Source organism: Miscanthus floridulus, chromosome 2 (assembly GCF_019320115.1).
Source record: "Miscanthus floridulus cultivar M001 chromosome 2, ASM1932011v1, whole genome shotgun sequence".
Lineage (NCBI taxonomy): Eukaryota > Viridiplantae > Streptophyta > Magnoliopsida > Poales > Poaceae > Miscanthus > Miscanthus floridulus.
Genome location: NC_089581.1, coordinates 26,003,844 through 26,073,744, shown reverse-complemented (window position 1 = coordinate 26,073,744; position 69,901 = coordinate 26,003,844). Strand labels below are relative to the sequence as shown.

General features: G+C 43.9%; 6 protein-coding genes, 2 long non-coding RNA genes and 1 other non-coding gene across 10 annotated transcripts; 3 read left to right on the top strand and 6 right to left on the bottom strand.

Moving 5' to 3' along the window:
• Positions 1-18,643: 18,643 nt before the first annotated feature.
• LOC136538266 (uncharacterized) lies at positions 18,644-19,222 on the bottom strand. Its single transcript, XR_010779262.1, has 3 exons — positions 19,183-19,222; positions 19,013-19,111; positions 18,644-18,926 (listed from the first exon to the last, which is right to left on the bottom strand). It is a non-coding gene; the product is annotated as an uncharacterized lncRNA (long non-coding RNA).
• A 2,566-nt stretch (positions 19,223-21,788) lies between these two features.
• Positions 21,789-23,913, bottom strand: LOC136538265 (uncharacterized). Its single transcript, XR_010779261.1, has 2 exons — positions 22,529-23,913; positions 21,789-22,114 (listed from the first exon to the last, which is right to left on the bottom strand). It is a non-coding gene; the product is annotated as an uncharacterized lncRNA (long non-coding RNA).
• A 318-nt stretch (positions 23,914-24,231) lies between these two features.
• Positions 24,232-26,396, bottom strand: LOC136538264 (uncharacterized). 2 transcript variants are annotated; one of them, XM_066530247.1, is made up of 6 exons: positions 26,091-26,396; positions 25,816-25,997; positions 25,582-25,657; positions 25,341-25,506; positions 25,183-25,239; positions 24,232-24,892 (listed from the first exon to the last, which is right to left on the bottom strand). In XM_066530247.1, the coding sequence occupies exons 1-3, from the start codon at positions 26,181-26,183 to the stop codon at positions 25,624-25,626; spliced, it is 309 nt and encodes a 102-aa protein (XP_066386344.1). In that variant the 5' UTR covers positions 26,184-26,396; the 3' UTR covers positions 24,232-24,892; positions 25,183-25,239; positions 25,341-25,506; positions 25,582-25,623. The 2 variants fall into 2 exon arrangements, with proteins under 2 accessions (XP_066386344.1, XP_066386345.1); XM_066530248.1 differs by having other exon boundaries at positions 24,236-24,892; positions 25,582-25,623; positions 26,091-26,385.
• Positions 26,397-28,854: 2,458 nt separating this feature from the next.
• On the top strand, positions 28,855-41,824 carry LOC136520409 (uncharacterized). The gene is made up of 19 exons (XM_066513916.1): positions 28,855-29,354; positions 30,280-30,411; positions 30,694-30,765; positions 31,259-31,329; positions 31,417-31,516; positions 31,595-31,693; positions 32,318-32,444; positions 32,670-32,803; positions 32,912-32,971; positions 33,061-33,296; positions 35,142-35,571; positions 36,351-36,674; positions 36,756-37,355; positions 37,434-37,607; positions 38,429-38,659; positions 38,724-39,007; positions 39,096-39,374; positions 39,532-39,666; positions 41,322-41,824. Exons 1-19 carry the CDS (start codon positions 28,917-28,919, stop codon positions 41,452-41,454), a joined length of 4,059 nt encoding a protein of 1,352 aa, XP_066370013.1. The 5' UTR covers positions 28,855-28,916; the 3' UTR covers positions 41,455-41,824.
• Positions 41,825-42,577: 753 nt separating this feature from the next.
• LOC136538263 (uncharacterized) lies at positions 42,578-44,911 on the bottom strand. The gene is made up of 3 exons (XM_066530246.1): positions 44,800-44,911; positions 44,033-44,689; positions 42,578-43,306 (listed from the first exon to the last, which is right to left on the bottom strand). Exons 2-3 carry the CDS (start codon positions 44,389-44,391, stop codon positions 42,808-42,810), a joined length of 858 nt encoding a protein of 285 aa, XP_066386343.1. The 5' UTR covers positions 44,392-44,689; positions 44,800-44,911; the 3' UTR covers positions 42,578-42,807.
• Positions 44,912-45,138: 227 nt separating this feature from the next.
• Positions 45,139-46,041, top strand: LOC136536242 (uncharacterized). The gene has a single exon (XM_066528605.1). The coding sequence runs from the start codon at positions 45,139-45,141 to the stop codon at positions 46,039-46,041; it is 903 nt and encodes a 300-aa protein (XP_066384702.1).
• Positions 46,042-49,549: 3,508 nt separating this feature from the next.
• On the bottom strand, positions 49,550-49,658 carry LOC136541000 (small nucleolar RNA R71). Its single transcript, XR_010780116.1, has one exon. It is a non-coding gene; the product is annotated as a small nucleolar RNA R71 (small nucleolar RNA).
• Positions 49,659-64,985: 15,327 nt separating this feature from the next.
• On the top strand, positions 64,986-67,192 carry LOC136536241 (glutathione S-transferase T3-like). Its single transcript, XM_066528603.1, has 3 exons — positions 64,986-65,028; positions 66,053-66,515; positions 66,593-67,192. Exons 2-3 carry the CDS (start codon positions 66,057-66,059, stop codon positions 67,190-67,192), a joined length of 1,059 nt encoding a protein of 352 aa, XP_066384700.1. The 5' UTR covers positions 64,986-65,028; positions 66,053-66,056.
• A 325-nt stretch (positions 67,193-67,517) lies between these two features.
• LOC136538262 (protein ALP1-like) lies at positions 67,518-68,775 on the bottom strand. The gene is made up of 2 exons (XM_066530245.1): positions 68,654-68,775; positions 67,518-68,565 (listed from the first exon to the last, which is right to left on the bottom strand). The coding sequence occupies exon 2, from the start codon at positions 68,556-68,558 to the stop codon at positions 67,518-67,520; it is 1,041 nt and encodes a 346-aa protein (XP_066386342.1). The 5' UTR covers positions 68,559-68,565; positions 68,654-68,775.
• Between the last annotated feature and the right edge of the window lie 1,126 nt (positions 68,776-69,901).

Genomic DNA, 69,901 nt, shown 5'->3' with positions numbered 1-69,901 from the left:
ACTTTGATGTCACAAAATCGGACAAGCTCTTTGACTTCTTACTTGAAAACGGCTAAATCAAATTGCCAGACAATCATGTTATGTTGCCCCCTGAACAATTAAAGAACAAGAAGTTCTGCAAATTTCATAATGCTACTTCTCATTCTACCAATGAATGTAGAATTTTCCGACAGCATATACAGAGAGCTATTCAGCAAGGGAGGCTTAAATTTGATACGCCTCGGAAGATGAAGGTTGATGATAATCCTTTCCCAGGAGATCAAAATATGGTTGATGTCAGGCTATTCAAAGGAAAAACTCAGGTTCTGACATCGGCCAAATCAAGAGAAGCTGGAACAGTTGATCCCAAGATGCAAATATCGGCCGATGAATACAGAGAGATTACAAAACATCGTGATCAGCAAAAGAGCCAATATGAACAGGGGGAAACGTCAAAGGATGGAGCAACAAAGCCGTGAGTTACATCTCGAATCCTATTGAATAAGTGGTAGCGGCAGAAGGAAAATGATTATCAGCGATGGTTAGAGGATCAAGAATGCCAGCATCAACTAGAAGAAGAGAGGTATGAAAGGAAGCAAGCCAAATCACACTGGAATTGTCCTTTCTTCAGATACTGCTAGAACGAAGGTTTGAAATTGCCTACCAGACATCACTGTCCAGAATGCAGCAATCAATATTAGAAGTTTAGGCAATCTCAAATCAACCACCGATCTATCCATGCCCAGGATGCATATCATCATAACAACATGGATCGACGCTTAAAAATAATAAAAGTATTCATGATCAGCTAGAAAAAAGAGTTGTTGACCAAGACTGGGCTGATCATGAAGGAGACAACCAAAGGGAGCATGTCTGGCAGGAAGGCCAATGGTGCCCTAGAGGATTGACAAGAAGCCAGAAGAGAAGGGTGCAGCGCCTAAGGAATAAAGAGATAGAACAAGCTCAGGCATCCGGTAAAACTCAAGTGTGGCATACCAAGCAGACAACCGATAGAAAGCAACCATCAGCTAATATCCAAATGGTGTTTCTGTTGCCATCAGAGTTTAGAGCTACGGCGAATCAAGAAGTTTATTTGGATTTCGATGAATCAGAGTATGAAGAGATAGTTGCCAAGTTGACGGTTGTGCAGCAAGCAATATTTGATAGGCCAGTCAAGCATCGACACTTGAAAGCGTTATATATGAAAGGTCTTGTTGATGGAAAGCCGATGAGCAAGATGTTAGTAGATGGGGGTGCTTCCATCAATCTTATGCCTTATACTACTTTTCGTAAGCTTGGCAAAGGACCAGAAGATCTGTTGGAAACCAAAATGATGCTCAGAGACTTCGGAGGTAACACGTCTAAGACCCGAGGGGCAATAAACGTCAAACTAACAACTGGGAGTAAAACTATGCTCACCATGTTCTTTGTCATCGATGGGATAGGATCATATAGTTTACTCCTCGGTCATGACTAGATTCATGCTAACTGTTGTGTGCCATCGACCATGCATCAGTGTTTGATTCAATGGCATGGAGATGATATCGAAGTGGTTCGTGCTGACGAGTCTACAAGTATTGCAACAGTCGATCCAGTCTTTTGGGAGCTGGGAGATTTCAAATGTTTCTTTGGCAAGACATAGGAAGGAGGCTTCGTTAAAATCAGCAATGAAAGCCAACAACCGATGCAAGCGATCGGCTCTGAGAGTTTGTTTTAGTAGAAAAGTCACAGTTTCACGTCGACCGTTGGATCAAAGGAAAAATGAGTATTAAGTCTTGGAGATGGGTTTAGGCCGATGTATGTGAAGGCTGAGTTAAAGTGTAAGTGCGATTTAGAGTTAATGGATTTCTTAAGAGAAGTTTTGTTTCACTTAATAGGACGCTTGACCTAGATTGAGTACTTGTCTGACCTTTTTATATTGAAAAGTTCTGCGGGACGTTATCCTAGCATCAGATCAATGACTTATAGCCGATTCATTCTCGGCTCTAATAGCCGGTACTAGGAGGGTATCGCCTCTAGTTCAAAAAATGGGAATCTTCAAAAACAGTAAAAGTTGATACGATATGTATTGCCTATAGAGCAAAAAACGCAAAGATTCACAGTCATGCACGAAGGCATTGCATTGAAACGCAATCATAAAAGGACAGGAGTCTTCATTCATTGGTTTATCCTAAATACAAACTAATCAAAGACCTTGTTCACCACATCTTGGGCGGATGTGATGTCCACTATGGCCTCCGCTGCCATGACGAACTCTTCGAGCAAGTCTTCATGTTCTTTAGGGCCATCGCCCACTGGGAAATCGGTTTCCATGGCATGAAGCTCATGCTCAGTCTGAACTTGCACCGCGGTCAGCGCCACCGCCACGCCATGGCGAACGCCGTGGAGGGCGACCTCCTGAACGTGAGCCAGAACGTCGCAAAGGCGAGCATCGATGAGGGAGCCGCGGGCATTGACGGCATCCACAGCCGCGTTTGCCGCAATTTGGAGAGACTCCAACTGCATCGTTAAGGTTGATGATCACAGAAATGGGGGAGCTACAAAGATAAAGACTGTTGAAATCAGAATAAAGATATCCCTGAAGCCCATCTTACCTATCACCGTGGCGTCAGACACGACCAGCCACGCTCGAACAGCGCTAGCCTCCACCTCGGCCACATGAAGAGCGGCCTGAGAGGACTCAAGACGAATCTCTAGCTGGCCGTTCTCTCGGGTCGCCTTGGAATAGCAGTTCTGGGCTGCCCTCCACTCCCAAAGGAAGCGCCGGGCATCGTCGCCATTATATGAATTGGAGGAATCCAACGATGAGACTAGCGCGGAAGACACAGCATCGAAGGGTTCACCAGCCCTGGGAAGAGGACGAAGTCTGTCGTTCACAACAAGCCTAGAAACAAAAGTTCATCCCTATGAACAGAAAGTTACGGACTGTCGCCATAAGCAGAAGACTTTAATCTCACCTCATGCGTCGAAGGTGCTGGCCCACCGGCATGTTCTCCTCCAGGGGCTCCCCCGCCGCACGCTTGCTGCGGTTATCCTCGCCGGCCATGGAATCGATTAGATCTATAGGGGCTTGAAGGCAGAGAGAAGCAAAGAAACAAGAGCGATTGCTAGTATAGATGTGTTCGAGGCCAGAGCCCTCGGCCGATATTTGAAGACATGAAGCGAAGAGGCGGATGCCTCGGAACGTGTAAAAGGCAACAGCAATTAATGGAAGGCGAAGTGCCACTTCACTAATGCCGATGGGAATACAGCGCTGAGCAACTAAAAGGCAGGAAATCGAAGGGTTCTCTTAATAAAGGCCGTATTTTTAGACCTGATTAAACTAAGGGCCTGGATCGGTTGTATCAAATTGGCTCTTTAGCCGAGGAAGGAAGCATGAGTAAACAATGGAGAATATGATCGGTTCTACACAAGATCCGCGACGACATGCGAATCTCAAGTCTGGGGCACCATGGGTCACTCTCGGTATTTCCAGTCAAATGGCCTCAGCTCCCGCGGGCTATTGACTTCTCCAGCTGATCTAAGAATGCTCACGAAGACACACTTATGACGACCAATAGGCGAGACAGTCGGTATGGTCGCCTAATCAGGGGAAACCTTATCGGCTCAGGCATTGCGCGTTTGATACATTTTGGAGACGCTGGGAGGAGGAGAAAATTTGGTAGAGCAATCAAATAGGAAATATTTGAAGGAATATTACCCTAGCGTTTGGATTGATACTTAACAACCGATTTGCTCAGTCGTCAGTTTTAGTAGCTAATACCAGAAGGGTATCGCTGCTAGCGAGAAAACAAACCTAAAGGGGTGGAAGCTGGTACGATGCGTATCAATTATGCAAATGGAGTGATGCATATAATGTAGAAGACAAAACAAAGGAGAAGTCACTCAAGACGAAGAAATTATTTGCTAAATGCCACCTATTACAAGTTATGGGCCGGGAAACACTTTGCCTACTATGTCATCGGCCAGGGTGTTGAGGGCCACGGAGTCGGCGGCACTAAGGAAGTCCTTGGTCAGACGCTCATGATCCTCGGGGTGCACCGTGTTCGGAAAACTATGAGGAAGAAGCCAAAGATTGTGGCCAGAAAGAGCCTGTGCGGCAGCCAACGCCGTGGCAGCGCCACGACGGACGCCATGAAGAGCGACCTCCCTGACGCGATTCGGGATGTCATACAGGCAAACTATTAGGACAGCACCTCTAGCATTAACAAATCTTGCCGCGTACTCCGCAGCCAGTTGAAGGCTCTCTAGTTGGGCGGATAAATCTAAAAAGTTCAAAAAGGAGATGATTAGAATCCTAAGGGCAAAGTTGAAAAGAAGCAGAGGTTACGACGGGTATCTCACCCGCAATTCTGGCCTCGGCCTTGGCCAACCTATCCTCCACCGAATCGGCCACAGAAGGTGATCGGCATCGAACCATGGCCAGGGCTGATTCTGCGAAGGATAGACACTCAGCGAGACTCTAACCATGACGATCAATGGAGGCAAGCAGATCGTCATTATCAATCCGCCTCATCTGATGGCAAGGGGGTTGGCGGCAAGCCATCGACAAAGAAGGCCCTAAAGGCCAAACGGAGTCAGCCCTGTTCCCCGAGGCAGCGGAGGCATCACAGGATATACCTTCCTGACGACAAAGGAGCCGACACGATGATGCAGATCCGATGAAGACCTTCTCAGGAGACCTCTTGCTGTTCTTCATGAACTCTGACCTACGGAAAAGCAGGAACTATGCTAAGGGTGCAGAAGGTTTGAGGCAGAGTAAGTTATCCTTAGATCCATTGCCAAGGCCCGTTTATATAGCCTAGGAAGGTGAGAAGATAGATTTCGCCAGGGGTATGAGTTTGGAATCAGAAACGGAAGCAGAATGGCACTCTGGAAGTTCAGGAGACGGATAATGAAGAGATAACAGATTCAGACTTATTGCTTCCTCAAATTACAAAAGATCTGAAACAGATTCGAAGATTTTACCAGAGATCAGCCTATCTAGTTTATTTGGATTGAAGGGAGTCTGGATCCCCATAAGGGCCGAGGGTCATCGTAAACCAAATCACATCAGCCCATTGATAAGATTGTGCAAGAGAAAGGGAAAAGCCGCCTGCCTAACAGGTACCTAGCTAATTCCTCGGTGACTGGGAGACCGCTGGAAAGAAGCTTGTGGCTTTCCCGATAGGCATTTGATGGAACAAACAAGGGAAAGTGTCCACATATTCTAGCCTTCACAAAATGCTAAAATAGCTTTGCGAGCATGGAGAAAAGACTCAGGTGATATCACAAGAATTCTTCTAACCACGATGGCTGGTCTTCTTGCACAACGAAGCGCTAGAATGAGTGACACAATCACCCCATGCACAAGAATTCTTCTAACCGCTCAAGATCATCATAACAAAAGGATAGACCATGGAGGGTCCAGCGGAGTTGGGAGCACTCGGAAAGACAGATGGAAGAGAAACATGGCTAAAATAGTGAGTTGCTCTCGCCAGGGTCGGATAAGCGTTTTATAGCCGACCTAGGAAGATGAATCCAAATGCCCGTGAAATAGTGGTGCTCTTGCAAAAGTTTTGAGACATAGGCTCGTGAATGGACGTAAGCGGACGGTGGACCCCAGATCAAGGTTCTCTACCCGTGACTGTGGACCAATCAAGGATGCAGACAGAATAATTTTGGAATAAAAATTACTTTTATCCCAAAATTGGGGGACATGTGTTTACACCAGAATTTGGAAGAAGGATTTTAAAAGGCTCGAAAACCCCCAAAACCATGTCAGCGAGGAATCCATTGCGTGTAGATCGAAAACAGCTGATTCGGATACAGCACTAGAATCGGCTTTCTTCAGATAGCGCCAGTGGATAACGACAGAAGCTATGATCGGCGCTAGGACGAGGTATGCTGGACTCTACAAAAAAGGAAAGATTAGAGTCCAAGTTATCTTAAATTAGGAATGTTTTCGTTTTTATGTCAAAGATTGTAACAAATCATGCTCGAGTAGGATTCATGTCTAGACTCCGGGTATAAATATCAAACCCCGGCTATTATAAGAGGACATCCAATCAATCAAATACAAGTCAATTTACTTTTTTCGGCTCTGGCCACCCCTTAGGAGTAGGAGTAGAGTAGATTTCGGCGAGTTCTTCAGCGAGTATGGCTGCATCGATCCGGTCAACCTCCACTGCTTGTCTGTAAGTATCGTCATGGTTTATACCACTGTTCGTATGGCTGCATCGATCTGGTCGACCCCCCACTACGACTCTAGTATAGGCTAGTTATCGACTCTTGTCTAATTCAAGTATGGCATGTGTGATTCTGCCTCACACCCCACTGCTTGAATTAGATCAAAGTCAAGTTATTGGCTCTACCTTAGTATGGCAGCCTTTGGTAGATTCATTAAGTTACCGATATTGCTTATTGCTTTCATTGTTTATCTAATTACAGCAACATCACTCTGCCCGATTGAGATTGATCTGGATCGGCCTTATATCTTATTTAACCCATCGTTTGGTAACCTAAAACTGATCTAATCTATATCTTAAACGATGAGTTATGTTTTTATCGGCTGTTTTATATCAATCTTAATCGTGCATAGTGTGCGGTTAGGGCATGTTCGATCTTGAGTAGATCTATTGGTTAGCGAGAACCGTTCCATGGCTCGTTATCACGACATGTGGGATTCTACCTCTCACCCCACTGTTAGCACTGTGGAGTGGAGATCGTTAGTTGATAGATCCGTTCCTGAGAAGGCATGACCCTAACTGTGCGCTATGCCTGAATCGGCTGTTTAGCCGATATCGAGCGCTTTCACAGACAGTTCACATTATGAGATCATTGAAGTAGAGATAAGTTGAAAGATATGTCAGCCCCATGATCTTATTATTATATTACGGCCTGCATGATTCTGCCTCATGCCCCACTGATATTAATAATAAGTTAGGGTCGTCGAGTCTATTGTCGTTTCTACAGCCTGCATGATTCTATCTCATGCCCCACTAGTTATGGCGATAGATAAGATCTAGCATGTTCATTAGATTTATCTTTATTAGATGGTTAAGTGGTGTTGAATCGTTTCTTTATATAAAAAAAAGGGGTTCGGTTACTTGTAATCATTGGCGCAGTTTGAACCGATCATCATGGATATCTTATTGCCATTGATTAATTTTTGCTCGAAATTATATTTATCCCGGACAATAACCGATTGTCTCAACATGCCTACTTCTTGCTTTGCAGGGCTTGGAGGAGATGTCGAGCCACAAGTCTCGTTTTCTCCGAGAGGAGCACGCTCGGATGGAGCAGGAGGCCGTGGCATCGTGGTGGGTCGCCGAGCTTGAGTGCCAGCTAGAGTCCACCTAGGCCTGTGGATGGAGCAGAGCTCGGGTCGGAAGCGAACGTCGCCCCACCTCCGACCGAACCGAGTGTCGCCGCGGCGGAGGGCGAGCAACCCCTATCTTCGCTGGTCGAGCCGGTAGCCGATGCCACCGGGCAGCCTCAATAGAATTTAGAAGTGCTTAGCATATGTAAAGGATAAGTTTGTGAGGGAGCCCCCTATGTAAACGTTTTTGTGTATCCAAGAATACAACTTTGTTTTTGTGATGAATCACTTCGTTCGAGGAAGCTTGTCCCATCCGTTCCTTATTTTTACCATTAGCATAGCTTTGTTTTTATTCTTTCTTTTTCGCACCTACCTGTTCGTCCCATAGGCCGCAACCTTAAGAGCCCAAGCGTGGCCCGCGAGGCTCAGCTGCTTGTAACCATAGGTAGTGGCAGGGTGCGATCGGTCGGAATGTTTAAAGCAAAGTCACATAAGAAAATTAAAGGAATGGACTACCCTTTTGTTTGGGTAAAAAAGCATTTACCATATGATAGTAAAAAAGAGAGGTGGTGTCGTACCCCTATGGAGCCCCCGAGCGACCCGGGTCAAAAGTGTTCGGGCCGGGGTGCTTTGTAGGAGCAAACGTCGAATGAAAGAAAATGGTAAGACCAAATTTTTAAGGGAAGAAACGACATAACTATTCAATGTTCCAAGTGTTGGTGAGAACGTCGCCATTGTCGTCCTTCAGTCGATAGATGCCCGGTTGGATCACTTCGGTCACTGTATAGGGTCCTTCCCAAGGTGAAGAGAGATTGTGTTTCTCCTTGGTCGATTGGGTCCTTCGAAGCACGAGGTCTTCGACCTCGAGGATCCTTCCTCTGATTTTCCTCTCATGGTACCTGTAGAGAGTTTGCTGGTAGTGAGCGGGGCGGATGACGGTCATCTCGCAGGCCTCCTCGAGCAGGTCGACCGTGTCTTGCTGAGCCTCCACGGCTCGGTCATGGTCGAAGGCCTTCACTCTTGGGGCACCGTGGTCAAGGTCCGAGGGCAACACTGCTTTAGCTTTGTAGGCCAAGAAGAAGGGTGTGAACCCTATGGATCAGTTCGGGGTCATTCTCAGCCTCCAGAGGATCGCTGGGACCTCTGCAACCTATCGCCCGATGTACTTGTTGAGTCGGTCGAAGATGCGTGGCTTGAGTCCTTGGAGGACCATATCATTGGCGCACTTGACTTGGCCGTTTGTACGTGGATGTTCGACTGAGGCCCAGTCGATCCTGATGTCGTATCCATCACTGAAGTCCAGGAACTTATTCCTGGTGAAGTTAGTTCCGTGGTCAGTGATGATACAGTTAGAAACGCCGAACCGGTAGATGATGTCGAGGAAGAACTTGACCGCCTCCTCCAAGCGGATGTTGGTGATAGGCCTGACCTCTATCCACTTGGTGAATTTGTCTACTGCTATGAGTAGGTGAGTAAAGCCACCTAGGCCCTTCTTGAGGGGTCCTACCATGTCGAGGACCCAGACTATGAATGGCCAGGTGATGGGGATGGTTTGAAGCTCTTCTGCCGGCAAATGGGTTTGCCGAGCGTAGAACTGACATCCTTCACACCTGCGGACGACCTCCTCTGCATCTCATAGCACGGTGGGCCAGTAAAAACCTTGGCGAAAGGCTTTTCTGACCAGCGACCTCGGGGCCGCGTGATGTCCACAAATTCCGTCATGGACCTCGAGGAGGAGCTGCTTCCCTTGGTCACCGGGGACGCACTTCATGAGTACTCCTGATGGACTTCGTTTGTAGAGTTCGTCACCAATCGTGACGAATGTCTTGGCGCATCGAGCGATCCATCGCGCTTCCATCCTTTTGGGTGGAAGAACCTCCTCGAGATAGGCGAGTAGCTAAGCTTGTGAATCAAAGACTTATAGGTTGTTCTGGAGAGGAACGTGCTGATGACATCCACGTCGACGATGTTAGGGAGGGAGTTGCATCGTTTGGAGAACCTACGGATGCAATCCCATAGGGACTCATCAGGCTCCTGCTGGTAGCTCTAGAGCTCCTAGGAGTTCCTAGGATGGACATACGTCCCCTAGAAATTCCCAATAAAGATCCTCTTGAGGTCCGCCCAGTCGTTGATGTTGTCATGCGGGAGGAATTCGAGCCACGCTCAAACATGTTCCCCCACACAGATGGGGAGGTACTAAATGATGAAGTGGTCATCATCCACTCCCCTGGCTCGGCAGGCGAGCTGGAAGTCTTCGAGCCATATACCAGAGTTCGTCTCCCCGGTATACTTGGCGATGTTGGTAGGTGGTCAGAAGCGCTGTGGGAACGGTGCTCTTTGGATGTGTTGGCCAAAAGCCCATGGTCCTAGGCCATCCGAGCTGGGATTCCGGTCGTCGAGTCGACGACCACGCCTAGGGTGTGTCTCACCGGTCCCCTCGATGTTCCGGCTGGAGCCCGAGCTACCTGCTGTCACCACCGCCCGATGGACGTCATCGTCATGCCAGGCATGACGCCGATTGTTGATGATGATGCAAGCATCTTAGTTCGGCCCGAGGCATTCACGCACAGGCAGCCAATGTGGAGCGGGCGCTTGGTCAGGCCACGATGCAGCTACGTCCCCCTGCTCCGTGCCTGGTGACTGTAGAGGTGAGCGGATGGAACGATGTGTCTGGTGCATCCCCTCTCCTCTAGTGGGGAGAGAGGCCATGAGTCGGTGTCACGATGCGGAGCTCTCTGCCTATTGAATGGCGGCGGTCTCCACCAGCGCCCAAAGGTTCGAGTAGACCGCCTGCTCCTGTGGGTTGACAGGCTCGGGAAGGCAGCGCAGAAGCATCACCACAGCAGCGATGTTCTGACCAGCTCGGGCGAACTATGGGGGATCGTTCCCCCCATCGTTGATGTTGTGCTGAACCTGGCGCCAACGTCCTTCAGAGCCCCTGGGCGTACGCATCTACAGGGGACGCGAGGCCATGGGGGAACCAATCGTATTGCGGTCACGGTAGGGACAACGGGGTCCCTTCGGAGAGCCGGCGGAAAATATAAAAAAGCGAGTAAAGAACAGTATGTATGTTACTCACAGTGGGGTTTGAGCCTAGCATGGGCTCAGAGCGAAGCGCAGGCACCTCGTCGTTGAGGTCGGGCGGTCTGGAGCCGTCGGAGGGTGCTCCTCCTCCGACGGGTGTTGGGACAAGTGCCTCCCCGCGGAGGTGAAGCACGCCGAGCCGGTCGACGATGAAGTCTAGACATCCAAAGAGGAAGGCCTAGGATGACTCGAAGACGGGAGGAACCCACATCCCAATAGGGGGAGTGCGGGGAATTCCAGCGAGCCGAAGCGAGTCATATTGCTTGAGCCCGCCATGCCAAAGATGGCGGAAAGGTGGGCCATCCGATGACCAAAAGTGTGACCATACGGCTTCTTCCCCACAGATGGCGCCAATTGTTGGTGCGAAAAGTGACCAACACGTAAATATTTATAGTTTTGTCCTACGTTGTGATCGGATGTGGCCTAGCACTCTATGACACAGGGTTTATACTGGTTTAGGCAACGTGCCCTATGTCCAGTTTGAGTCGGACGGTGACTTTATTCCTGAGCCTAGGTGCTCGAAGTTTGCTGTGGGGTTACAAACGAGAGGGAGAAAGATGGGGGGTATCAGAGGTCCGGTCGGACTCTAGACCGAAGGGCCAAGAGCAACAGGAGCTCCAATGTGCGCTAAGTGTTTGACCATCTGTTGTTTGTTGGAATCATTGGATGGTCGTTCGACTTGTTCGTGAATCGATTGAATCGTCGGTCCCCTTTTTGGAGAGCGCATCCCCTTTTATAGATGAAGGGGACAGCTTTACAAGAGGGAGTATGAGAGGAGTATGTGTGTGCTATCTAGTCTTGTTGCCCATACCATCGGGTACAAGGCGGTTTGTCGGCGCCCATAACACTGTTGATGCTCAGATGCATGTGGTAGGTTCCATCGACTTCTTCTGGTATGGCAGATGTCGGCGCCTACCAATACTATAGGATAAATGTCAGTGCCCATAACATTTTTCATGTTCTAACATGTCTTGAAGGTTGCGGTGCATCTTTCTGACATGGCCTAACAGTACTGTCCTACAGACGTGCAGGGTACGGCCCTTGATATTACGGTTGACTGGAGCCACTGCCTTACTTGCTCTATTCGTTTCCTAAGTCTTGACCAAGCGAGCGTCCCCGGTCGGTCGTTCCCCAGTCGGCTCTGGCCTTCCGACCGGAGAAGAGCTATAAGCAGAGGTTCAATGTACTCCCAGTCGGAGAAGCGGGTCAGAGTCAGAGGCGAGCGTCTTTCCGTCTCAGCCAGGTCTTCCGGTCAGAGAGGCGGGCCAGAGTCAGAGGCAATAAAAACGAGCGCCATTCCTCCTTGGCCAAGCCTTCCGGTCGAAGAGGCGGGCCGAAGTCGGAAGTGAGCGCCGGAGTCAAAGGCGAGCTGGCCAAGCCTTCCAGTCGGAGAGGCGGCTAAAGCCAGAGACGAGCGTCGGTCCTCCTTGGCCGGTTCTTTCGATTGGAGAAGTGAGTCAGAGTCAAAAGCGAGCGTCGTCCCTTCTCGGCTAGGCCTTCCAGTCGAAGAGGCGAACCGAAGTTGGAGAGCGTGCGCGGTTCCACCTTGGCCAAGCCTTCCAGTCGGAGAGGCGGGCTGGAGTCGGAAGCAAGCCTGGAGACTGGATCGTCCTTCTGGCCTGTTGTTAGGTCTTTGGGCCGACCCAGGAGTTGCGCGTCGTTCGCAACATCATCTATTGGGCTGAGCTTTTGCTGGGAAGCAGGTCTATGACGGACCCCGGGTTTATGAACCCGATACTCTCAATAGTGTCTTGATCACCAAAACAAAACCCCTATTTATACCTTTGCCTTGTTCTCCATACGGTTTTGTTTTTCTATTTCTTCTTTTTCAAGTTGAGCACTTGATCATCATCACATGTGGCCATCTCATCATTTCAAATGATCATCACCATCTCTTGAGTGCCACCATTGCTCCACATTTGGATTGTACCAACCTAACTCATATCATAACTCATGACAAATGTTACTACTTAGGTTTCATCAATTATCCAAAACTAAACTATGGCTTTCACCATAATTGGACAACAGAAACTGCGGCTTTAGCTTAGATCTAAAGCTACAACAAAAACTTTGTACTAAAACATACCATATCATACATTTACTGTAGATCTACTCATGTGGAACCCAACAAAAATTTCGTGCTCATTAGATCATGTATGACCGAGTTATAGATTTAATTTCACTTAAAAACTATTTAACAAATATAAACCTAGGTAAATCTATAACTCAATCATACTTGATCCAATGAGCATGAATTTTTTACTACAGATCAAGCATGCAATGATTAGCCCACCATAAAAATTTCACCATAACTCGATCAGAGAAACCGCAACTATGAATTAATTACAAAAAAACATAGATTTAAAATTACAGCTAAAACTTTGTGCAAAAGCATAGTATATCATATGTTTACTATGTAGATCTACTCATGTGGAGTCCAACACAATTGAATTTTTAATTTTGTGATTTTTCTATGATTTAGAATGATTTTCAAAGATTCAGCTAAAATAAACATAAAAAGAAAAAAAAGAGAGAAAAACCATCAAGGGAAACAGTCATGGAGGTCAAGTGGCCGATTTTGAGAGATGAGGGAGGAACTAGAAACTATTTCTAGTTTTAGAGTTGAGGTAGAAAAAACTAACTTTCATGACCAACTTTGTTAACTAAGAAGCTAGACCCGGTCCATTCTCTATAGATATTGTATTCATAATGGGATCATATTTTAGAGCATGTGACTTGTTGATAGTTTTTTTTTGCCATTGAATACTAAAATTTTAAATTACATCTCGCCAATGAGTTGTCATTTGGTGTCGAGGATTGTTGTTGGAGCCATTAATACAAGCCGCTTGAAACACTCGCCTTTTTTGTTAATTAAGAAGCTAGACCCGGTCCATTCTCTATGGATATTGTATTCACAATGGGATCATATTTTAGAGCATGTGACTTGTTGATAGTTTTTTTGCCATTGAATAATAACATTTTAAATTATATCTCGCCAATTAGTTGTCATTTGGAGTTCAGGATTGTTGTTGGAGCCTTTAATACAAGCCGCTTGAAACAATCGCCTTTTTCCTCAGCTTGGCCACCGAGGACCACGTACAACATCCACTACTACAGAAGTTAAATGTAGGGGCGACTCTAGAGCCTCTGTAGGGGCGGCTGCGCCAGCCGCCCTTCCCACGGTGTTCCTACAGAGGGTGCCTCTATAGGGACGGTTTCCTGCCTACTCCTGCAGTGCCCTCTGTAGGGGCGGCTGGTGTTTTGAGCCGCCCCTACAGTGCCCTCTGTAGGGGTGGCTAGTAATATCAGCCGCCCCTGTAGTGGACTTCTGTAAGGACGGCTGTATCACTAGCCGCCCCTACTGTATGTATTTGTAAGGCCGGTTCAATCAAGAACCACCCCTACAGTGGATTTTTCAGCAAAAAAATAATTCAAATCCAAACCTGACCACACATATATATATATATAATTCAAATTCGAATCTGACCGCCACAAATATACATATATACATCCACAAACACAAGACCATTATTTAGAACATCATCACAAGTCATAATTCACAAAAGTCCATCATTACAACATAGTCCATTATAAGATAGTCCATTAAGAAATCCATAAGTCCACATGCAAAACAAAGTTCAAACCGTTCCAAAGTCTAATCCAAACCATACCACAAGTCCACATTGTCATCAACGGCCTAGGGCTAGCCTATCAGTCTCACGAAGGTGTTGGTATAGAGGATTACTACCTAAGTCGAAAAGAAGATGATGGTAAGTACCTTTATGGTATACAATCTAGTCCATTATAAAGTTGCAAAGGTCGCCAACCATCTCTAAGAGCTCGTCATCCTTGTATGGGTTCCTTCTCGTGTCTTTATTTTTCTCCAACTACAAGAGAACAAGTTTAGGTTTACTATATCACAACATATGCGAACTTTTCATACTACGAGCGAAGAGGTTCAAACTTACCAGATTGGGGTTTCTATTGTAGCCACCGATGGTACTCATCATAATACATGTGTAGTATCCGCAATGTAGACTTTCAGTCTTCTGCTTAGGGCACTGTGTGTTTTACATATGGAGATGTTAAGTAATGCTATTGACAGACACGTAATATATGGAGTACCAAAGTAAATGACACTTACCGCACATAGAGTTTTGACATACAACTTTTCCTTCCTATTTGAATGATGTCTCCCCTTCTGTTCCTGGACATAGTGCCTGAATGCTTAGTTCTAATGGTTTTAGTAAATGCAACTTGTTAGTATCTCATATTGAACCTTACAAGTATGTATACAAACATAGTAGCTAAAATGAGGATTGTCGATATGTATACGTCTTGACAATCGCTATGAAGTCTTTGTATGTCTCGACTGGGAAATCCGCTGAATCAAAGACCCATGACATGCTATGTGAGAGCCAGACGCCTATGCAAATTCAGTGATCGCTGCATAAATTTAGTCATAGAAGGAACACATAAGCTCTTTTACATCGAACAAAGTATATTGAACAAAGCTAAGTATACAGTCGAACTTACTTAAAATGGTATGGTATCCATATAGTATCGTGTTGTGGAAGATTTTTAAAACATAGGGCAATGTATGCCGCAACCTTGAGGGACTCTTCCAATATTTTCTTGTTCCTGATGTCCTCTTTCTCCTTAAGTGTCTTTTCAGTTCCTAGTTCTTTGCAATCTAGTTTCCACTCTTTAGGGTAATTAAAATTTGTTGATGCTATAGGTGAAGGGTCTATATACCCGTGTTTTAGAGCTACCCTCTTTCTCACAAAGTTCGCTTGTATTCTACAAATCATGGCACGGGTTAGTTATAACAAAATCAAAAGATTACATTCATATCATATCGAGAGGACAAGGACTTACAGGCACCACATGCGAATTAGATTCATTTCCATTCGTGCGAGGTGGAAGCATGCCTGGATATCCTTAAACTCAACAGCAATTTACCCACCTGGGGCTCCAAATGTGCCGACAGGGATTCATGCTTGTAAGATTTTTAGTTCTGTTATCTAAGCACGCAAGTACCAATCGTGGAACTTTCTCATTCCACGTGGCAAGCACTGTATGACTCGGTTTGGTAGGAAGTTCTTGCCTTTTTCATATTTATCCGGGCAATCATTTGACCATTTAAGGTTATCAACAGCTGGATACTAGTTAAACCCTTTGTGCAATTTGCCCTCCTCAGAAGTTGGTGCTCTAAATTCTTTTACTTGGTTCTTAGGCTTGAACTGGTCATGGGCCATCCACTTGTGCACCGACGAGACGTCATTAATGCCCACATACGATGGCCTTATCTTGATTGGTATTTTGTTTCGAGCTTCCCATTCGGTCACGTCCTTGTCAACTTATGCATCACCTGCTCTAGGGGCTATTTGTTCTTCACATATCGGCTGTTCATGAGGCAATTACTGTTCATGAAACACTTGTTGTTCATGTATCGGCTGCGCTTATTGAGAAGGATGTTGCATCTCATCATGCCTTTGCTCGATACGAGCTGGAGAAGGACGTGGCATGGCATCATGCCCATGCTCGATACGAGGTGGAGAAGGATGTGGCATGTCATCATGCCCTTGCTCGATATGAGGTGGAGAAGTCTCTAGCATGTGGTGGTCATGGTCATGGGCCAGTGAGTATACCTCCCCATCCTTGACGGGTCGCTCTAGAGGATGAACTTCAGTCAGAGTTGGTGAAGACTCGGTCAATACAATGTCTCGTTTGTAGTCCTGCGGGATGTCCCTATTGTGCCATATGCCGCCCGGAGGATGTGCCACGCCCGTTACCATAATGATCACGTTTTGCCTGCCCATCGGAACCACCAATTTGCAACTGGTTGGCGCCCGTATGTGACCCATCGAGGATGAGGACATTGTATTGACCAAGTCTTCGCCAACTCCGACTGAAGTTCATCCTCTGGAGCGACCCATCAAGGACGGGGAGGTATACTCACCGGCCCATGACCATGACCACCACACGCTAGAGACTTCTCCACCTCATACCGAGCAAGGGCATGATGACATGCCACATCCTTCTCCACCTCGTACTAAGCATGGGCATGATGACATGCCACGTCCTTCTCCAGCTCGTACCGAGCAAAGGCATGATGAGATGCAACATCCTTCTCAACAAGCGCAGCCGATACATGAACAACAAGTGTCTCATGAACAGCAATTGCCTCGTGAACAACCGATACGTGAAGAACAAGTGGCCCCTAGAGCAGGTGATGCACAAGTTGACAAGGACGTGCCCAAATGGGAAGCTCAAAATAAAATCTCAATCAAGATAAGGCCATCGTATGTAGGCATTAATGACGTCTCGTCGGTGCACAAGTGGATGGCCCATGACCAGTTCAAGCTTAAGAACCAAGTAAACGAATTTAGAGCACCAGCTTCTGAGGAGGGCACCACTAACAAACTGCACAAAGGGTTTAACAAGTATCTAGCTGCTGATAACCTCAAATGGTCAAATGATTGCCCGGATAAATATGAAAAAGACAAAAACTTCCTACCAAACCGAGTCATACAGTGTTTGCCACGTGGAATGAGAAAGTTTCACGATTGGTACTTGCATGCTCAGATAACAGAACTAGAAATCTTACAAGCATGGATCCCTGCCGGCACATTTGGAGCCCCAGGTGGGCAAATTGCCATTGAGTTTAAGAATATCCAGGCATGCTTACACCTCGAACGAATGGAAATAAATCTAATTCGTGTGTGGTACCTGAAAGTCCTTGCCCTCTCGATATGATATGAATGTAATCTTTTGATTTTGTTGTAACTAACCAGCGTCGTGATTTGTAGAATTCAAGCGGACTTTGTGAGAAAGATGTCAGCTGTAAAACACGGGTATATAGACCCTTCACCTATAGCATCAACAAATTTTAATTACCCTAAAGAGTGGAAACTAGATTGCAAAGAACTAGGAGCTGAAAAGACACTTAAGGAGAAAGAGGACATCAGGAACAAGAAAATATTGAAAGAGTCCCTCAAGGTTGCGGCATACATTGTCCTATGTTTTTAAAATCGTCAACAACACGATACTATATGGATACCATACCACTTCAAGTAAGTTCGACTATATACTTAGCTTTATTCAATATATTTTGTTCGACGCAAAAGAGCTTATGTGTTCCTTCTATGACTAAATTCATGCAGCGATCACTGGATTTACATAGGCGTCTGACTCTCACATAGCATGGCATGGGTCTTTGATTCAGCAAATTTTTCAGTCAAGACATACAAAGACTTCATAGCGATTGTCAAGACGTATACATATCGACAATCCTCATTTTAGCTATTATGTTTATATACATACTTGTAAGGTTTAATATGGGATACTAACAAGTTGCATTTGCTAAAACCATTGGAATAGCGCATTCATGCACTATATCTAGGAACATAAGGGGAGGCATCATCTAAATAGGAAGGAAAAGTTGTATGTCAAAACTCTATGTGCGGTAAGTGTCATTTACTTTGGTACTCTATATATTACGTGTCTGTCAATAGGATTACTTAACATCTCCATATGCAAAACACACAGTGCCCCAAGCAGAAGACTGGAAGTCTACATTGTGGATACTACACATGTATTATGATGAGTACCATCGGTGGCTACAACAGAAACTTCAATCTGGTAAGTTTGAACCTTTTCGCTCGTAGTATGAAAAATTCGCATATGTTGTGATATAGTAAACATAAACTTGTTCTCTTGTAGTTGGAGAAACATAAAGACACGAGAAGGAACCCATACAAGGATGACGAGCTCTTAGAGATGGTCGACGACCTTTGCAACTTTATAATGGACCAGATTGTGTACCATAAAGGCACTTACCATCATCTTCTTTCCGACTTAGGTAGTAATCCTCTATACCAACACCTTCGTGAGATTGATAGGCTAGCCCTAGGCCGTTGATGACAATGTGGACTTGTGGTATGGTTTGGATCAGACTTTGGAACGGTTTGGACTTTGTTTTGCATGTGGACTTGTGGATTTCTTAATGGACTATCTTATAATGGACTTTATAATGGACTATGTTGTAATGATGGACTTTTGTGAATTATGACTTGTGATGATGTTCTAAATAATGGTCTTGTGTTTGTGAATGTATATATGTATATTTGTGGCGGTTAGATTCGAATTTGAATTATATATATATATGTGTGTGTGTGTGTGTGGTGTCAGATTTGAATTTGAAATTTTTTTTTTGCTGGAAAATCCACTGTAGGGGCGGTTCTTGATTGAACCGCCCTTACAGAAGTCCACTACAGGGGCGGCCTGCAGGAGCAGTCAGGAAACCGCCCCTACAGAGGCTCTGTAGGAACACCCTGGGAAGAGCGGCTGGCGCAGCCGCCCCTACAATTAACTTCTGTAGTTATGAAGGCAACATACTTCACAGGCAAAAGGCACAGCGACGCAGAAGGGTACTTCACAGGCAAAAGGCACAGCGACGCAGAAGGGAAGCCGCACCAAGTTCGGAGATCTCATCGGTCTTCACAACATCAGTAAAGGTGCCAGCTTCGATCTGACTCGAAGCTACGGGCGGGTGAGCAATCTGTGAAGTGCATATAGAAACGTCAGCGCATATAGTGTTGGTAGAACTGTGTTGGTAGGAGGACGAAGGCACAGTCTTGGGTATACCTCGAAGTAGGTAAAAGGGCTCCTCAGAAGATACGCTGCAGGAGGAGTTTGTGGGTGACGCAGGGCGACGGTATCTTGCACGCTCCAGTTCCTGGTTGGCTGCATGGTAGGTCGAAATCTGTTTATCGAATCCTTCGTGTGCCAAAGTTTTAGTTTGACAAGGATGTTACCTCTGTGCTGGAACTCGTAAGCTTCCTGAAGCACCTCCTTGTCATAACCCAGTTCTTGAGCTGAACCATGAATTTTGTTCAGCTGAATCAGATAAGAACATCTGACTGTGCAACAAAATCCAGCGGACTAAGGTATGCGGTGAAAATGTAATGTACCGAATGATCATCACCTGTGTCATAGGAAGCGATGGAACGTGCTGGACTGGAGGAAGCTGGATTGGCAGCATAACCGCCCACTGGGGCAGGATTGGCAGGATACTCCTCCATCTAAAACTCAGGCGCTTCGAAGAAAGGGTATGCTGTCAATGCCACAGGAAAGGTGACGTTGCAAACTCCATGTACATCTGGATACTGGACCCCGACTTCCCCAGAATTTGGGATATACCTTGTGTTAAGTGCGTATCCATCAACACGGCATGCACCCCTAGCCTCACTGAACTTATAGGCCTGGATGCTGCAGTGGCTTGAAAGTAGGGGTACTAAGACACTCGGATTGAATGTATGCGGTGGAAAGCCATTGATGTCTATAGCCACTTCGGTCTCCCATTTGCACTAGTAGAGAACAGACCTTTGATCCTCGGTTAAAATGGGCTCTAGTCCCGAAATTTTTTGCTCCCGGGACTAGAAATACCTTTAGTCCCGGTTGGTGGCTCCAACCGGGACTAAAGGTCTCTGCCCAACGGCTACTGCGCCAGACAGAGGTGGCAGGGACCTTTAGTCCCGGTTGGAGCCACCAACCGGGACTAAAGGTATACTTTTACTCCCGGTTGGTGGCTCCAACCGGGAGTAAAGGTCTACTCCCGGGCCGTGGCTGCGCCCGGGGTTGGAAAGTTACCTTTAGTCCCGATTGGATCTATCAACCGGGACTAAATGTTCACCCTTTATAAATCGGCCGTCTCCTCCTTCCTCCCCGAGCCCGAGCTCAGCACATTTTGAAGCTCACTGCAGTAGTGTTCTTGCTTCCTCCCTCCCTCCATTGTTCCTCCATCCATTCTTCGATTCCTCCGTCGATTCTTCAGTTGTAAAGGTTACCAATCTCATACTCTCATTTTTTACCATTTTCTTATGCCATTTTATTCACTATATATATTTATGGTTCTTTATTGTGGGTTTTTTTCATTTGTAAGCAATTTGAGCTCAAAATCACTTTAAGCTTGCATATTTACATGAAAGAAGGTTAAAGTATATATAAATATAAAGTTAGAAAATAGTTAGAAAATTATAGCAAATCCTTACTAGTTGAACTTGCGGACCGTGTTCAGGTCGGCGAGGATGTTCTTTGCCGAGCGGTAACGGACGTCAAGGAGGAGCTTTGATTCTACGAGGGAGAGCGATAACGGTCGTGGAAGACCGTGTTCCCTTCCTCGTAGAATCGGAGCTCTTCCTTGACCAAGTACGGTGCCGTCCGGTGGAGAAATCCTCGCCGAGCTGATCACGTAAGCAAGGTCAACTAGTACGGATGGTTACCTGCCGAAGTAAAAGACGAGAACACAATGACCATTAAAAATATCATTGTTTAGAGATCTAGATAATTTTATAGTTTGTTAATTTTATTTGTTTATAAAAGAAGAAATTTATAGTGTATTAAAAAATGAGTATAGAAAGTAGATGGCAACTGCTTCCGGGTCCTCGGCCTCTTATGGGTTTCCAAAGCGACTTAGGCCGGGCCTTTCTCTCATTCCATGCGGCAAGTGTCGTGATGAGACGAAGATTGTGATGGAGTACCGAGTGAAGAAGGAGGGTCCCAACAAGGATCGTATCTTCTATAAGTGTCCGGATCGCAATGTGAGTTATTTTATCGTATTTAATGATTATGGTTAGTTTATACCTATTTTCATGATGGTTGTGATTAAAGTTCTAATTTTTTTGTTTTAATTTCAGTGGGATGGCAGTGGACGATGTTCAGGCTTCTACTGGGAGGAAGAGTATGTTGAACTCGTGCAAAAATATCTTGCACAACAGGCAGATACGGCGGCTAATGAGGCAGTGATCCAGCCGAAGAAGCCCAAAGATGTTGCACAATCGGAGGCACACCGGCTCTAGAGGTTGGAGGAAGCGGTGCGTGAAGCACAGGAGCGGGAAAAAAACCTTGAAGCGAGAATGCAGAAGGAAATCAAAAGGCAAGTGCAAATAGCAGTGAGTACAAGCAAGCAGGCATCAGAGCCAGGAATCAACATTAGCCAATCTGTTCAGTTGAAAAGTAGCTGCGCTTCCACGGAGATACCAAATCAAGGGGACACAGGACTGCGCTTCCCTGTGGATGACGTCACTGAACCTTGTACAACGTGTGAGCTACACATTCCGAAGGAGAATTCCACAATCAAGGTGGCTATCGGTCTTGTTAATCCTATCGACCGAACCAAGACACCAAGGATTCATGGGAATATAATCCAAGAAGGATATGCCACCATCTCGGTAGATAAAGCTGAAAAAGGTTTTAGTGATTTGCCTCTTGACATTCCTGGAGGTGATGGCGAGAAGACTCTAGGAGAAGCGGAGAAGACATTCATTCTATGGCGCAAGCGCTACATCATCATTCCAGGGATGTCGGCTCCACCTCCTCCTGAACTACCTCACCATAGGTACGTGCAGATGAAAACACTACATCATTAATTTGTATTGGCTTAAATAATTAACAATCTGCTCATAATAATATGTCATTCCTTTTTTTGTAGCAGATCCTCCCCCAACCTAAATCCAATTGTTCAATCGCCAGATCATCATAGTGCTCTGTACGATGACATTGTGTTGGAAGACGAGGCTGCATCCACACCCTCTCCAAGGAGGTCTCCAACGCCGCAGCCGACACCTCCAAGGAGGTCTCCAACGCCGCTGCCAACACCTCCAAGGAGGTCTCCAACGCCTCCCCCGCCCCCGCCTACCAAGAAGCCTAGCAAGAGGCCAGCCCCTCAAACGAAGAACCAGTCCCCGCCTGCAAAGAAAGCCACCGTGAAACCAAGGGCTATTCCCAAAATAATATCTGAAGAGAAGGAAGAAGGAACTGATGCATATAAAAAAGACATGTCTAGATTCTATGACAAACTTAAAATGAATCAAGAAGCAAGGAGAAACCCAGAGAAACCATACTTCTTCGTAGCTCCGGATATTTTAAGAAAAAAGGTGACTTCTTACCAGCATCAACAGCGGGAATCTCGTAAGCCGTCCAAATCAACGTTATCAAACTATGACCGCACTCTTACCAAGTCAATTGAGGCGGCACAGAAAAAGAAGCGGGCAGGGAAAGGAGTTGCCCAACTCGGACAACAAGCGCACCAATCAATCCCCCCGCTAGTTGTTGGTAATGAATATGGTTCGAATTTAGGATTAATGCATCAGGCAAACATACCTCCGGATGTCGATTTGGATCACCTTGGTGAATTTCTTGATGAGACTGGTCTCGACCTTTACCAGATGTTTGGTGATGGAAACATTGAGAGTGCGGCGGAGGTTGATATTTGGAAGAAAAAATTTGTACTAGGCCAGAGTCTATACAACCCTCAAGCCTTATCTGATCTGGGGACGCAAATGTACCTGCTAAACAAGTGGTACATGCAGGCGTCTACCAGTGGAGACTTCTGCGTTGGTGTCAGAATTAAAGACGAACATTGGTTCCGTGGCGATGATGTTATGTATGTTGACTTTGCAGAATTTCATCAACTATGCCACCTGACCTCTCTGGACAAAGTTATCATTAGCTGCTATTGTTTGTAAGTAATAATTCTTTCGATCTATTATTAAACTCATCATATGTGTGTATATGCATATAAATTATCCTAACAAGTACTATATATATGCAGATTTACAATGACAGAGCTCAGAAAGGAAGGCTGCAATGAAATTGGTTTTGTTGATCCCCATATAGTATTCAAAGACCCAATTACTCCAATGACTAATTGGAAGTCTGAGTCAGAGAGTAACCTCATAAACTTCTTAGTGAACCAACGCCACAAGAAGGATATACTCTTTCCCTATAACTTCAAGTGAGTGTTAATCATGTCGATCATAGCCTTAATGGCTCATATGTTGATTCTAGTTAATTAATGAGTGTTATGCGTTATATCCTATAAACACATGCAGCAATCACTGGATATTGATGGACATCGATCTGGTGAAAAGTCACTTGATAATCTATGACTCGATGAGAAAACCACAACAAGACTACCAAGATATGATAGATATTATCCAGAGGTAATTTCGGGATCTCTAGCAACTATATATACACACAAACATGATGATTAACTATATCTGATGACGTGGCAAATTTTTTATTGGGCAATGTTTGGAAAACCTTTATTGAGAAGCAACACATGGAAAAATGCAAAGCGCCACTGAATGTAATCCCATTGAAAGTAAGTCCCCTGAATCGCATCATCTTTATTAATTAAACATATAGCTTTCACCGGATCACCAGATTGGATGACAAATCTTTTTCTCGTAAAGTGGTGTCTGAGGCAGGAACAGGGGAACAACTACTGTGGTTACTATGTTTGCAAGTTTATCAAGGTGCTCTCCCAAAGAACTCCTACAGAGAGACTCAAAGTACGTTAAAAATACACTATATATTCATTTAATTATTATTATTGATTGTGTTACTATGTCTTTATATATATATGTGTACATATATTAATTTATTTTCCTTTAATTCAAACCTGTAGACTCGATGGTTGGAGAAAAAGGTCATACGGCAAGACCAAATCAAAGCAATTCAAGAGTCTATAGCCAGATTTTTTAATGAGCAGGTCATCGATTCCAAGGGCGAGTTCTACTTCGACCCAACACTGCCATTGAAGCCAAGCTAGAGGATGAGAAGAAACTTGTTATGTCACAACAACTATAATGCAATCTTTTGTAATATATGCACATGAAATAATATAATGTAAAATACACATGCATGCATGCATGTAAATATATATATGATGCATGCATGCATATATATATATATATATATATATATATATATATATATATATATATATATATATATATATATATATTTCTATGCTTGAATTGTGTGATTTAATACGTTCATTGTGCTTGAACCGAAACATACTATATGCGCGTATAAATGTATAATTAGCAGCGTACAATACGACTTCGAAAACCTATTTTGAAAAGAAAACAAAAAAATGAAAAGAAAAGAAAAAAGAAAAAAACCTTTAGTCCCGGTTCGTATTACCAACCGGGACTAAAGGTGCCGGCCATCGTGGCATGTCAGGAGGCACCTTTAGTCCCGGTTGGTGTTACCCACCGGGACTAAAGGTCCTCCTTTAGTCCCGGTTCCTGACCCGGGACTAAAGGACCCCCTTTAGTCCCGGATGCTTGCTCCCGGGTGGGGAACCGGGACTAGAGGGGGTTCCCCACCGGGAGTAAAGCTCGGTTCTCTACCAGTGTTGGTGATCTTGCCCCCATAGCGGTTCGACCAGCGGAGAAGGAGCATGTCGAAGCCGTCACCATACAGGATTTCGGAGGATGCAACAAGGTCTCGCTTGCCGGGTGTGGCAAACTTAATCACAAAATCGGAGCGGAAGTGTGTGATGGCTGTAGGTGAGGCTTCGGAACCAAACGTGTCTTGGATGGCAAGGCGGATGTCATTGGCGCTAGGGTTAGCAGTGTGTGGGTTAAGGTCGGTGGCAATGACTGCGTTGGTAAGCTGTGTCTCTGCCGCCTCTATCTCATTGCTCAGCTCGACAGTGGAGAGTCCAGCACGGGCCTACAGTTTTGGAGGAAAAGTAAAGCGTGTGTAAGCTCATACTAAACTTTGATACAACACCATATCGAATGTATATTTTGATTCAAAAAGATGTATTTTTTTCCTCTGAAACAAGGCCTAATAGATAGCTAAAACAGGTGTAGTAATCCAGAGCGTAAGCATGTGTTCAATTGAAAAAATGTCTTTTTTCGAAAGGAAATCTGGTGAGGAGCTAACTTAGTCGCAGTAAAATGCGTCAGAGAAGTATTTCTAAGAAAAAAGAAATGGCTCCGAGAAGCCTGTAGGCGTACCATTTCTGCACCAGGGCCAAGCAGAGGCTACAATGGTTCGAAGCGTAGGAGTCGAATCTGCAGACGCATGTAGATAAGTGCGTCACAACGTGATGAACCAGGATGTTTCTAAGCGCGATGGAGGAGGAAGGCAGCGCTGTATAGGCGTGGTAAGTGACCTGTGGGGGATGACGGGGAAGCAGATCCAGCCGATGGCCGTAGAGGGTGTTGCAGGGAGCTGGCGTAGGCACGGCACGACAGCGGCGAAGCTCCGGTGTCCGGGTAGATCTGGGTAAAGGTCGACCACCGCTTCTGGAGAGTGGAGCTCCTGTGCGCTGGCACCTCCTGGCGTCGCGCGGAGAAGCAAGAGATGAGTAGAAATTGACGAAAAGCGAAGAAGGGGAAAGATTGGGGACTCACCCGGCGTAGGGCCTGCACGGCTTAGGACGGGTTCGCCTTCATCTATTTTGCATAAATTGAGGCACGGTAGTGTAAGCTGTTTTATAAATCAAGGTTAAAATAAACTAGAAGTCAGAAAAAATCACCGATGAAGCCAGGTTCGGCTTCATCTATTTTGCATAAATTGAGACACTGTAGTGTAAAGCTATTTTTGTAAGTCAGGTTAAAATAAACTAGAAGCAAAAAAAAAATCACCCATAAAGTTGTTTTAATGAGCCGTGCGAAGCGGCGGAGACAAGACGTGTGTCTTCTGTTTGTCCACGGTAGGGATCGATCTGGGGAGATGGGAGTTGGACGCGGTGCGGTGTTAGGCGCTGTCTTCGTGAGTCGCTGATCTGCGGGCCCGTTTTCGTGTCCACTCTAAGAATCGCTGGAACCTGCATATTTCAGAGATTAGAACAGGAGAAAATAGCAGTAAGCATGGGGTCAAGTGTGGAGCAGACACAGCAAGGCGCCAAGGACCTTGGTACCTTTGGTAGCCTGGCCTCGTCGTTGCTGGACGCCTCGGAGGGGACGGCGGCCATGGAGTTCTCCGTGAGCGTCTTGCATGGGATGGCAGCCATGGAGTCCAAGCTGAGAGCTGAGAAGAGAAGAAGGCAGCTATGGCTGTGGGGAAGGCAGCGCAGGAAAGAGGGAGAAGCTTTACGCGAGTGCCTGGATGTTTCATGGCGTCCTGGCCCGCGAGGAGGAGCCGCTGTCGACCAGGGATTGGCTCGTGCGCCTGGGTGACAGCGGACGTGGCTTATCCCACCAGATGGGTGCGATGGCAGGTATCCAATGCTGTGAATACAGGCTCATTCGAGCAGAAATCCTACAGGCGCTGAACTCGACGAATTTAACGTGAACGACGCCAAAGCTGTGTGAGTTCAGGCCAAAGCGATCTGAGTGACGGCGTTCAGGTCAAAGTGATGGTGTTCAGGCCAACGCGAACGAAGTTCAGGCCAAAGCGACGGCGTCCAGCAAATGTGAATCGAAGCACAACAGATGTAGAAACAAAACAACAGATAGTGATGTAGTGACATCGAGGATAATAACTTAGCCGCCGAATCGAAGGTTCATCAGTACTATCAGCGTGCCAAACAATGGGGTCCATAAGTTTCCCAGCGCACACAGCGCTCGTCTGTTCGAACCAGGCATGGCTGCTGTGTTGTCGTCGCTGCTGGGCAACATCAAAGCAGGAAGGCACATGAGAGGTTTTGATCAACCTAAGAAGTTCTTCATGCCTCATGGCCAGTACACGGGCCGAGTCTAAATCTACACTACCATGAGTCACTGTCGGGCACAGAAGATGCAATGCCACCAAAAGCAGGCAGAAGTCTTCTCTGGAGGGCAGAAGGCAGCGAGCCCATCCAATCAAAAGACACGGACCAGCACGTGTGAACTGTATTTGAGATTGAAAGATAAGCGATTAGACATACAAATAATCTGATGCTAACTGCAAAGGTTACATTGGGCTGTGTAAATTGTCTACAACATGTCAAAAGATTGCCTATTATTAAGCGACAGCATTCACAGTAAGGAATAGGAAGGTCACATACTCTTCTCCCGGAATGCTTAAACCGGTGCTGTCCAGCGCCTCTGAAGCAAGTTGTTTTTCCTGGAAATTTACTATCGTTAGCTGTGGCCACCAGCAGAGAAAGAAGACACAGGTAAGAAGCAGTGTGCATTGATGGTATAGGACTCACTAACACCTGATCAGTACCATCGGTTCCCTCGAAAAGCCTCTTCCTAGCTGAAGGATGCGTGCTCTTTTCTGATGCCGCACTGCACAAAAACAATAGATGACCATCACTGCAAGAAAGAATGCTGTCCTTTTTCTTTTTACAGAGAGAACAGCTAGATGCAGTACCCTTTGCGGCGATTCTTGAGCAGAGGTGTGTTAAGAGCGTCAAGAGACGGAGGAGGCGTCTACAGCGAAGGCAAAGAGAGGATTTAAGTGGAGACCAGGAGTAGTGATACAAGAACGCAGCAAAGTAGGAGTGACAAAGTCTACTTACATTTTCACCAAGCTGTGGAGGGAGGTCACTATCTGCCGCCGAAGAAGGTGACAGCGGTTCTGTGTCTTCGTCATCCTTTTCAGAGGCAGCACCATTAGATTCAGCAGCACCTGGATGGCCACCCTCCTCATGCTCAACAGCCTGTGGAACAGCAGCATGCTGACCATACGATGTCACCACAGAAGCAACATTGTAGGTTTTCTGGGGGTCTGTAGTAGCTCTGTTGAGTCAGCATCACTGCAAAAGTGAACCTAAGAGAAACTAGCTTTGTTACATCTGTTGGATATGCATTAGAATTTGTAGACGTCCTCAGAACTTGTTGGACTGGCTTGCCAATCATGCGCCTCGCGACATCTCCAAAGCAGATCATCTCAGCTTCATCGGTGCCATCTAGGGCCACGAAGCAAATTTTGTACCTGTCGGCAGTGAGCAGATGATAGTTAGAACTATAGAAACAACAGAGGAGCGGTCAGGCTATAATGCTTGTAGCTTAGTGATCAGCACAAAAAATTATCAAATTTGTGGGATCAGTGCATACTTGAACTTGAAGGATGTGTTGGAGCAGGGGTTGCATCTATATCCAGCACCATCTGGCACACAGGACTTGCTGCACCTGGTGCAGGATGGGGGAATTCGTCCTGCTATGTGGAACGCACCCGCGCCGGGATGTCGGATAATAAGACCGGGCGCCGGCCGAATATGCCTCGCGCACGCCACGGCATCCCCGGGCTCCGGCGTCGGATATGCGGATTCCGGGCGCGGGGCGCGGCTGGCAGCACGCATTCGGCGAGGCAAGCCGCAAGCGGACGGAGCCGCGAGACGTGCGCGCGCGCCAGGCGCCACATGGCAAAAGCTAGTACGGAGTAGGTCTGGACGCAGCATCATTTGGTCGTATGCATCCTCGCCATGGTTAATCCAAGCACAAGCACTAGACGTAATGACGTATAGATAGAGGAATGGGGATTGTTTGGTTGCATACAACCGCACTACAAGTAACACTCAGGGGGGTCGCAGCTCGCGGTGCAGAGACTATTGGTTAGTACTTGCTCGCTAGCAGTCCCTACGTAGGAGTAGGAGTAGATGACTACAGTAGTGTCGGGGTGCCCTTTCTGTGGTGGCCCTGACGCGACGGCGCGTCGGGACGCCCCGGATCAACAGATCAGATCGGATCCAGCCGGCTTTCCTTTGGATCGCGGGGGCGCTTGCTTCATGTGCCGCACGCACGGGCACGCCACAGGCTCCTGCCCTGCCACTGCTGAACGAGCGCGGGCAACGGGAGGCGCACGCACCCGCGCCGGGATGTCGGATAAGACCGGGCGCCAGCCGAATATGCCTCGGCCTCGCGCTCGCTCCTCCTGCTGCTCCTCCTCGCCACCGCCTCGCGCTCGCTCCTCCTGCTGCTCCTCCTCGCCGTCGCGCCTCCGCACCTGGGCCGCCGTCGCACGCGCCCGGCCCTGCCACCGCGCTGCAGCCAGCAGAGGCAGGCGCCCCCGCGCGGAATTATTCAGGGGACGGAGCAGGCCGCTGCTGTGGTGGGTGTCGCCTGCCGTCGCCGCCGCGAGGATGGACGCCGGGGAGACGGAGGACGTGCGGGCCGCCGCGGCCGCCGAGGAGGTCATCAGCAGCAGGGGCGGCTCCGTGCTGGGGAAGAAGACCATCCTCAAGAGCGACCACTTCCCGGGCTGCCAGAACAAGCGCCTCACCCCGCAAATCGACGGCGCGCCCAATTACCGCCAGGTTCGCTGCTCTGCCTCTCTTCGACGGAGGATTCTCTTGGTACTGCCCTGCGTAGTACGTCTCGCGTTTCCGAACGCTTCACCTCACGTCACCTCTCCTCCGGATGGATGGGATGGTACCGGTGGAGCCGAATCAGTAGCCACTCCCCTGTTGCGCGCCGCGGAGAAACTTCTCCAATCCCCCGGCCCGCCGGCATTCCCTGCTCTGGCTAAGAGAAACGATTTGCTTGCCTTGTCTCTACCTCGCGCATGTTTCCCTGCGGTGTTAGGCGCCGCGTCTGCGTTAACTGTTTGATTTTCAGGCGTGGCCTTCCCCCAAGCATCTAAACATTGCTTCTGACTCGTGGAGCATGCTTTAGTGTTCGGGTCTTCATGCTCATTTTGATTATACACTACCTTGGCTAATTTTTTAATCGCCTCCATATGTACATTTTTTCTCAGTTACTTAAAACCACACATTACTTGGCATAAAATTGTATTAGTACGCTGTAAAATTCTAGGCAAAATGATTGTGGTTCCAACACTACTAGTAATGTCCAGTGTTAAATTTAATGGTTTATTTCAATCAGACAAGGATTAGACATTCCCACATTGCATCCCTTATTGCAGTAAAATCTCACCAGTACTATGGAGACGCAATATTCTTAGAGCTAAAAAGAAACACTAATTTTTCCATGCAGACATATGCACAAATAAAAATTTCATGTTCAATTTGGCGAAGCACTTGTTGCCATAATGTTGGCCTGAATGCATAAACTTTAAATAAGCACGATCATCGCTTTTGCACTGCTCTAATTACCTTTTCCATGGGGACCAATCAAATTCAATAAGCTGTCTAGCCTTGGTTTCCTACCATTCTTAAAAATTTCTTATTATACAATTTCTTGAAGGTTAACAAAGTCGTTCTTTATCACCATTTTCTTCAGGCTGGGTCGCTGCGTGTTCATGGTGTTGCAATGCCCACGATGGAAGGGATTGCTAATGTGCTAAATCATATCGGAGCACACAAGAAAGGGAAGCAAACCCGGATTCTATGGCATAGTCTTCGGGAGGAACCAGTAAGAACGCTGATTTCTAGGCTAGACTACATTATGTCGATGGCTTCAAAACCTTTGAAAATATATAGAATATATCAAGTTACCATCATCGCTTGTTAGAAGCAAATCAGCAAAGAGAATTAGAAAAGCGATTGAGTCTCTAGAAATATGCATTTTGATTTCAAGTGACTTTTGCCTTTCCTTTTTCCTGAGCAGATCAGCATCTCCCTGGACCAGGGTGTTCTGTCTCTGTCTCATGGCATGGCATCCAATAACGTCTGTTTTCTCCACTATACTATGCAGGTTATCTACATCAATGGTCGACCCTTTGTTTTGCGAGATGTTGAAAGGCCCTTCTCAAATCTTGAATACACGGTTAGCTTAGATTCCTGGCTTCCATAGTTATTTCTCGTACATTGTTGTTACTGATTTTTTTAGAAATACACAAAGCTCATAAACCACAAGGTACTGGTCCTGTCAAATCTCCACCATGGAAATTATGATGCTAATACTAGGACCAAATCAAATATATTGCTATGTTTTAGAGGAATCATGATATATCAGCACACTTGCTACAGCTACGTAGATTGATTTCCTGTGAGTTCTAACTTATATCCATGGTACGTCTGTATAGATAAATTAGTTTTATTTTCTTTTGCAAAATATTGCCATGTTCTTGTTATTAAGTCTGAACTTCAAAACATATTGGTATGTTTTTCAGCCTAGGAAAGTGAAACATGGGACAAAACTTTTCTCCCACAAACAAAAAATTGCAAAGTCCGATACATGAAGCTATCATAGTTCACTGCTCATTTTCTTTTCTTTTTTTTTTCTTAACTACTAGTGATCCTGAATCTCTTTAATATAGGGAATTAACCGGGAGAGAGTGGAACAAATGGAGTTTCGCCTTAAGGAAGATATTCTTCAGGAAGCTTCAAGGTACATTAATTGCAAACTTACAATGCAAAGTATTTAATTCCCTTATTACTATTAGAAGGTGTATTGTACTGGAATATTTGATGGCAGGTATGGGAATAAGATATTAGTCACTGATGAGCTGCCAAGTGGTCAGATGGTGGATCAGTGGGAATCAGTTGAGTATGATACAGTTAAGACTCCACTTGAGGTAATGGCATATTTATTATGGTATCATTCTTTTATCATATGTAGTCCTATTCAGGAAAAAAAAATGATTCCTCTGTAGGTCTATGAGGAGTTGCAACATCAAGGGTACCTAGTTGACTACGAACGTGTTCCAATTACTGATGAAAAAGCACCAAAGGAAGGAGATTTTGACAACCTGGTTAGTTTTACAATTTGCTGCTGAACTTGCCCACTGCTCCTAATATCTTATTACTCCTTTTCTGGAAAAATTAGACCTTCAGAGGTCCATGTTGCCTGGATGCTTTGAGATATGTGTGTAAGTCACGCTATTTCTATGTATTTAGCTATCCTTATAAGTTGAAAAATGGTCTGGACTGTTTTTCCACCATATGAAACACATTTTGCAGGTTGAAAATATCTGCAGCATTATGGAAGCCATATTAGCACTTACCTAGTTTGTTAGATTGACGAAGTCCTATTTTTGTAGCTGAGTCCTTGTCTATATCTTAGTTAACTTCCTGTTTCCTAAATTATTTAGACGACTCCTATGTAAAGGTAGCCTTAGTCGTGTTTATGAATCAACCAAGAAATAATCTAGCAAATGGCTTTCCCAAACAACTTGGCTATGATAAGAGCCTCTTCTCGATGGGAGAAGACTATAGATTAGAGGGCGATAAATCCTTATCTCATGTTAATCTGTTGCCATTTTATGCAGACACTCAGATATTGCAATTTATGAAATGTTCACAAATTTGATTTTACATCAAAGCTGTCTTGTTGTAGCGGGTTATTACATAACATAAAATTGCATTGCATTTAACAGGTACGTCGAATCTCTCAAGTTGATATAGAAACAGAAATTGTGTTTAACTGCCAAATGGGGAGGGGACGGACAACTACTGGTATGGTTATAGCTACATTGGTTTACCTAAACCGAATAGGAGCTTCAGGTGAGAACAAAATTTACTCTGGTTCCTGCTTCTGTTATCTGTGTAGATCTGATTGAGACACAGTAGCATGACCACAGACAGTCGTGTTGGGAACTGTCATGTGGTCTTTTAGCATTACAAACTGATGGCAACTGATTCTACGTAAAGCACATTGTATCATTTTGTGCTCATAATCATGCCTGTACTTGGACTTTTGAGATGTTTGGGCTTTTCTGTGTGCTGCAGGTATCCCAAGGACAGGTTCGATTGGGAAGGTCTTCTATGCTGGAAATGATGTAGATGATTATATGCCTAGCTCAGAAGAAGCAATACTCAGAGGAGAATATGCTGTCATTAGGAGCTTAGTCCGAGTTCTCGAAGTAATAACCTTAATATGTTATTTCTTTATTTTATTTTATTTTCCCTTTTTCTCTTAATTTTCTGAGCGTATCCACTTTGTTTTTTTTTTGTTTTTTTTTTTTTTGCAGGGTGGTGTCGAAGGCAAAAGGCAAGTTGACAAAGTTATTGACAAATGCGACACCATGCAGGTAGATCATTTTATGCTCTGAATGCTAACAATTTAGGAGAAATACTAGCAGTTTATTTCCTGCTTATGTTTGCCTTTCATTGTGAACAGAACCTAAGAGAAGCTATTGCTACTTACCGCAATAACATTCTTCGGCAACCTGATGAGATGAAACGGGAGGCATCACTTTCCTTCTTTGTGGAGTACTTGGAACGTTATTACTTCCTAATATGCTTTGCTGTCTATGTGCATTCGGTGAACTCTGCTCACCAAACAACATTATCAGTAGAAGTTAGTTTTTCTGATTGGATGAGAGCGAGGCCTGAACTGTACAGCATTCTTCGAAGGTGAGATATGGCAACTTGACTGTACAAATGTCAGCAGTATATACAGCTTGTAAGAGTGTATGTAGTCCAAATAATGTTTCCTTCCTGAGATTAGTTGTTGAAAATCAACACCCTTTCCTATTTTGCGGTGCTTCACATAGGTGGAATGCTCATAGTTTATTCTGCTCTCACCTTGCCCATTATCCTCCTAGACTTTGCCGTATTTCAACCAAGACATTTTGTCTTGAAGGTTCTCTAGCCTCCACCAGATGACACATTGATCTTTGCGCCAGATTTTATTCTTGATGGCAGTGAGAACTGTTGGAAGACATAAGCCATTGTGTAAAAAGTTACATATTTCAAACATGAGTGTCATAATGATCATTAACACAAACAGCGCCGTGGATTTTGGTTGTATAAATCTTTAGTTCATGGCCTAAATCTGTAGAATTAGCATATTTGTCAAAAATCTTAATCTGTATCTGTGGCTCCAAATGCAATAATTCTTTTGCTTGTGGCCTGCTTCAGAAAGTTGGTACACTTATCAGATTTAAGCAGGTAACACTTATCAGATTTAAGCAGGTAATTCTTAAATGAACTAAACATGTTAAACCATTATTCAGTGCACTGGATTTTGGAAAATGAATGTGCGAAAGTCTGGGTCAATCTTGTGTAGTAAGGGCACTCCAGAAACTCTTCATTGACTGTAAATATATTAGTTCTTTTTTTTCGACATATATGTTTGCCATTTCAAATAGAATTACTTTCTAAGCCACAAGATATGCTATGTGCTAAATTGCGGAAGAGCTACTTTGCATCTTAAGGACCAACATTTTCAGAGGTACTATTTAAAATGTAGATAATGCTCATCTGCACATGAGAGCTTACAAATACTGTAATAATTTTAGTGATATCACTATTCACTTCCATCTGTTTACCGTATCTCTTTCCGCAATTTTTGACATTATAGCATCTACGTCAGTTTCTTTTCCATTTGATCTTTTCTGTGGATATGCTTAGCTTGGTTGTTTTTGGATTAGACTTAGCATGCATACACTAAAGATAATGCCTCTGAAACCTTGATGTATTGTCATAACATCAGCATATTTAGCTACAAATGGAAGTGGTACTTTACAATTTCAAGGGTGGGACCACTGTTTTAACTGGTGCAGTGTGATGGGCAAGATATGACAGGTGTATTGCCTGAACACTTGAGTCATATAATTGTTGCAGAGTTGTTCTATGCATCTGTGTTGGACTCGTAGTGGTGTTTGGCATGTCCAAAATTTTGTTTGCCGAATTGGATCCCTGTACCCAAGTTGGACCTCAACACCTGCACCCATCTCATGGTAACACTGTACACAGCTGCTTATGGCAGTTTGCATGGTGTATTTGTGCAGGGTCTGCAACTGCTTGATACAGCCACAATAGGACACTTTAGGTACAAAAGCACAAGTGTCTATTTGATCACTCTGAACACATTGCAACTTTCCACTTTTGTTTCACACAATTACTTGCTTAACGTGCTCATATATTGCTCTCTACATATTATCCAGTATATAAAGTCCATTTATTCCATTGCTTGCTGATTAAAACATGGGCACCGGCAAAGATGTATTGTGATGATAGTCAAGAGTGCCATATAGATTATTTTGTTTCTAAAATTACCATCAATTTTATTTTCCATTTCTAACATCTTGCTACATGATTGTTTGACTTAACAAGGAAGCCTTCAAGAATGTCATATTGAAAAGGAAAACTATATCTAATGCTATCACTTAATTTTATTCTCTGCTTCCGGCCTCATGTTCCATGATCATTCCACATAACAAGGAAGCTCATCTCTTGACATTTAAATTTGTTCAGGCTATTGAGAAGATATCCAATGGGTGCTCTTGGTTATTCAAGTTCAAAACCCCCTCTTACCAAAATTGTTGAGTCTGCTAATGGGCGTCCACAAGATATGGATGTTGTTGCTGCCATGAGGAATGGTGAAGTTCTTGGGCGTTTAACTGTTTTAAAAAGCGACCACTGCCCAGGCAACCACAGCCTTAATTTACCTGAGAGGGTGGAGGGTGCACCAAATTTTCGGGAAATACCTGGGTTTCCAGTCTACGGTGTTGCAAATCCTACTGTTGATGGTATTCGAGCTGTTATCCAGTGCATCAGTACAAGCAAGGGTGGGCGACCTGTACTGTGGCATAATATGAGAGAAGAACCTGTTATCTACATAAATGGAAAACCATTTGTGCTACGTGAAGTGGAAAGACCTTGCAAGAATATGCTGGAGTACACGGTAAGTACTACTTTCAGTTTCCTCAATGGATTTTTTGACAAATAATATGTTGCTTGTACTACATCTAGCCAACTATAGTTAGCGTTTAGTATAAAGAAAGAACAAAAATAGTTTTAGTTTGTTTGTTTTGTTCGTAAGCATTAACTACTGTTGACTGGTGGGAGTAACTTTTTTGGGCTAATAAGATCATTTTTTTCAAAGTTATATTGCATGGGTATTTCTTTGTTTTTCTCTTGTTATGACAGCATGCTTATGTGATACACAACCCCAACTGTTTGGCTAAAATTACTAGCCAAATTTCATAGTTTAGCCATTTTGTAAAATAGAAAACTCCTCAAAAAAGAAGAGGCCTGCAATAGCCTTGCTATTTCTCATCTTCAGATATCAAGCGCCTATGGTTGGCTTTATATGGCCACCTAAAATCATGGGATAGCCAGCTTTCTATTTTACAAAACCAGATGGCACATCTGTTGGTGCCTACCTTTTGCTATACAAATTCTAAAATAGCCTCCAAAACAAGAATAGCCAAGCTGTTGGAGTTGCTCTAAGCTCTTTATCCTCATTCTGCAAAGGTGTTCATATAACTACTGGTCTTAAAACTTTCCAAAGGACTTCTGCATATTCTGGTCCTATGAAAAGAATTTTACCTATTTATTCATGTTGTTAATTTTGTGTACTATTAGTAATTACATCTAAACATGCTTAAGAGAACTATTTCTTAATATGATGTCATATGCTCTGGGAAATGGTTTAGTGCTCTAACTGATACACGTTATCAGGGGATTGATCGTGCTAGGGTGGAACGCATGGAGGCTCGGCTGAAGGAGGACATTTTACGCGAGGCGGAACGATATGGTGGAGCGATAATGGTTATTCATGAAACTGACGATGGAGAGATCTTCGACACATGGGAAAATGTAGATAATGAAGCTGTTCTGACTCCGTTGGAGGTATACAAAAACTTGGAGAGTGAAGGCCTTCCGATCAAATATGCACGAGTGCCCATTACTGATGGTAAAGCTCCCAAAAGTTCAGACTTTGACACGATAGCCTTCAATGTTACTTCTGCTAGCAAGAGCACTGCTTTCGTATTCAATTGCCAGGTACTGCATATCTTTACTGGATTGACTCTTGAGTTACATGAGTTTTCAAAAACTTAAACGTTGATTTTGTGGTGATTATAGATGGGCAGGGGCAGAACAACTACAGGAACTGTGATTGCTTGCTTGCTGAAACTCCGAATTGATCATGGCAGGCCTATTAGAATCGCAGTTTGTCAATATGGCCATGAAGATGATGCTATTTACTCAACTGGAGGAGATACAGCAGATCACAACGGTCACTTGAATTCAGAATCATGGAAACCTCGCACTTTGACAAAGCTAAATTCTGGATTTGGAATTAATGACATCCTTGTGCTGCGAAAAATTACAAGATTATTTGATAACGGAATTGAGTGTAGGCAAACTTTGGATACTGTTATTGATAGATGTTCAGCTTTGCAGAATATTCGGCAAGCTGTTTTGAAGTACACAAGAGTAATTAATCAACAACATGTTGAGCCTAGAGTTAGGAGGGTTGTATTAAATCGTGGCGCTGAATATTTGGAGAGATACCTCAAATTAATTGCATTTTCAGCATACCTTGGTTGTGAAGCATTTGATGGTTTCTGTGGACAAGGAGAAACAAAGATCTCATTTAAAGGATGGCTGCAACAGCGGCCGGAGATCCAAACCATGAAATGGAGCATAAGACTGCGACCTGGCCGTTTTTTCACTGTGCCGGTAAATACACTCCTTGATTCTGATAAAAACTTAATTTTTGCACCTTTGATGGAACTAAAACATATTTTCTATTTTCAGCACGAGCAGAAAGCAACATATCCACCTCCACAAGGTGATGTAACAATGGAAACCATTGTCAAAGCTCGTAGTGGTTCTGTTCTGGGAAAGGGATCAATACTCAAAATGTACTTCTTTCCTGGACAGAAGAGGTCAAGCAGTGTGAATTTCCAGGGTGCACCTCATGTTTTTAAGGTACTGCTGTGTTACCTAAAAGTTGTTGCATTCGATCTTTGATCATTGGATGTTTATGATATTGTGTAGTTATTCCTATCCTAGTCAGTTGTACCAACTGAGTTTTTTTTGTTATTTATTGAACTTCCTTACCCATTAGATTTAGAGTTAGATTAGCTGATATCTTTGACATGAAATTTCAGATGGACAAATATTTCAAACCAGTTCACCATTCGTAGTATTTTATTACAAATAAAGGAATGCTAATAGTAGTCTTTCAGCTAGCTCATTGCTAAATTCCGAATTGAGAACCTAGAATCTCTATGTTAGGTTCCATATTAAATTAACATGTTGGGTGCTATAATAACACTCGGTGGCTGATACATAACTTGTAATTTGTTTAGATGGAATTCAGCTTAGCTTCTGTGTTAATATTTGTTAGTTTGTTGTTCTTTTATGACACTTAGGTTGTTGAACCCTAGTGCACAAGCATTTTTTTATCCATGATTCCATGTAGTCATAGTAAAGGGGAAAAAATTCATATCCAATTACTGGAATTGCCAATTAAACTGTGATCACTTCATTACTAATAAATGTTTCCTTTTCAGTAAAACGCACTATAGCTGTAACCACTATGACGTTTTCTATTATGGGGATAGGGCTTGCCTGGTCCTCCTTTTTTGCTTCTCTGCTTGCAGCATTTGAAAGCATAAATTGATGGTCATTACAACCAAACTACAAGATCCAATTACCAGAATTGCCAATTAAGCCTCATTTTAGAAACGAAACGAAGTGATAATTAATGGAATGCATAATTATAAATTTTAGAATATCTACTTCAGGTGGATGGATACCCTGTGTATAGCATGGCAACACCCACTATTGACGGAGCAAGTGATATTCTGTCATATCTGGGCTCTAAAGACACAACCGGAAGAAGCATTGCACAGAAGGTGGTCGTCACAGATCTTAGAGAGAAAGTGGTTGTTTACATCAAGGGATCGCCATTTGTTTTGAGAGAACTAGATCAACCTGTTGATACTTTGAAGCATGTTGGCATTAGTGGTCCAATGGTGAGAGGCTTTCTTCCAATAATCAGTTCTTTTGGGGGCAATCCTTAAACTATCTTCTGTGCAGGTAGAGAACATAGAGACAAGGCTAAAGGAGGATATACTCTCTGAAATTAAACAACTAGGTGGTCGGTTACTGCTTCATAAAGAAGAATTTAATGCAGCCACAAATCAATGTAGTGTGGTAGGTTACTGGGAACACATAGATCTGGAGGACGTGATGACACCAGCTGAAGTGTACAGCACATTGAGAGACAAGGGCTATTGTATCGACTACAAAAGAATACCTCTAACCAGGGAAAGGGAAGCATTAGCTGTTGATGTAGATGCTATACAATCATTAATCAAAGAGTACGTACACTGATTCTTACATTTGTATAATTTTACGAGTTGCATTGCTCAGTTACAGGATCCAAGACTCACTATTGCTTCTCCACAGATCTGCTAGGTACTATCTCTTTATTTCACACACCGGATATGGTGGTGTTGCTTATGCAATGGCCATTACCTGCCTGGGACTGGGTGCAGATGCAAAGTTTGTAATGGAAGAAACAGCAGAAACACACTTTGTATCAACATCTCTTGCAAAAAATGTGTCCATCAAAACTAAAACTGACATAGCACTTAGGCAGGGTGATTACCGGGACATGTTAAACCTTACTAGAGTGTTGGTACATGGGCCCAAGAGCAAAGAAGAGGTTGACACAGTTATTGACAGGTATTGTGGAGTTATTTCTGCTACTTGAGATGTGCTTTTATAAGAACGAATTAAATACAGTTGTGTACTAACTGCAAGTTTGATGAGTTTCATCATTGATGTGATTCATCTTAACATTTTTCTACATTTTCTTAATTTCCCATTTGTCTCCTTGAAGGTGTTCTGGTGCTGGTCATTTTCGAGAAGATATTATGCATTACAGGAAAGCACTGCAAGATTGTTCACATGACGATGACGACGATGATGATGAGGAACACTCTTATCTCACTGATATGGGTACAAAAGCTTTGAGGTGTGTTTAATTTGTTTTAACTTGAGGATGTTCATTTTTAAATGCATAATCTCCTCTCTCTTATTCACCATGTATTCTATTTGTTCACACTTGATAGATAATTCTCAAGATAAAGTATCCACATTAGTATCACCTGATGAAAAAAATAAGTGTTCCTTTACCTTAAATTCATGATAATATGATTTCTCTTCCAACAATTATGATTCTTGTTATTTAGCACAAACACTTCAACATACATGTTTCCATTATATGTTAGTCAGTACCTCAAGGAATCATACAATGATAGTGTTCAATCATTTTGTGGTGCAATACACTGTCATGAAATAGGGCCTAATTTTGATATATACTTCTGGAAAATCAGTGATTTTGAGAAGTGCCACAGAAAACATGCAATTGACTGCAACTAGAAATATTGGTCCTTTTTCCTTATGTGGACTAGAGGAGTTATATCCAGGTACATATGATCATTTTGATCTATCAGGAATCCCAACAATTAATGTTAGCTAGCAACATTCCAGCCACATTATGCTCATAACCATGCGTCCATGCCACACATGCGGTGCTCGTGTTGCCAAGAGAACCACCGGTCAGCTAGCCATAACTAAACACGTGTGTTGAGTGGGCTGACTAAACTATCATGAAATTCACAATATAACCCATGTTAGGCCTTGTTTGGCTGCACTTGTATCCACCTCAAATCCACATGTGTTGGAATGGATTGGGGTGGAAATTAAATCAATGGATTGAGGTGGATACGAGTGTAACTAAACAAGCCCTTACATGTGATCCAGGGGGGTTGACACTCAAAATCTTTCCCTTCCTGTTAGCCACATGATAACGAATCAATGGTAAAAGGCGTACCCAGTGCAGAGAGCGGGAGGCGTACCCAGTGCAGAGAGCTCCCGCTCTATGCGGGGTCTGGGGAAGGGTGTCAGTGGCAAGCCTTACCCTCGCCTGTGCAATGCGAGGAGACCGCGACTCGAACCCGGGACCTTCCGGTCACAGGCGGTAAGACTCTACCACTTGCACCAGGCCCGCCCTTCATAACGAATCAATGGTGCTGTGTTTAAAATCTTCTTGTGAAATTGTTACCTCCTATGAAAATTTATTAACATCAGAAAGAACTTCTGTTGCTTCTGTATTCATTGAAAACGGCCTGGGATCAGAACACTTACCATCACGCCCTGTATTCATGTCACAACGTGCTTGCTCTATAATGTCCTGCTTCACAAACTACTTTGCTGAAAACATAAGTGTTAAACGAAAATAAAGCACGGAGGGAAAAGAAGACAGACATGTTTGTTTAGTCCAGCATGATGTTTGGCGAGAGTATTGAACACGTTGGTGGTCATGTGTGTGCTTCTAAGGGACTACATAGTGAAAAATGTCCATTTGAAAAAAAAAATCCACAAGTTTGGTCTCTAGGATGTTGATAAGGTGATTTTTTTTTAGAATCCCTATTCTATTGGAAAGAAAGACTTAAAAGGTAATTCTATATGTGCTGTAGTGCCTTGTTTAAATCTGGCACCATGCTAGGTATTGTATATGTTAATCAATGTCTTACCTACATATTCCCAAATGCACAAATAACCGCTTCAATATGTTTATTTGTTTTTTCACCTGGTATTGATTCATATCAAATTCTTGTGTTGCAGGCGTTACTTCTTTCTGATCACCTTCAGGTCCTACCTATACAGCAAAAGATCATGCGAAGCAACATTTACATCATGGATGAAGGCAAGGCCTGAGCTTGGCCACCTTTGCGACAATCTAAAGCTGGACAAATAGGTTATCTTCATGTGGCGTGATTATGTAGTTGTGTCTCTTCCTTGGACAAATTCACCCAGAGCTTCAGAAAGGAAGGAGACTAAGAACGGGTAGAGGAAGCAGTGTTTATGGGAGTTGTGGACAATGAAAGAGCGGCTTAGGCTGTCTGAAAGTAGGGCATTGTACTATACTTGTCGGTGTTAATTGACACCAACAAGCATGTATATATTGTCAGGCTTATTGTAGATGAACATATTAGATATTTTTGTTGTAGTATTTTCTCTTGTCATTTTTTTAAAAAATCATTTTATGCAGTTCATTCTCATGTATGTATCTGATATGCTTGCTTTTTCAGCAGTGTTTTTTTAACAGAAGCTTCTTCGACAGCTTTGATTTATGAGTTCTCTGGGCGTCGATATATGCAGCAGCCCTTTCTAGAGTTGTATTAAGCTAATAGGATGAAGCTCCAAAGAAATATGGTGGCTTGTTTCTTCTGAAACCCCCGTGTTGACTTTAGTTGATTCATCTGAAGTCAGTACGGCTTGTTATTGTTGAGTCGTATGCATTGATCTGTTCACCCTCGAGCTTAAGGTGACGCTGAGGCTATCAATCGCATGCACTGGCACGTGCCAGGGTCTCATTGAAGGACTCGTAGCGACAAGCATTGTTAACCAGGACCTTGGGAAGGACAAGCATCGAGAAGTAGCAGTTGGAGTTGGGCGTGCGCAGCGTGTCTCGCATCTTCTTGGCCCATAGGTATGCGACATAGCCATTCTGGAGTTGTGCCTTGCTAAAGGTTTATGCAACTCTTGTGCTCCCCGTGCCTTCATGCTGATAGAGATGTCACGTTTGGTTTATGTAGAAACTTCAAAGTCCACAAACTGGAATGCTCATACTGTATGCAGGAATTAAAGCATCATCATCCGTGATCAGAAGCACAGCTAGAAAGTCCGAAATGCAGTCAGAAGCATTTAAGGACAGCTAGGCCTTTTTACCTGAAAATGCTCACAAGTATCAACTTTATACAGATGCAAGTTACAAAATTTCAGATTCCAGATCAAATAAAAATGAAGATTAGTTAGTATGAACCAATTAGTTGCTTTCAACTCTTATTTCTGAAATTCATGACTGGTGTAGGTGCAAATTTTCCTTTTCCAGAAGAAAAGAAAAATGAAAAAGAAAAGGAATCGTCAAGAAGCAAAAAAATGATGAGCAAGTCTAACGACCTTCAGGTGAGCTCAGTAGTCTGAACAAACAAACCAACACCGTAGTCACCAGAAGAGACGAGAAAACGAGTGAAAATTAAAATGCCTATCAGAAACAACTGACTGACATTTAAACGATCAATGGTTTCTATGACAGCAACGCATTGTTTCAGAAAAGTCTTTCTTCCATTCTTCGCAGAGTCCGAGGGAGGGGAACAGAATCACAATCGGAGTCTTGGAGGCTCCCGAGGAAGGGGTTGGGGCAGTTGCCGCCGGCTGCCGGAGGAGGGTTCTCTCTCAGGCGCGTCAGCAGCTCAAAGAGCCAATAGATGATGGATCCCAATCGAGCTAAAGCAAAATATACAGTGTCCTGTTCGTTTGCTTGTAAACGATCGTAAATTTCCAGCCGGGAACGGTGTTTTTCTCTCACACCAAACCAGCCAGCAGTAAATAATCCACGATACGATACGGCCTCCCGAGCAGGCTCCGGTTGCCGATGCAGGCGCACAGCGCTATAGCTGCGAACAGGAACGCTCCGGCCACAGTGATGAGGATCAAGTAACCGTACCAAGGCCATTGGCCAGCTGAGAGAACCACAGGCTGCAGTGGTGTGGTCAATGCCGCCACTAGCTGCTTCTCCTCCTTTACTGGTAGTGCCACCGTGTTCGCTTCAATTAAATTGGAACCGAGTGTTAGAATGATGAACAATAGTTAAATTTAACAATAGCATCATCTCATGCAGATGCTTGCGTAACATTCGAAAACATCAGTACTCGTAACTACTAACAATTCACTACTACTCAAGCTCTCAAAAGAGATTATCAGTCATCACACATCCAAGCAACTGCTGGGTTGCTTTAGACCAAATTACGACTCTCAAAGATCATCAGTTCGGATCTGGCCAACAATAAACACAGCAATCAAGGACAGTACATGCAGATAATACACAAGAACAGGAAGCTCATATAGATGTCGATCATTAACTGCAGATGCCGTTACCATTTTAAGTTCATCACGAGATCATCAGTGATCATCGCCATCCAGGAAACTAAACTTTGCAAGACGAACAGAAAAAGTAAAAACATGGCTGCCTCACACCAGGCACGAGACAACACCACCACCAAAAGGAATACCAGAGTTGCGCACTAAGGGTGTTCGATGAAATGCTCCGTTCGCGCGAGCGTGCTGCAGATGCACGCGCACTGCGACGCGACGCGCGGAGCACGAGCCACGCCACGAAGTCGTGCGTCCGAGCCCCGAACGCGCGCGCGCGGTCCTCGAGCGCACGACGCCGTGGCGTCGCTCGTGCTCCGCTCGTCGCGTCGCAGTGCGCGTGGCGAGCGCGTGTCCGTGTGTGCGCGCGCGCCCGCGTGCTAGCAAGGAAGACGTTGTACCTCTCGCTGCTGCTGGTGGTGATCCGGCTGAGCACGCCGCTGCCTAGAAGCCCGGAGTCGCCATCCCCTCGCCCCGACAGCTCCGGTGCCCGGCGATGACGTCCTCTAGGCGGGTGCCAGGCACGAGCATCCGCGGGGTCGCGGCCCCCATGCAGAGGCATGGAAGTCCAGCTGCTAGCAGCACGACGTGGCAGCAGTCGCTCCCTGGGGCTCCAGTGGCGAACGGCGGGCACAGGTGAACGGATGAGCGTCGCGTGGAAGGGGGCGTCGCACGCCGTCGACGCAGCAGCTTCCGCGCCCGCAGCGGAGAGGACTGCGGTGAGGACGGCGACTGCGACGAAGGCCTGGACCCGAGCCATCGCCTCTCGAATCTCGTCTCGTGGCGGGGGAGAGGGGGCGTGGCCGCGTGGGAAGAAGAAGAGCGCACCGGCGGGCAATTGCTCGTGGCCTTTGCCTTGTGGCGTAAAATGAAGTGCCCGTGGCGGAGCCGACGGTTAGGCTGTCAGGCTATGTACCGCGCTCGAGTTCTGTCGCCAGCGCAGCACGGCAGAACGCACCTGGGAGGCTGGGAATGATGGGCGCGCAGCCTGCTGGCGGCCCAGGCGCGCTCTTTTTCTTTCGAGTAATAGGCATCGTGGGCCTTGTCTCGGAGTGTTACTCAGATCCACAAACTTTCAAATCGTACTTCTAGCATTCTAATATTATTTAAGTATATCACTTAGGTCCATAACTCATTGGATCAAGGTTTTGACCGACGTGGCGTGGACAGCGTGGCGCAAGTGCACGTGAGCCGCGCGTGAGTCTGCGTCATCCGTCGGAACTCGCACCCCTCCAGGCTCTGCTGCGGCCTGCACCACGCCGTCGCCAGCCACCCCGGCCTGCTGGCTGCTGCGGACTGCCCTGCTCTGCTGGCTGCTGACGGCGCTCCAACTTTCCTAGTTCCCTTCCCTGCAGCCAATCCAAGCGCACGCGCCGCAGCGGTGATGGCGCTCCACCGGTGGAAGCCCTTCTTCCCGGCGTTCGGCGCCATCGACACGGCCATCGAGGCTGCCACCGAGGGCTGCTCCTGGGACAAGTACTGGTAAGTGAGGAGCGACCTCGTGGAGATGCTCTGCGACTGCGATGCCGCGGGCAGCGACGACGACGTTCGAGCGGAGGGGCTCTGCCGGCTGCTCGACAGAGCCATGGCCGAGGCGCTTCTGACGCTACGGGTGATCCCAGTCCCGGCGACGCCGACCATGCTGGCGGTCACCGACGTCTCCAAGGCCGTCGGTGGCCTGCTGAAGCACGAGGCCGGGTGGGTGCTCGCCCTCGCGCGCGGCATCTTGGCCCAGTGGAGTTCGTCGATCGAAGCCGAAGCCGCATCGACCGAAGTCAAAGGCGCCGCCTTGGACACGCTGTTGCAGATATTGTGTGAGCACGAGGTGCCCACTCCAGTCACCGCATGCATCCGCAGTGGCCCTGAGACGACAGTTCTTCAAGCAGATAGTATCAAGCAAGCCGCCAAGATCTCAGCACAGGCCGAGGAAGATCTGATGGAGCCAGCCATGAAGAGTAGGAGTCGAGTTAGCAGCTGGAGATCGACAGACTGCTCTGCTGGCTCTGCTGCGGCCTGCACCGCGCCGTCGCCAGCCACCACTCTCGCCTCCTTTATGCACGCCACCACGTCGGCGCTTGTGAACCCAAGCCGCTGGAGCGCCGTCAGCCGCCATGGCCACGCGCCCGACTCCGCGCCAAAGCACGGCGGGAGCATGCTGCCGCACAACCCGGACAGCATGCCGTGCTCAGCTGTCGTACCAGGCGCGGCTGCACGCGTCACAGAACAAGCGGCTGCCGCTGCATGCCGTGCTCAGCGCGCTCTACTACGACCAGCTCAAGCTCCACAGCGCGGACGGCGGCGGCGTCGGTTTGCGGCGCGGAGGGAGGGTGGGAGATGCAGTCGATCGTCGGGAAGGCCCGTGCGCAGGCGCGGGCGGACTCGTCGCTGGCAAGGGAGAACGAGGCGCTAAGGTCGGAGCTGGCGCAGATGCGGGCCTACGTGTCGGGGATGCAGCAGCACAACAAGGGGAGCGGGGCGAGGCCGTCGTCGTCGTCGTCGTCGCTGGTGCCGGCGACAGCGAGGAAGAAGGCGAGCTTCTTGGGGTCGGTGTCCCGGACATTGAGCCGGCTGAACCCGTTCAAGGGCGGGTGGGCCAAGGACACTGCCAGCATCGCCGACGGACGTGACAGAAGTGCCATGCATGTGTCCAAACCAGGCTCACACGCGGCTCACGTGCGCTTAGACACAGTCAGCGCCACGCTGTCCACGCCACGTCGGCCCAAACCTTGATCCGATGAGTTATAGACCTAAGTGGCATACTTAAACAACATTAGGGTGCTAGAAGTACGATTTGAGAGTTTGTGGACCTAAGTGGCACCCTAAGACAAGTTCAAGAGCCTACGATGCATATTACTCTTTTCTTTCCTTCTATTTCATTTTCTTTTTTTAATCATTTTCCTTCCCTTGTTCCCTTCTTATACTTATATACTTAGAGGGCATGTTTGATACACATGACTAATTATTAGTTGGGGCTCAAAATTAGCCCAAATTAGATATGGTTCTCTAGCTAATTAGTTAATAACTAGTTGAAGACTCGGCTAAAAAATTATCCCATTTATTAATCCTCTTGTTTGGATGCACTAGAGCTAATTTTGGCTAATTTTTAGCTAGTTCGCAATTAGCTCTTGCATCCAAATAGGCCCTTATTGCAACAACGACAAAAAAATCTACAACAGCATATTACTTCCATTAGTGGCAAATCTATTGTTCCACGTTATATTTTGGATTGCTCCATTACTAAAAATGGAAGGTCTAGCTAACTAGTACCCCGTCCATTCCAAATTGTAAGCCGCTCTAGCATTTCTATCTAGATAAAAAGTGAAGTCTATGTACCTAGAAAAGGTAAAAACGATTTACAATTTGGAACAGACGGAGTAAATAATAAAGACCTTTCTTTGACTTGTCGCCAATTTCTTTGGAATGTGAACAACGTGATGTTATAGACTTTTCATAATTGGACTTAATTGTTTGCCTTTACATTCATGTTGTTATGTGAGAATGAAATTTAAAAAATCAACAAATAGGTTTTGTTCTTTAACAAGTTTAAATATATTCTTTAAAATCTACTTCAACGCATAGTTTAAATGGTTTTAAATTTTGTTTTAAGTGTTTGAAAAATGATTTAAACTAAGTTTGAAAAGGGCTTTAAAAACATTTTCATGAGTTTCAAAAAATAGATTCCATTTTTTCATAAATAAACCTAAATTTAGTTTGAAAATCTTTTCTCAGATTTAGGCTCCCAATGTCTTTTAAATGATGTTCAAAATGTCTCTAAAACCATTAGTTAGTAGGTTATGGGACTATTTGTATCCCCTTCTCTAAACTTTAGAGCTCTAAGAGTTTTAGAACACTTTAGCTCACTTTTAAGCTTTAATGTGACATGGGCTAAAGTTTAGAACTAATTTTAAACCACTTGTTAGGAGCTTTAGCTTGAAAAATTAGAGTTTTTGTGGTAACTATAGATTTTTTTTCTTCAACGTGAGGTCGAATCCCATTCCCATTCTTAGAAAGAACGGAAATACAATTGTTTGAAGATCACAGATGATCAGAGACAGCGCAAGCAAAAGACTCTAGTAAACCTAGACTCTGGCTCAGAGCTAAGAGGATACTAGACGTACGAGAGTTTAGGGTGCTAAACGTCTGCATCAAACCAGAAAATAACCTGATTACAGAGTCATTTCAGAGAGAAGGCCAAACAGACTGGCCAAACATAACGTTCAACTGATAGCAGTCACGCAGAGCTTTTCGACGATCATCACGAGCGAAACTCACATCACCATCATGGGTTTGGATCCTCGTCATCTTGCTGACCCTCAATCTTCAGACGCTTCTGGACGCCATCAGCTGGATTCTGAGAAATGAAGATTTCTGTTGCCACCCTCAGCATGGTATTGACGCCGGCAATGAGCATCGCCCTATCCATTTCAGGATACAAACCTGTTATTGACGACAGTTAATAACCATTATAAACCATCAATATAACATGTATAAAGGCATAAATATGATCACCAACAAAGGTTTAGGGATTTAAACTAATAAATTCTACGAGTTTTGATGAATCTGTATTTTCTGCAGGGTTTATTCAGAAAACCGTCAAGGTGGACCTAGACGTCAGACTTAATCGCGTTTATCTGCAGCGAAACAGACACCAGAAGGTTTCAGAAGACTTAAGATGACTCCACACCGAAGCGGAGGATAAGGCGTCGGCCGGCCCCTGGGGCCCACATGTTAGATCCCCATTGTTACGTCGGTTCTCCACCGTCTCTTAGATTGTATCTACACCGTTTATTCAAGTCGGTTTGATCCGAGTGCTCAGGATTGACGCTCCGGCCTATATATACTAGATCCTACCCCCCCTCCCTGAGGCATTGTATTCAATAGAAGACAGAAACTCTAATCTCCTCAGAGCTTCACTATATATATATTTATCTCTTGACTTACCCCTGTTGTGAGTAGAATATAGGTTATGGTTTACTTCTCCATTAATAGTATAAGTTATCAATACATGTTTATACTAGACCTTCTCTATGGTAAAAATATAACGATATCTGGAATACTCCCGGGTAAAGTGTTACAATGGTATATTATTTGTGCGCTTGCAGATTCCTTTCGTTTATATATATTCTTTCTAATCACATGACATACTAAAGTACTTCTGGCACCATCACTAGGGATGACAACTTAGTAAAAGATGCTAAGGAATGTCAACATCATAGGGTGACTACTTAAAACAAGTGACACGTTAATAAATATCAACAAACATTTTTGGCACCGTTGCCAGGAAATGTAGCTAGGCAAAGGAAGTATTGATAAACTTATACTTATTGATGTGATCGAGATAACCATTGACCTATGCTCAAACAGGTTTACCCTTGTTTTGTCTACTTTTGTATCTTATGCAGGGTAATGTATGACCGGTTCTGACCTTCCGACGAACTACGTTGAAGATCCAGAAACATTAATCAGGAGAACTAAGGCTAAACTCAAGAAAGTTTCAGCTCTAGAATCAAAAGACAACTAGATAAGACAAAGCTTAACACCTGAATTGAAAGCTATAGATAACAAGACTCTCCGTGAATTCTCTGCTCTAACTACAGCTAACATCCGTATTGGACCAACAATCAATGTTGGAGACAATGGATTCGAGCTCAAGCCAGCTCTCATTAACATGGTGCGAGCAAACCAGTTTTATGGGAAGACACATAAAGATGCGAGTGCTCATCTCCAATACTTCTTAGAGATCTACAGCACTTTCACCATCAAAGGAGTTACCCAAGATGCCATACTACTTCGCCTCTTCCCATTCTCACTCTTGGGGAAGGCAAAGCAGTGGTTCTATACCAACAAAGATAGAAATACTACATGGGATAACTGCTCCACTGCTTTCCTAGCGAAGTTTTTTCTTACGAACAAGACCAATGCTCTGCATGGGAGAATCTCAAGTTTTCAGCAACAACATGACTAATCTACCCCTGAGGTGTGGGAACGCTTCCAAGATTACATATCAGAATGTCCTCATCATGGGATGGAGAATTAGCTACTCATGCAGATTTTCTACCATAGGTTGACCAACAGTACCTGTGAGACTATGGATGCTGCTGCTGGAGGTGCATTCCTGTCACTCACCATGCCAGCTGCGATAGCACTTGTAGAGAAGATGGCCTCCAACCAAGGTTGGAATGAAGAACGTCTTCAGACCCGCAAGAGAGGTGGAGGTATGCATCAACTCAAGTAAGTAGACATGTTGTCTGCCAAGATGGACTTACTGATGAAGAAGCTCGAAGACCAAGCTAATGAGAAGCAAGAAGTCATGCACATTCATGATTCCTACATGACAATTGAAGAGTGTGGAAACACTGGGCATTTAGGGAACAGCTGACCTGAAATACATGAGGATGTGAACTTCGTCAACAACAACTACTTTCATCATCAATAGAATCAAGAATGAAATCAATAACAAAGGCCAAACTACTAAGATAATTATCAAGGTAACTCTTAAGGTAATAATTTTAATAATTTCAATCAACCACCTTTGAGAGAATTAATTTCTGGCCAAGCTAAAATAATGGAGGGTTTATCTAGAAAATTAGCTTCCAATGATAAAATCTTAGAAAATATAAACAATAGAATATATAGTTTCTCCTCTGCCATTAAAAACTAACATAGCTTTAATAAAATGATAGAATTGCAAATATCTCAGCTGGCTGCTGCTGTTCCTCCAATCGATAAAGATAAGATTTTGGGATAACCGGAAGATCTAGAAACTGTAAAACTTGTCGATATTCACAATGCAGCATATACTGTATACAACCATTGACGAGAAGGTGGATAGATTATATCTGGCCGAAAAAGAAGAGCGATCCAGGCCCATCGCCATTGGACCTCACATTTTCTAAAAATCTATCTGTGACTTCGGAGCAAGCGTCAACATTATGCCTAAGGTAATTTATGATCAAATTAATGGAGATACTTTGTTGTACACAAACATGTGTTTGTAGCTTGCAGATTAGTCACTTTGCTACCCCAAGGGAGTTCTTGAAGATGCCATTGTTCGAGTGGGACGATCATATGTTCTTGTAGATTTTGTGGTTTTGGAAACAGGTGGAGATGTGAAAGAACCTTGATGTCACCTAGAAGAGGGGTGAATAGGCCTGTTTAAAACAAACTCGCAGCAGAAGTTAAATTCTAGGTGCGGCACTACTGCTCTCAAGGTGCAGCACTACCGCGCCTGTAGACAAGCTCGAACTACAATTCAAAAACTGCCCAAGGAAAAGTAGATCGAGCAAACTACTGATGTTCCTAGGGTAGTGTAGAGCCTATTCCACCACTTGGATGTTGGCAAAAGTGCACGAGCAAGTAGATCGGGACCAAACTCTAGAATCACCACAAATACAAGTATAGCATTGTAAATCATAAGAACACAAGTGAGACATCGATTTATCCCGTGGTTCAGCTTGCCACTAAGGCTTGCCTATATCCACGTTGTTGAGGTTGCCACAAAGGCTTTGGGTCTCTTTCAACCATTTCTTCGTTCTCAAGTCAAGAGAATGAACTCTTGAGATGAGGGGTGATTTCACTAGTTGTTTGGGGTGATTACAAACCTCCTAGGGCTGCCATACAAGTTGGCAAGCTCCACGGGCGATGCTTTAGCCGGCTAGGAGCAAAGCTCCAAGAGTAATAAACACAACCACCGACCAAAACATGAACCAAGTGCTCTAGGAGATGAAGAACAATTGGGGCTGCTCTCTAATGCAGTTTGGAGGCTCAAACTCTCTTGGATTTGGAAGGGAATCAAAGGGAGAAGCTTGAGAGTCTCTAATGATGAGTGAGGGAGAGAGAGCAGCTCTTTTTTGTTTTTGACAAGCTGGAATGAGCAGGAGGTTCAAGAGAGCCGTTGGGGAGGAAGAGGAAGGATATAAATATTCCCCAGCCCCAACGGTCACTTGAGTCACGCGGCAGTGCCTCACCTGCCAGGTAGCACAAAAGATAGGATTATAAAGCTTGCTGTCTTAGCTGAGGCTTTAAGGATATTTGGTGGGTAAATGAGCACTTGGTTGCACATTAAAGCTTGTGCATTGTGTCCCTCCTTTATGGTATGGCTTTTCCTAAACTCAAATTCAAAACATCAAAGAATTTAAACACCTTTGAGTTGGTCACCGCATTTTTTTATAATTGGGGGGTTTCCACCATCGCATGTATTATCCTCTTTCTCAATATTACTTCATAAAAGCTTTGCAAACATCTTTGTCTTATTTCTTCGAGCAAACATATCTTGAGCATGTGACTTGAACCATTTCCATACATATGAGTTCACCTCATGGCTTCAAGTTACTTCTACTAATGATTTGACCCTCAACACAATATGATTTCTTATAGCTTGATTAGTTCCTCGACTCAATGCAAGTACTCTCTTCTTTACTTTAGCCATGGTACCTCGGTCCTCAAGCCATCGCTTGCCCTTCACCTTCGCTTAGTCCCTCGAAACCCTTTCCTTGCTATCTTCACCTTATCAAGCCATACACAAGTCACATCATATTAAGCATCCATTGAAAAACTATTTCTTCAATAGTATGATCCTTGCTTGAATATCTTCTAGATATGAATGTTGAGATCAATCAAGCTTTAGTTTGATTCACATAAAGACATATATGAATCAACATCAATATGGTCAAGCCAATTCATGATTCCTTATATTCTCTTCATCTTAGCTTAACACTCCTAATACTCACTTCAATATCTATCTTTATACTTCTAGCTTGATCAAAGCAATGCAAAGTGATTTTCCAAATCTTTATCCATGCAACCAAACCAACACAGAGACTGACTTATATCCAATATGAGTTGTGTCTTTTATCATTTAAACCTTTGCTTGGTATTTCTTCACTTATGCATTCTTGACTCGTCCTTCAATCCTTTATCATCAGGAAGGTCATAACTCTTTCGTCTAGAGTGAGTTTGAGGTGCATGAGCACTTGATGGAATGCTTATTTGATAAGCTTTGAAATGGATCTGGTTTGACCTCATAACAAGTTGACGGAGTGGAAGCCCTAGTTTGGTTTTAGATAATTGAGACAACCAAGGTGGACTAACCCTTTGCTCTAAGTGTTATCATTCTTTGCGTGTTGCCGCTGCTTCCTCAATGGATGAAGTCCCCAGACCGTTGTCTTCACTTGTGCATAGGTGTGGGTCGCCGCAAGTGGATGGGTTGGCTTCAAATACTTTTGGGGACAATGGCATGAGAAGCGCTGTGCAGTCTTTCGTCGAGGCCTTCAAGCTTCCGCTCTAGCAGCCGTTGATTGTGTCCCCACCAAGGATCTCAATGTTGCTAATGATGACGACATCATCCCCAAGCGTAGCGCCCATTTAGCTGCTAAAAACAAGCTCCGAGCACCGAAGTCGTAGGCCTAGGCAAGGAAGGTGCTCATGAAAAAGCTCTGGCTTCTGGTCGAGATGGCGAAGCCTGATTGGGCGTCCTTCGAAGAATTTTAGGGAACCTTCAAAGGACCCATGTCCCCAAGTAAACAGGAAGCCATGCAGGTACTCTTTCCTATGAGACGTCAGTGTCATCGTGGTCCAGTGACGGACGTCGAGTAGGCCAAGCAGTCCCAACGCTTTGCCTTGTTGTACCCATGGTTGCATTATCGTCTAGTCCTTTGTATGTGTAGTAGCTGCTAGGGTAGAGCTCTAGCATGTTGATATTTTTGGTTGGTCCTGAACGCTAACGTCTTGCCAGTGGATTTGGAACAGTTAGAACTTGTAGATGTCATGTAACTTTAAAACTTTTCTATCCTCTTAATGAAAAACAGGCAACGGCCTAATCGCAAAAAAATGATGACTCATGTCGTGCGATCACATGCAATGGATACTGAGACATCGAAGTGCTTATGGGGGGTAGCCTTGCCGAGCTCATTGTAACACCCGGTTTCAAGGACAAAGCCGAATGCACACCATATGTGAGTCCTAGAAATCAAATCTCACATATAGCTATAAATGAAGGGGCAGTATCAATTCATAATGCTTAATATATAGCGAACTTAGCAAAAGAGATAACCTTAGAAAGTAATCAACGGATAGACAACTCTGATCTTCGGGTGCAGACTTCACTCCACTGGATCCAACTGACTGGTTGATCACAAGCCTAAACTCTTCCTAAGGTGGAGAAATAGCAAGAGTGAGTCCATGTCGAACTCAACAAATATAGCCAGGGGTTTATGAGGCTCAATAAGCTGACACTGGTTTACTGCGGTTAGCAATTAATTGATCATCCAATTTAGCATTTATTAGCATCAAGGTGGTAGCAAAACCCATTTACACATGATCAATGAACATGAATAATCAATATCTTAAACAAACATAAATGATCATCTTAACAAGTAAAAGTCATTATCCTTTAATGTAAGTGTTCCAAGGTCGCTCGTATCTGTGAGCACGGTTAGTATACCAGTTTGTTAACTCTGCGCAGAGGTATACACTTTCACTGTGAGTCATGATTCTCAAATGCCCGGGTTAGCTAGGCCCAAAACACAGAGAGCCATATAAAGCCACTCAAAAGTTCATCTAACTGGCCAGGGCCGCAGGGTCATCAGATATAGGAACCCCCCTTCCAAAAATAAAGTAAAAGGCCGCTTCCAAAGCTAGGCTCAACAGGACAGAGGTTGTCCTATACCCAACTCGCAGACCTCTAACCAGCTAGAAAAGGGTTTCTCAAGCGACTAGAGCCAAAGCCATATAGCCCTTATAGCTGTACGTTAAATCCCGGATAATCAGTTACAAGACAAGACCTTATGTTGCTAAAAAGTCATCTTGTTTATGTTTATAGCATATTCATTAATCAAGTTTCAAGATCATGATTGTTGCACTAGCAATAGAACTACCCAATGCAAACCTCCCAAGGTGACAAGGTAACTGAGTATTCAAAATCTAGGAAATCCTACCATAGGTAGCAAGGAAGACACATGCATATGTATTTTAGTGAGCATCACAGATAGGACAACAAGGAAGGTCCTTAGCTATACTTGCCTTAGTCTTGCTTTACACCCAAAGCAACTTGCTTCAGAAGCCTCACTCTATCTTCCATTCTGCAACTTCTGTAGCTTCGGTACTCAGCTTCTGATCACCAGCGCTTACAAACAATTCTTGTTCTACTCGCGGATCAAAGCACACCAACAAACATACAAGGAAACAAAGTAGACTAAGAACAACACAAACTACACGGGAGAAAACATCGTACTAAACGAGAACTCGTTACTACGACCGAGAGAACGTAAGAAACGCCGATAGCCAAACTATCATTAAAAAGAAACCATAAAATCGTGAGTTTTATATTATTTATAAAAGAAAAGAAAAGCCTACATGCTTGATTTATTTTAATTAAGCAAAACCATAAGAAAGATATTAGTTCAGTTTTAACAAAGCATGTTTTAATTCAAAAGCTGAGTTGAACCTAGTCATGTTTTATTTATAAAAATGATGCCATTCAAACTATAAATTTGCAAAGATAAAAGAGCACGTGAGAACATCTATTGGGTTTACGTGTGATGCATGTTGGAGCTAAGAAAATTTACAATTAAAAACATATTTTTATTAGCAATTAACTATATTAATAATTTAATATTTATGTACAAAATACCAAAGTGTAAAGCCTATATATTGATTTTAGTTATAAAAACTAGTTGCATACATATAATTTAATCTAATATATTTAACTATATGGAAAAATATATTAAAGTCATTTTAAATTTACTTTGCAAAAGAAATAAATATCTAAGATCATCTACGTCTATCTAATATATGTGATATGTTTCAATTAATCATATTTTAATTTATACACTAGTATGTATTATTTAACTAAAATAAACTTTAACTTTTCAAAATAAAGGAGCACGTGAGAACCTCTAATAGAACTGTATCTGACGTCTTGTTAAACTAAGAGAATTTATAATTTAAAAGTATATTAATGTTTGTGATTAGTCATATTAGTATTAGTTTATGAAACACCATAGCATATACATACATGGCTTTTAAATTATAAATTAGAAAACTAGTTGCATGCACATTAGTCAATTTAATATTTACTTTATATGAAAAAAACAAGTGATTTGAAAAGTATTAACACTATTGCGTAAAGCATATCGACCTAAATCTAACACAACTTGAACCAGGCAAAACGGAGTTAAAACGATTAAACTATTGCTAATCCTGTCGGGTGACAAAACCGTAAATAGCAGCTTCTATCTTGTACCTATACGTACATATCATGAACATCCATGGAGCTCCGGCTGATGTAGGACAGCAGGGGCGGCTTGACCTTGGGGCAGGGGCCGGGCACTGTCGCAGAGGAGGTCTGGCCCACATGGGATTGTTGGCTCGGCCTTAGACAGGTCACGGCTGCAGAGCACGCCCACGGCAACAGGGCAGCTCGAAGGAGCTTGCTGGCCAGCTGAGGCTGCTTGCCGAACGGCCGTACACAGCCATGTGATGGCGGCGGTGCTGACCACGTGGGCGAGACGGCGTGGTCAAGCTACGGAAAGACGAAGGACATCGAAACTCCCGCGCCGCAAAAGGAAAACAAAGGGATTTAGTCATATGTGGTGACGGATTGGTAGAAGGGTCCTATGGCGTAGAGAACCATGAGACGAACCTTATAGGGTGGCTGACTTTCGCCGGAGACGATCACGGTGGCCGGAAAACCTCGCCGAAGGAGACAAAGACAGAAAGAGAGAAAATTATTTACTACACGAGGGATTACATAAACTAGAGGCTCCCCTTACGGTAGTTTGATGGAATTTGCCCAAGGGGTCGGTACGTAGATATAGGGCGGAAAACTCCCCATAGCTACATCAAATAACAATATGGTACTAATTGATATTGCACCATCCACCTTTACCAATAGGCCTAATTAAATATTAAAGCCCATTAGTAAATAAAGACATGGGCCTTTCTGCGTTAGAATAAAATATGATATTTTATTATTTTCGGAATTAATTATTTTTGTGGATAAAATAATTCTAGAAAAGTCCAGAATTTATTTTTAAGCCATGAAAAATACTCCGAGGGCTCCAAAAATTCGGGGAAAATTCTCAGAGACATTTTGGAACATGAGCAACCCAAATAAATTATTTAGAGCTCATGAGAAGATATTTTGGAGCATCCAAAAAAATTAGATTATGCTCATGGAAAAGTGGGAACAAATTTCAGAAAAGCCAGAAAATTCCTGAGAAGTTTTTAGAGATATGATGATGAATGAGAAACTCAAATGAGTGATTCGGAGTAGAACGAAAAGAGTTTGGGAAGCTCCAACGAAAGAATTAAGCTAGAAAACAAGGAATTTTAATTATTAGAAAAGACAAGCACGGGCTGGAGAAAGATAAACGACTTACTAAACGTGTGTTGAAAATTTTACTCACTCGTAACATCAAGTCAAGCAACAAGCAAACATCACATGAAGAAAACAAGCCTGTCATATTAATATGAAAAGTTTGAAAACACAATTTGAAACTTACTTAATCTTGAAAAAATTTATACAAATATTGAAATCATTTTTTTATTTAGTGTTTCCTATTCACAACCTAAAATAGGAATTTTAGGGTGTGACACTCATCAAGACCGCCATCCTGGACCTTACACAATGCTATCCGAGATGAAGACGATGGTAACGCTGACGCACAAGAATGGGATCCTCATGATGATGGTTACAACACTCTCAGCATTGAAGATACTAGGATACAATTCGTTTCACAATATTTGGATTCCATACTTATAGATAGACTGTCTTCCAGAGGAGTGGCACACCATTTGAAGAGCTATAAACTTCAGGATTTGGGTAACATGTACCCAAAAGTCGACATATACTTATCCCTGGTGGTGTTACTTGGATGAAAAACGCTTCCATGTACATACCTTGTGGATTGGAGCGGCGTATGAAATTTCAAAGAAATTTCCCAGATGCTCATGTTTCCTATTTATGAGGAAAAGAAAAGAGAAAGGAAACTATGAGAACGTGTGTAATAGTATAAAAAAACTCAATGAGGACTGTACCCATAGAGCGACACATGTTCATGCATGCACACTCATCCAATACATGAGCAAGCTGTAATTTTTTTTCCTAGTTACTAATATCTTGAATTTATGCAACAGTCATATATAAGTACCTTAATTAATTGCGGTAGACACATGCATGTGAATCCGTGGTAGGTCTCCACGACCGCCTGGTGACATGTGCACTTGAGCAATCGGCCGCGATTTAGAGGTTGCGTTTTCATATAGAGGTTAGGAGGTTATGATTTTATCCCTCTCTTAATCATTCAATGATTCTGTTGTTTTCACGATTACACGGTCAATCTTACGTTTTATGAGTTTTGTTCTTTGTTTTTACAATTATTTTATGACAAATGCTCTGTTTTTTTTTTGTACATAGACCTTCTCTACATGTATGTGCATCATGTTCATGTTTGCTAGTAAATATTAAATTTCAGCATTTTTTGACATTTTCAGGTCCTACCGTCTCTACACCACAACATCATGCAAAGCAACATTTACATTTGTTTTTTTTAATAATTGTTTTTATTTATATATGATATGCGGTTCGTTCTTAGTATGTACTAGGAAACATGCTCGTGCATTGCAATGAGATCAAATACGTAGTGAGTTGTAGCACGGGTCATGAGTTTGAGTCAAAAATTAAATTAACTTAGTGGTAAAAATCTTTGTTTCTTAAGGAGTCAAAGATTAAAATGGTTGTGATCTCTTATTTATTATTTGTTTTTATTCTTATTATATTTATTAGAACACGAAAAAACCAGGTGGAGAAAAAAATGAAAACAACATTAGAAAAGTCGAGCTAGTATAAAAAACATCCACGAGAAAAAAAACTGAGCATAATGTACTATAGAAAATAGGCACGAAAAAAAATCTGAACATATTCGAAGCCAATTGAAAAGCATCCAAATGAACGTAGAGCAACACGTACTCGGAGCAAGTAAAAACAGAAAAACTAGAAGAAAAAAGTGAAAGAAGAACCGAAAAAAAACTAAAGAAAGAAATTCTACTCATCTTTTCTCTTTATTAGATTTCTATTCTTATATTTTTTTGCATTTGGATTAAGATTCCTATTTCGGTTACTCGGAGTCGGAGAGATCTAATCGGTTTAAGATTCTAGTTGTCCATATTATTATATTTTCCTATTTGGATTAAGATTCCTATTCACCTAAAATTGGAGAGATCAAATTGATTAGGATTCCTAGTTATATAAAGAGAACGGCTATAGGTAGTTTTTGATATTCACAAAGCTAGTTAAGGGATAGCCAAACAAAAAAATAGGTGGAGAGAAATTTTATCTTTTTATGATTAGATATAGATGTACGTATGTACCAGTACGTATATCTGATATATGCGTGTGCTTCTTCAGACAGCTTTTTCATTTAACCGGGCGCGCACACTGTAGTACCGTACCCCACGCGTGTCCTTTCCATGACCAAACTAACCAGGGGCGTGAAGTTAAATCACACGACTACTGAGATGTTTTGTTATCTACTTTTATTAAAGCAGGTTACTTTGCCCACCAGGAACAGCATCCACGTCGGCCCGAATGACCCCAGTCGTTCGATCCTTCATCCCGTGACCCTTATTGCTTGAAGCGGATTCTCTTCGGAAATAGCTTCTACCGCATCTCATGAATTCCTCCGTCTTCCTCTTTTTTTCCTTTAGCTTTTCTAGCTTATCGTCCGAATCCACAAGACCAAATATATACCCAGCTTTGGCTTCTACTTCTACACAATTTCTCTTCTCGATTCTTCTCCTTCCCGACCTCGACGCTTCTGCTCCCGCAGACGTCGCCTCTGCCGCGTCCGCGCCCACCTTCTCTTCCTCTCTCTCTCTCTCCCTCTTGCCCGACAGGGCGGTGTGCCGGCTGGGCCCAGTGCCACCAGATGGCCGTGCGCAGCGCGCCACGCTGGCGGGGCGAAGGCGCCCCCGGCCTGCTGCGCAGTGCCGCGCGTGGGCCCCCACGGTGGGCGCCCCGATGGCGGTGGACGTCCTCGGCCATGGAGCGGCACGACCAGGTCATGCCGGTAGCCGACGGCGCTGCTTCCCCCGCGCTGCCCCTTCCCTCCACTCCGCGTGTGCTCAACCAAACCCTAGCTGCCTGTGCTCGGCAGCCATGCCCCTAGCCGGGGGTGGGTGAGAGCGCGCCGCTGCGAGCAGGCCCGCTGGCCGCCGCCGCCGCTACACACTGTGGGCGCGGGCCGCAGGAGAGGTGGCCACGGATTGACTGCTGCCCGGCCGTTGTACAGGTAAAGGTGTGCTCTCTCTCTTGCTTCCCTCCCCTTCCCTTGCCGGCTCAGGTGACGGATGGCCGGATCCATCGGCTGCATGGTTGGATTTGTCCGCTCCCCATCCAATCTATGCAGTGAATTGGGTGCCAAAAAATTCTCCTTATCTCCTTTTCTACCTTATGTCTCTTATCCCTTAATGTAATTTCCTGTATATATGGATTTATTTTGCTTACGCATAAGGTTTGTGTCATTGTGTTGATGTTGTAATCTTTTCATCAGTATATATAAGTGTGCTTATGGTGATGCTTTATTTATTTTAGTCTCAGCATATGCCATTGCTGATGATGTACCGATTGTAGTTTGAGCATATGATGGTACATGTGAGGTGCTTCTGATAAACCTGACCATATTTTCGTGCCTTTCTATTTTGCATTTTTTTGGTTGATCATATGTCAATGCCAATGATGCTGGAGATAGATACCTTTTTCTGAAATATAGAAAGTGATTTTTGTCAACATGAACGGGTTGTCCTCGAGCGAATCCTAGCCGCTTTGCAGAGTTAAATAAGAGTATGCAGTCATGATTACGTCTCTTTTATGATCTTTGCAGAGTTGCTAGTGACGCATTCCCATATGTCAAACCTGAAAATATTTACATGCCATTGCTATTTTACCATTTTCCACCACATGTCAATGATAATGTTACTGGAAACAAATATCTTCTTCTCAACTATAACATATGAGAAGATGTGGCCATGATTATCACTGTTTTATGATCTTTTTCCTAATCTCAAGTGACAATATATTGCTTCCTGCATTTCGGCTGCAGTTGGCGTGTGCTCAAGGTGGCCACGTTATTGTGAGAAGTTTTGGCCGCTCGTTTCCAGCTTCGTGGTTGTGTTTCACCCCGGCGTTTTCCACTCTGCCATCTAAAAATATTCTGTGCTCCTATGTCCTCTATACACACCGTTGTTTCTCTCCCCTCCAACTCTATTATCCGCTTCATCTCTCTCCATCTCTCAAGACGCGGCGCCGCCGTGCCGCGGGGGTAGGGGTGGCCGCCGTTGTTTTATGATGTTTCTATTCCACTTTTTTAACTGAGGCATCTGGCCTATGGAGTGATACGAACCATTACATATGCATGGTCCTGTTTTGCATTCTTAATGAACTAAAGCACTTTGGCATATGCAATGATGACCTACTTTTCCCTGACAACAATCCAATTTTGTTTCCCGCTCTTCATTGCTATCTGCAAAAATTGCTACGATTCAATATTAAGGTATTCTGATTCTTGCTCTTTCTTTAGTTGTTCTGATTCCTGCTCATTCCTTAATCATTCTTCTCTTCTTTGCAGCTAGGTGCATAGCTTATATGCATGTTACAAATTTGTTTTTTGGTTTCATTATAGACTGTAATTGAATTCTAAAAATTGCTATTTTTCAATATTAAGGTATTATGGTTCTTGCTCTTTCCTTAATCATTCTTCTCTTCTTTGCAGCTAGGTGCATAGCTTATATGCCTGTTACAAATTTGTTTTTGGGTTTCATTGTAGACTATAATTGAATTTCCTCTTAGTAACTATTGAAAGATAGATAATTTGTTCAGATCGGTTTTTAGGATTATCGTCTTATTTTGCTTATATATTAGTTTAGTGCATCCTTTTCTGCCATGTCGATGCATCATGTTTGTTTACTTTGATAAATATAGTCCGCTATTTGTAGCATCATTGCCCCTATATTTTAGCGCATCCATAAATTCTATGTTCATTGTATCCCTTTCCATGCACATTTGACAACTAAAAGCTCTAGTTTGGTTTTGGTGAATTGATGAAACTCTAAAGTGCTAACCTAGTTTATCAAGTGATCATGAGATAGGTAGCACATGTCAAGTGGTGAAGCAAATGAAGATCATGATGATGGTGATGCCATGGTGATGATCAAACGCTTAGACTTGAAAAGAAGAAAGAGAAAAACAAAAGGCTCAAGGCAAAGGTATAAATTGTAGGAGCCATTTTATTTTGGTGATCAAGACACTTAGAGAGTGTGATCACATTAAGGTTTGATAGTTGTACTATTAAGAGGGGTGAAACTCGTATCGAAATATGGTTATCAAAGTGCCACTAGATGCTCTAACTCATTGCATATGCATTTAGGATCTAGTGGAGTGCTAACATCCTTGAAAATGTTTGTGAAAATATGCTAACACATGTACACAAGGTGATACACTTGGTGGTTGGCACATTTGAGCAAGGGTTAGGAACTTCACCGGTGGAGTTTCCACCCATAGAGTGTGGACAGTCCGACGGTGCCACCTGTGCCCTAGACAGAAAAGACGAATATCACTGTAAGTGACCAGACGCTGGCCTCGGTTGGACCAGCACGTCCGGTCAGTGGCAGCAAAGGGTGTGCAGCGTCGATCTCTGACCAGATGCTGGGTCACTTAGTGACCAGACGCTGGAGGGTTGTGTCCGGTCCAGTTGATGTGGTAGTGCACAGGGGAGTTGTAATGTGACCGGACGCTGGGTGTGTCTAGTCGAGCATGACCGGACGCGTCCGGTCGTGAAAAGTCGTCTCTAGATGCTTATTAGAAATGACCGGACGCAGGGGTTCAGCGTCCGGTCACTTTGAGCTGTTGCGTCCGGTCGTCACTTGATCGTTGAGATCGAGTGATCAACATTTGAAGAGAGGGGACACGTGGCACGCATCACGTGACCGGACGCTGAGGTCCAGCGTCCGGTCACCCCGTGTTGTGCCCAGTGAAGGAGTACAAACGGCTCTATTTTGTGGAGGGCTTCTATTTAAGCCCCATGGCCGGCTCAAGCTCACTCTCTTGGCCATTTACATTGACATAGCAACCTTATGAGCTTAGCAAAAGCCCTCCCACTCATCTCCATCATAGATTCAACATCTTTGTGAGATTGGGAGAGAATCCAAGTACATTGCTTGAGTGTTTGCATCTAGAGGCACTTGGTGTTCGTGTTTCGTTGTGGGATTCACTTGTTACTCTTGGTGGTTGCCGCCACCTAGACGGCTTGGAGCAGCGAGGATCGTTGAGCGGAGGTTGGTGATTGTCTCTGGCTCCGATCGTGGTGATTGTGAGGGGTTCTTGACCTTTCTCCGGCGGAGAGCCAAAAGGTACTCTAGTGGATTGCTCGTGGCTTATGTGATCCTCATCTTGTGTTGGTTGTATGGCAACCTATCGAGGGTTTGGCGTGTGATGCCAATTAGCGCGTGAATCTCCAAGTGAGTGAATCGCCACAACGAGGAGTAGCTTGCCGGCAAGCAAGTGAACCTCGGTAAAAAATCATTATGTTCATCATTTGATTCCGAGGTGATTGATCTTCATTCGTATTCATTCTTGTGATTGATTGGCTCCTTCCTTGACACGGCGGTATAAACAAATTGCTCACTCTCTTTACTTTACCGCAAACTAGTTGTCAAGCTCTTTAGTGTAGCTAGTTATGAGAGCTTGTTAGTTTGGTTAGTGTGGCTCTTTAGTTAGCCTTTGAGAACACATTAACTTAGTGTAGTGTCATAGCTATTGTGTGGATAGAAACTATATAAACTAGAATTGTGGTAGGTGGCTTGTATTTTTAGTAGGCTAGCGCAACACTTGCTTCGCCTCATAATTGTCTAACCGGATTGTTAAGTGTTGTTGTAGAATTTTTAATAGGCTATTCATCTCCCCTCTAGGCATTAGGACCTTATAAGAACTTCATGTGTTCGAATGGACAGTGGTTTTTTAACGATTGTTGTTTTTGTAAACGAATTTGTGCTACATCGTTGGCTGTATGAAGCATGACCTTTTTTCCTGGCTCCTACACTATGGTCCAGTGACCCTCAACTTTATTGAGAAAGTGCTTGTGCTGGCATGCTGGGCTTTTCTATTATATTTAGCTTTTCGGTTATGATCACATCTTTTTCCTTCAATTGAGCAACAGTCTACAGATTTATTAGCTGTTGCTCCATTCAGTAGGTAACAAAGTAAAATTTCCATACACGGTTTTTGGCTACCAAAATATTTGTCTGTTCTGTACAGAGACGTTGTGATCTTGTGTTGCTTCTAGGGTAGTGGAAACAGAGTTGTGAGTAGCAGGGGTACTAGTGGAGGTTATAACTTGGTACCCCGAAAGAGTACCACCAAGTACCACATCATCCATTGGATTTTTTAGGATTTTTAGATTCCTGCTATGATGCTTGCTCCTCTCATGCCTTTTGGGACCAGGTATATACTACTATATCCATGTGATCAATTTTTATTTCATTCATATGCATAATCCTGACTTATCTATGCCATGCTTTGGTGAACAGAGACAGAAGGACAAACATCTGAGCTAGACATAATTCAGGTATGAAAAGCAATACGCACCATGTTGGTTGCCTGACTCATCATTATTGTGACCTGTGAAATGTATTAACCGACCACATTTCCATGATAAAGATCGAAACGGTGCACCCTTTTTGTTAGTTGTTTATTACATGATCAAAGAATGTAATTGTTTTGCAACCTATATTTGGTCGCCTTGCTTGTCGACATAGGTGTGCACAAGCACTTTAGCCTAATTCCATGCTCCGATCTTGAAAAAATATATAGACACGTTTAGATTTACGATTACATTTCTAACTGACTACGGACGTGCACGAGGGCGTGCGTGATGGACTAGTCAATAATAATCTCTATTCTATTATGTTATTACGGGCGGGGGCGAGCGGGCTATACCTTCACACCGTCGTCTCTCCCGGCCTACTCCGGCAGAGGGGCAACAGCCTTCGCCATCGATTTTCACTATAGCCGGTGAGCACTACTGTTCCTGTTCCAAACATTAAACGAAGAACGTGCTATCTAAGAGCATCTCCAACCGATCCCTCACTCAGCCCCTTATCCATCTTTTGAGGGTCAAACCACAAAAACAGCTCTCCAACCGATCCCTCATCCGACTCCCACCCGATGAGAGACCCTCATCCATCGCCTCCCATCCCTCACATGTAGGGGACCGCACGAGATCCCTCATCCACGGCGGGAGCAACCGCCGCGAGCCTGCGTGCGCTCGGACATCTCCGCTCGTGCCTGCTCTACGTCGACGCTGCCGGTCTCCGACGCTGCCGTGCCGGCTCTATCGTCGACCAGGTATGCCCATCCTCCAATCGTATTTAGTAGCTGTAGAGACGAGGAGAGAGAGACCGCATCTACTAGATCCCATCGTGGGGGAGAAGATAGATCAGCTATGGTCGGTTGGAGCAGCGAGCACTGCTCGTGCGCTGGTTGGGCAGGTCAGCAAGCTCCGCCGCGCTACTGCCTGCCCCCTGGCCCCTCCTCCTCGCCCTCTTCTGTCGATTGTTGGTGGTGGATTTGTGATGCGGGATTTTTTTTTCATCTTCTTCCTTCTTCTCGCGGTGTCTCGGAATCTTGGCTTCTCTGGATTGCTGTCAATCTCTGCTTCTCGATTTTGGTTAGTTTTGGGGGTTGAGCGGGCGATTGTCGCGTCCGGATCTGATGATTCTCGCATGGCCTCCTTCTCTTCACGAAATCTTGCTGCCCCTTGGGGACTGACGCCACTATTGTTGTTTGTTGGTCTTGCCGCGGCTCCGATCTGTTCAGTCTCGGGGGAATTCGACCCATGCTTCTGTGCTGCCTTGAATGCTCAACCGTGTCAAGAGTGAATGCTGCTACTGGGATTGTGGGAGTGTGATGCTCTTATTTAGATTGCTGTCTTGTACTAGGCAGCAGCCTTTAAGCACCAATCTGGCTGCAATTCATTTAGCTCATCTGTGCTCATTCCTTAGTTTTTGCTGTGGAAATCTCCAACAACTTTGCGTTCATCTGAAATATCGGCAGTACCATTTGTGGCCACCTTGATACTAGGCAAAGTTATCTGGATCCTTCGCAGGCATGGGCTAGGAATGGCATCAGTTTGTCCCATGTTCCCATGGGTGGAACGGGGATAACATTTTCTTAGTTTTAAATACTGGTACCACCTACAAATGAACGGGGATAACATTTTCTCAGTTTAAAATTCGACAGATTTATAAGGGCATTTATTCATGGATTGGAAAACAGAAAAATGCAAACACGTTACTTCTTCAGCCATGCATTAAATTAGTTATTTTGTGCAGCTGGAAACTCATAGCTTTGTTACGGGCCTGTGGCACAGGAAGATGGAAATGCCCAGCTTTGATGATGTTTTTGGGAGCAATGTGGAAAACACCGAGGTTGATTATTTTGGTATCTCACCTGAAGATGGAAATGGTCAATGTGGCACAGGGTCTTATTTTGGTATCTCACCTGAAGGACAGAATGTTGTTGAACAAGCCTCTCAGTCTACGAAAGGAAGCAAGAAGAGATCAAAAAATTTCACTTTAAAAGAGGATAACATGTTGGTGGAAGCATGGCTAGAAGTAAGCTTGGATGCAGTTCAAGGCGTCGACCAACCTCGTGCTACCTATTGGCAACGAATTCATGATTACTTCCATGAGCACAAGGATTTTCAATCTGATCGTAATATTAGTTCTCTCTCTCATCGCTGGGGTATCATTAATGAAAGTGTTAACAGATTTTGTGGATGGTTAACAGCGATTCAAAATAGAAACCAAAGCGGTGTGACTGAACAAGATGAGGTAAGAGGCATTTTCTTTCAATTTGTTAGAAATGTATATGTGCATTCATGGTTACTAACACATATTAAATTGTGTAGATACAACAAGCACTTGAAATGTACAAGGAGAAAGATGAGAAAAAAAGAACGTTTTCATTGATGCATTGCTGGAATGTATTGCAGCATGAACAAAAGTGGACTAACCAAAGACCTGCAAAAAAACAGAAGTCATCTTCCAGGGAAGGTCCAAGGTCATGTACTCCTGAAACCAATGAAAGTCATCTTGGTGATGAAGAGCAGGGTCCCAGCCATACTTCACCAAGGAAAGATAGGCCTATCGGTAAGAAGAAGGAGAAAGATCGCCGAGGTAAAAATCTTGTCGCTCATGGAGAAAACCTATACATGGAAGCAATGGAAAATATGTGGCTCAAGAGACAGAAGGCCGAAGTGTTGAGAGAGATTAGGAAAAAAGAGCGTAATGATCAAAGATTAGCTGTAGAGACCAGAAGGCTTGAACTGAAGCAAGAAGTAGAGAATAGGAAGCTTGATCTGAAGCAACGAGAACTACAACTGAAACAAAGGCAGGACGATGAGAAAGTGATGAATATGGATCTTAGTTCTTTGAGTGAGCGGCAACAAATATTCTACAAGACAATGCAAGATCAGATCATTGCTCGTCTTGGTGGTGGAGCACTTTGAGATGACAGTTATATGTGTGGGGCATTATGTGTGTGGGGCAATATTTGTGAACCATCGTGTCATTTAAGTATTGTTGTAGGACCTATGTAAGAACAATATGTCCGAACCACTAAGTTTAATTCTTGTTGCCTCTATATGTGGACTATGAGCTATGTGTGTCTTTAAATAGAAGGCACGATACATGGTGCATGCTTAATAAAACGATGAGTACAAGCCTCAATAATAAATTACATAGTACATGATTACAAGCCTGAATAAATTATATAGTGCTAAATTACATAGTAAAATGATGACTACAAGCCTCAATAAAGTACATGGTACATGATTAGTACAAGTCTGCATGACGTTGCCAAAGATGCTCAATTAGGTCCTCCTTAAGCTGGCTGTGGGTTTCCATGTTTCTAATATTGTGATGAGCTTGCATGAACTCATGTAGCTCATGTGTGCGATTACGAACTTCACGCTGTGTAGGTCTCACTAGCTGGCCAATACCCTCGTAGTGGAAGTCGTCTTCTTCATTTCTCTCATCTTCGACTATCATGTTATGCATAATGACACAAGCTGTCATAATTTCTCTAAGTGTTTCTTTATCCCAGCTACGAGCTGGCCCACGAACAATGGCAAAACGAGCTTGTAAAACTCCAAAGGCTCGTTCCACATCCTTCCGTACTGCTTCTTGTGCCTTGGCGAAGTATTTCCTCTTATTGCCATGCGGATTAGTTATGGTCTTTACAAATGTTGCCCACTTGGGATATATACCATCTGCTAGATAATACCCCATTGTATAATTATGATCATTGATGGTAAAATTAACTTGAGGAGCCTCCCCTTCGGCTAGCTTGGAGAAAAGATGTGAACGGTGAAGAACATTGATATCATTGAGAGACCCTGGCAAACCAAAAAAAGCATGCCAAATCCAGAGATCTTTGGAAGCAACAGCTTCAAGGATGATAGTGGGCTCACGCTTATGACCGGTATATTGACCATGCCATGCCACAGGGCAGTTTTTCCATTGCCAATGCATACAATCTATGCTACCAAGCATTCCTGGAAAACCTCTGCGCTCACCTATTGCAAGTAATCTGGCAGTATCATGCTCATTTGGAGATCTTAGGTATTCACCTCCAAACACTTCGACTACAGCTATAACAAACCTTTTAAGACTCTCTAGGGCTGTACTTTCACCAATGCGAATATATTGATCCATAAAATCTGCCGGTACTCCATAACTGATCATCATCAATGCTGCAGTAACCTTCTGCAAACATGATAACCCAAGTCGTCCACATCTATCTCTTTTTTGCACAAAATAATTGTCATGTTGTTCTATAGCTTGCATTATGCGAAGAAACAGAGGACGGGCCATTCTAAACCTGAGCAAAGAAATGAGAATAAAAAAACTTACACATAGAAAGAGCATGATAAAAGAGAGCAAATGAATTGACCAAGATATTTGCAAACCTGCGTCGGAATATAGATTCCCCATAGGTTGGATGCTCCGAGAAATAGTCATTGTAGAGTCTAAAATGGCCACTTTCTCTTTCTCTATGAATATAGTTACGGCCAGGTATAGAACCTCCCCAACGTGGATTATTCAAAGCTAGATATTGAGTGTGGGCTTGGTGTAATGCACTAAGGATGAGCTCAGGCTCATCATCATCATCTGAAGATGAGGATGAATCTAAGCGAGAGAGACGACTCATTTCTGGTGGAGAAGGAACAACAGAGTAGAGAAGGAGCAAAAAACGAATGAGTTGGTGTATGAACCAGGTGAGTGTGCAAGCATATATAAAGATAAAATCAGGAGACGTTGGAATATAGCCGTTTGGAGTAGAGCCATTTGAAATAGAGCCGTTCGAAATAGAGCCGTTGGAAATAGATTCGTTTGAAATAGAGCCGTTTGAAATAGAGACGTTGCAACAAATTTGCTGGAATATGGACTTCTAAAAAGGAAACGTTGAAAAAATTGTCATTACAAAAAATGGCCATTGGAATGTAGCCATTAATCAAAAGTATAAACGTTAATATAGCTATTAAAAATGGTTGATTTGTTAGTTACAAGATATGCATAAAATAGAGGTGGAAGAAAGTAGGGAGGCAAATATGAGGGATCGGATGGAGTTCACAGCTAAGTAGGGGATGGAATCTGGATGAGGGAGCCTTATTTTCGAGGATAAGGGTTCAAAATTTGAGGGTTCGGTTGGAGATGCTCTAACGACACATCTTTCTGTAGACTTACCAGGAGAGGGAGAGTAGTTTTGTAGCCACCTTTATTTATGATAATTCTATATACTAATTTATGATAATATCAATACATATTTACGATAGTTGGGTTACTATAACACATGGGACATTTACCGTAACATTATAGTAAATCACATAGTAAGGTGTTACTATAATCTCGTAAATTAACATAGTAATTATCACAACTCAAAGTGGCTAGAGAATAAGTTATTATATATATATATATATATATATATATATATATATATATATATATATATATATATATATATATATATAGAACTACTATCCTGTAGCTGGCTATAAAATAACTTATTCTGTAGCCACTTTGAGTTACGATAATTACTATGTTAATTTACGAGATTATAGTAACTCCTTACTAAGTGGTTTAATATAACGTTATGATAAATATCCCCCGTGTGTTATAGTAACCCAACTATCGTAAATATGTATTGACATTACGGT

What these genes read in the sequence shown, in the direction of transcription:
- LOC136538264 (XM_066530247.1), bottom strand. Translation starts at nt 26,183, where the DNA reads ATGGCTGCCATCCCATGCAAGACGCTCACGGAGAACTCCATGGCCGCC. An exon ending in ACGAGGCCAGGCTACCAAAG is followed by an intron (nt 25,998 to 26,090) that starts GTACCAAGGTCC and finishes TGAAATATGCAG; the next exon opens with GTTCCAGCGATTCTTAGAGT. An exon ending in TCATTAAAACAACTTTATGG is followed by an intron (nt 25,658 to 25,815) that starts GTGATTTTTTTT and finishes TTTATAAAACAG; the next exon opens with CTTACACTACCGTGCCTCAA.
- LOC136520409 (XM_066513916.1), top strand. Translation starts at nt 28,917, where the DNA reads ATGTCGGATAAGACCGGGCGCCAGCCGAATATGCCTCGGCCTCGCGCT. An exon ending in AAGGAGATTTTGACAACCTG is followed by an intron (nt 31,694 to 32,317) that starts GTTAGTTTTACA and finishes TGCATTTAACAG; the next exon opens with GTACGTCGAATCTCTCAAGT. An exon ending in ACAAATGCGACACCATGCAG is followed by an intron (nt 32,972 to 33,060) that starts GTAGATCATTTT and finishes CATTGTGAACAG; the next exon opens with AACCTAAGAGAAGCTATTGC.
- LOC136538263 (XM_066530246.1), bottom strand. Translation starts at nt 44,391, where the DNA reads ATGGCTCGGGTCCAGGCCTTCGTCGCAGTCGCCGTCCTCACCGCAGTC. An exon ending in ACCACCAGCAGCAGCGAGAG is followed by an intron (nt 43,307 to 44,032) that starts GTACAACGTCTT and finishes ATTTAATTGAAG; the next exon opens with CGAACACGGTGGCACTACCA.
- LOC136536242 (XM_066528605.1), top strand. Translation starts at nt 45,139, where the DNA reads ATGCTCTGCGACTGCGATGCCGCGGGCAGCGACGACGACGTTCGAGCG.
- LOC136536241 (XM_066528603.1), top strand. Translation starts at nt 66,057, where the DNA reads ATGGAAATGCCCAGCTTTGATGATGTTTTTGGGAGCAATGTGGAAAAC. An exon ending in GTGTGACTGAACAAGATGAG is followed by an intron (nt 66,516 to 66,592) that starts GTAAGAGGCATT and finishes TAAATTGTGTAG; the next exon opens with ATACAACAAGCACTTGAAAT.
- LOC136538262 (XM_066530245.1), bottom strand. Translation starts at nt 68,558, where the DNA reads ATGGCCCGTCCTCTGTTTCTTCGCATAATGCAAGCTATAGAACAACAT.